This window comes from Malania oleifera, chromosome 3 (genome assembly GCF_029873635.1).
Source record: "Malania oleifera isolate guangnan ecotype guangnan chromosome 3, ASM2987363v1, whole genome shotgun sequence".
NCBI classification, from domain to species: Eukaryota; Viridiplantae; Streptophyta; class Magnoliopsida; order Santalales; family Ximeniaceae; genus Malania; species Malania oleifera.
Window position 1 is genome coordinate 117423942 of NC_080419.1, and position 72089 is coordinate 117496030.

A 72089-nucleotide genomic window follows, 5' to 3' on the forward strand; every position below is an offset into this window, starting at 1 on the left:
ATTTAATTCATCAGAAAATTCTTTTCACTTCCATTTGTTCACTTTCACATATACATAACTATATCGACAATCCCAGACTCAGAAAACATAAATTTCATGACTGACATTTTAAACCCACATAAAAACATATATACATAAATAATACATAGTCATTTTTAATTTATGAAAAACCTGATTTAATACATAAATTTTCTTCTTACCTGAATTCTCGAACTACACCGTCAGGTACTCCGAAAAAATACCTGCGGCGCTCACCCGGATTCTGAATAAAAAATTCTAGTTCCATGTAATTAATCTTGAATAAAATATTATTTTAATATTTTCTAGGCCCATAAATTCTAAATAAATAAATATACCCTTAAATATAGTCAAATTACCAAAATTTTCAAATTAATTAATCTATTTCCCAAAAATACTACCCATTTAGCCTTCCCTAGGTTCCATACACCTCAAATTAACATTTAAACTAATATTTAACACTCCCACTTAATTTTCTAAATTATGCATACAAAGCCCAAAATTACACCTGTGGCGCTCACCCGAACCCTGAATCAAAAACCCTAATTCCATTTAAATTATTCCTAAATAAAATATTATTTAAATATTTTCTAGGGTCATAATTTTCAATTTAACAGTTATACCCGTAAATTTAACTAATTTTTCAAATTTCTCAAATCCCACTCTTGCTTTAGAGTAGGGCCTAGAAAATCCTAATTGAAAAATTACCTACGTCAAAATGATGGCAATTGCTACTAGGACCACATGGTGGTGCCCGATTGTCGATTTAATAGCATATTAACTGCGAAATTGAGAAAATGGGAAAAAATTACCTTTTCCCAGGAGCAGTGCCTAAGTCGTTACCTTCCACGACTAATCTGCTCCAGTAGAAATGTTGGCAGCGGAACCAGAAATCCAACTGCACCTTCCGTTTCCCTTATCCGCTGCAAATTCGCCGGGAAATTGAGAGAGAGAGAGATGGAGACGGAGGTGGAGTGCGGCCGCAGCAGGAACTTGCAGAGGGGGGGGGGGGTGTGTACTTCTGCTTCTTCTTTCTTCTTATTCTTTCTTCTCCTTCTTGTTTCGTCTTCTTATCTTCTTTTACTTTATATATTATATATATATATATATATATATATATATATATATATATATATTCTCTTATTTCAATTAGTTTTTCTTTTTAAAACCAATATAAAAATGTTTAATTTAATAACTAATTATTTAATTTATCTTAATTTAATTTAATTTCTTTAATTTTAATTTTTTTTCCTTTTTGCCACGCCATTCCTTTTATTTATTTATTTGTTATTTTATCTATTTTTATCTTTATTATTTCAATCATTTTAATTTTTCGGGTTTTTACAGAGGCAATAGACAAAAGGGAGCGAACAGAGGTAATACGAGCAACAGGGGCAAATGTCTCCTCATAATCAATGCCATATTCTTGAGTAAAGCCCTTTGCCACTAAACGAGCTTTATGTTGTACTTTAGAACCATCGGAGTTTGTTTTCCATTTATACACCCATTTGTTCCCAACTATAGTCTTACTAAGAGGCAGGTCAACCAGGTCCCAAGTATAAGTTTTGTGAAGTGCGTCAAGTTCTTTAGACATAACTTGCTGCCAAACAAGAACAGAACAAGTTTCGTGATAACTGCGAGGCTTGTGAAGGGAGTCAAGAGTAGAAAAATAGTGATAATCACTAAGATAGGTAGGAGGTGCCCTGACCTGACTAGAACGACGAACATCCAAATCAGAGGACTCAAGTGGAGTGGAAGCGATGGCATGATCATTAGACGGGCTAGGTTCGGGAGTGGCAGATGCAGAGGGATCACTTGATGAGCTGTCATGACCTATATCAGAAGAGAAAGCGGGCGAGGGATCTATGGCAGGATCAGTGAAAATGGGAGAGTATGTGGGACAATCAGAAGAAAATGGAGAGATACTAGCGAACATTTTGTGTTCCCAAAACTGAACATGCCGAGAGACTCGAAGACGCTTGGCTATGGGGTCGTAGCACCGATATCCCTTGTGTTCAATGCCATAACCAAGAAAGCAACAGAGATGAGAGCGATGTTCAAGTTTTGTATGTTCATGAGGTGGGAGAAAAACAAAGTAAGAACAACCAAATACTTTGAGAAGAGAATAATCAGGTACCATTCCATAGAGAGCCTCATATGGAGATTTATTGGAAAGAGTAGGGGTTGGAACCCGATTAATAGTGTAAACAGCGGTAAGAGTAGCTTCACCCCAAAAGGATTTTAGGAGGGATGCAAAGAAGAGTTGAGAGCGAACAGTTTCAAGAATGTGATGATGCTTACGTTCTGCATAGCCATTCTGTTCAGAGGTGGAGGGACAGGATCGATGGGATAAGGTGCCGGCCTCTCGAAGTTCTTCAATGAAAGGGGTAGAAGTATATTCCAGGGCGTTATCGGACCGAAATACTTTAATGGTATGATCAAATTGAGTTTTAATCATCTTCTTAAAGTCATGAAAAGCATTAAGTAGCCCACTGCGATCATGCAAAATATAAATCCATGTATATCAAGAGTAATCATAGATAAAAATGACAAAGTAACGAGACCAGCCCTTAGTAAGGACAGGAGCAGGTCTCCAAATATCAGAATGAACCAAATCAAAAGGTAAAACTTTCTGTTTCCACAAAGAATTACTTTCATTAAAAGGTAAAGCTTTCTGTTTCCCAAGTTGACAAGGCATACAATCAAAATGTTCAAATTTAACATTTCCTAAGCAACCACTAGAAGCTAAATACTGAACACGAGACAACGAGGTATGACCGAGACGAGAATTCCAAACATTGGAAGACACTGCAGCAGAAAGAGACGGAGGAGAACGCGAATGAGGCAAATGCAGAGATGTGAGCTCGAAAAGGCGACCAACTTTACACCTGGTCCCAACAAGTTGGCCTGTCTTTGGATCCTGCACATCACAACCTTTGTGAGAAAAGGTTAAGATCAAACCACTTTCAACAAGTTGACCAACAGAAAGGAGATTAAGAGACAAGTTAGGCACAACATATGTGTTAGGTATTGTCGCGACGTCCCGGGTGCGCGTGTGCCCCGGGCGGCGAAATTAAAATCAATTTTAATATTTTCATGGAAAAACATGGAATGTCGGAATCGCCACTAACCTTTAGTGTGGTTAGAACACGTGATGACTACCCCGTTAGGGGTAAAATAGGTCTACATTACCAGAGTTAGGCTCGGGAGTTCGGTTACGCGAGGGGAAGGTACGAGCACCCCCTATGCGCCCGTTCTTACGAACGGTACCTAATTAATTTGAAATTATCCCTAAGTTAATCTAATAAGTCTTTAAATTACTCCTTTTTGTGAATTTATAAATACCTATGAAAAATAAATAAATAAATAAATATATACATATATTCCCTCAGAGCTTAGGGTATGTGGTGCCCAAAGGCTCATACCCCCGCAATAAAATCATAGAGACAAACACACCAAAATACTTAACAAAAATACTATGAATATTAAATACTGTAATAAAATATAAATATAGAAAATAGTAAAAAAAAAAGTATATGATAATAATAATAATAATGCTAATAAATGGTAAGGACAATAATAATAATAATAATAATAATAATAATAATAATAATAATAATAATAATAATAATAATAATAATGAATGAATGAATGAATGAATGATGAAAATAGGAGTAATACTAATAATATTAACAGTAATAATGATAAATACAATAGTGATAATAATAATAAATAATATCAATAGTAATGATAATATAATGACCATATTATAAATAGTAGTGTTACATATAATGCACATATTTTATAACACTTTCCTTAAAACAAACACACGCATGTATGAACAATTAACTAAGGAAACAAATCAAATTTAGAATTAAAATATGTAAGCTAATGAGAATGGCAAGAAAATAATTGAATTTATGGAAACAAGTTATCGCCAAAATTAATGTGTACCTATTCAATATGGCAACCAAAAATAATACACAACCATGAATTTACAATTATTCAACATAAAATGAATACAATAATAACCAAGACACCCTAAAACACACACAATAATGAATATGGCCTAAAACCCTAAATACCAATACAGTAATAATATGGACTCCCTAAAATTAGAAAGAAGAAAAATTCTGCCATAAAAGACAAATTGATATCGAATCTATATAATTTATATATAACTTAAATAAATATTGCTACAAAAAGGAAGAAAAATCCTGCAAAAGAAATAAATTGATGTGAGATATATACGTACAAAAAAAAAAAACAGGGACAGTTAAATATACCACAATCTATAATAATAATAATAATAACAACGTAATAAAATATATATATATATATATATATATATATATATATATATATATATATATATATATATGCAGATTGTGTGTGTGTGTGTAAGTGCAACAGTATGTGCAGTGTGTGTGTGTTTACTGTGTGTGTGAGTGTGTATAGGGACTTACAGCGGGGGGTACCACCGGAGAGTTGAGGCTGGGAGCGGCGACGACAGCAAGGAAAGGTGATCGGAGCTAGGCTCGGTGACGGTGAAAAGCGGCGGGGCAGAGAGCTTGTGGCGGCGATGGAGGAACGGCGACGGTTGCTGGATTCAACTAGTGTCCTTGGGAGAGATGCTCTGCTCGTGATCTGCAGGGGTTGCTGCGGTGTGCTTTGTTCTGCTGTGGAGGAGTGGCTCGGGCTCGTGTGGCTGGAGGTCTGGAGTGGTGCAGTGGTGGGTGCAGAGGGCTGGCAGTGGAGTGTTGCAGAGAGCCGTGAGGCTCTACCGGAGTTGCAGAAGGCCGCTGACTGGTTCTCGGCTGTAACAGATGGTGTCTGGCAGCAAGATGGTCGAAGAGGGAGGGTTGACTCGCCGGAGATGCTGGTCGAAGGGCTGGCTCGTGCTCGGCTGGCTGGCTCATGCTCGTCTGGCTGGAGGTCTGGAGTGGTGCAGCGGTGGCCGGAGGATGTGGAGGAGGGGCTGTGGGGTTCAAGTGAGGAGTGGCCATGAGTTGCAAACGAGGAGGCGGCAAAGGTGAGGATGGATGGCCGTGGGAGACTGGAGCGAGCCTCGGGAAGAAGAAGAAGATGAAGCAGGGTTTTTTTTTCTCTCTTTTTTGCTTGGCTCCCTTCAGCGCTGGACTGCGCTGCGCCCCTTTGAGAGAAGCAAAAGGGTCCTTTTATAAAAATTTTTAGGAACCCTAATTCTCTCTTTTCCTTTTTTGGTTTATTGTATTTTTATTATATTTTTTTCTTTTATACCTTCATGGAAATAATATATATGAGTATAATTACTAATATGGTAATAATGATATAATAATAATAATAATAATAGTAAAATAATAATTATAATAATAATACTACAAATAATAATGAATAATAATAAAAATAATCATAGCAAAGTAAAAATAATAGCAATAAAAAAAATACTAAAAGTAATAATGATAATAATAATAATAATAATAATAATAATAATAATAATAATAATAATAATAATAATAAAATAATAGTAATAATAATAAATTACTTATATCAATATAGGAAAATAGTTAATAATGATAATAATAGTAAAAATAATACTAATGATATATACGATAGTAATAGTAATAAAAATAAAAATAATATATTGGGCCCTGGGCAAAAATAGGGTATCTACAGGTATAGAAAAAGTAGGAGTAGAAACATGACCAAGATGACTAACAGACATATGCGAACCATCAGCAATATAAATTAAAGGAACAAGATTTAAAGACTGCTTATGCGTCACTAAAGAGGAATTAGAGGTCATATGATTGCAACAGACAGAGTCAATAAACCAAGGTGTGGAGGTACATGTGCAGACCGATAAGACAGTAGAAGTGCGGGATAGAATCTGGGTGATAATTGCCTCAAGGTCAGCTGCAGAAAGAGACGACAAAGGAGGTGCAGAAACTGAGGAGCTAGTGGAGACAGCAGCAACAGGCTTGGAAGAGGAAGATGCCTTAGCCTTGAGAGCATCCCTAGCATCTTTGGCCTTCTTCTTAGGACAATCGGAAATACGGTGACCGTCTTCCTTATAATAGTTGCGCTGGCCGTTGAAACGGTATGGTCTAGAAGCAACAACAGCCGCAACAGAAGTAGAGGAGCTAGTTGGAGCAGTAGGCAAGATCATATCTATAGAATGAACCTGACAAGTCTGTTGTCGTGTCTCCTCAGAAATGAGTTCTGCAGGAGCAACCTCAAGTGTAGGAAGAGGAGATCGGTGTAACAAGGAAGCTCGAGTATTCTCAAATTCATCCCGGATATGCATTATAAAGTATAGGTACTAATGATGATCCCAATATGCAGCAAAAAGCTTAATTGATTGTTCATCAGAAAAAGCAGGGTCAGCTTGAGAAAGTTGATCCCAAATGCCATTAACCTGAGCATGAAACTCGGTAATAGACTTTCCAGGTCCCTGACGCATCTGAGAAAGCCTAATTTCCAACTGAAACTCGAGAGCAGCATCACTACCGCAGTTGTATCATTTTGCCAAAAAATCCCAAGCAAGTTTGGCATTATGAAACTTAGGAAGTAGACTCTAAATAGTAGGAACTGATGCATTAATAAATCAGGAAAGGATCTTACAATGAGTACTTTCCTATTCATCAAGAGCCTCATCAAACTCTTCTGTGGATTACGTGGCAGTTTTGGTGGGTTTTAGTTTTGTTCCAGTAACAAAACACCATAATCGCCGACCAATAAAAAAAATTGACATTTGTTGAGCCCAAACATTGTAGTTGGAGCCATTTAAAACAATCTCTATGGGGCGAGCAACATCAGTTAAAGACACCATTAAAAAAAAAACGAATAAGACTGAACGATGTAGAGCAAAGAGCAATTTAATGGAATCGGAGAGACGAATCTGGGAGAGACGAGCATGCTGGGAGTCGAGTCTCAAAGATACCACGCCGAAAAATCGGTGCTTTGTCAGAGAAAGAATGCTGCCATAGAGAGCCGATTACGGGACTGAGAGGTGAGGCTACACGCTACACACAGAGCTAACTATATCCTGCACTTGGTGGTTATGTAGAAAAAAAAAAATGCAAGGACAATATTTAAAAAGTGGAAGCAATATTTAAAAAATGTAAGGACACGTTGCTCTGTTCTCGCGGGGTTGCTGCTCTATTCTTGTGGGATTGTGGTGGCTCTAGGCACCACCAGATGTTGCAGCAGCAGAACCGCTGCTGCTGCTACCGGAGAGACAAAGCCAACAAGCCAACACTGATAGACGAGAGAATCAAGAACGCTGGAGAATCAAGAACGTTGCCAGAGAATCAAGAAGAATGTCGCTAGAAAATCAAGAAGGCCACGACACTGAGACGTCTAAGAATTGAGAGTTGAAGCAGCAGAGACCACGAGACGTCGGAGAACTGAGAAGACGCCGGAGAAGGAAAGAGCTGAGGGATGGCGGCCGCAGAGACGAAGCACGAACAGATGCCGGAGAAGGAGCAACAGAGGCAAGTTGCAATCGGGTTCAGAGAGACCCAGACGGTGACGAACCTAGATGACTACGTGCATGGGAGAGTGGTGACAATAACACGCCGAGAAAAAAAATAATAAAATAATGGCAGCACTGAGAAGCCGAGGGAACACCAAGAAGTGCTGTTGCGGTTGCCAGAAACAGGTAGAAGGCGGAGGGCTGGAGCAGCGACGACGACAAAGAAAAGGAAAAATAGGTTAAAAAAAACCCTAAACTTTGATACCATGTTAAAAAGGAGAAACTCTAAATTGTATATTGTATTTCACATGCACAAGGGGTCATCCTTTTATAGCTAAAGGAGGCAAACTACAAGGCAATACAAGGGTAACTTAGTAACTTAGGAAGATATGCTAACAAATTATTTATACGATTATATATATTCATACAAAAGCCCTCACAAAATAAAACACCATATCTACGTACAAATATATACAAAGCTTCATGTTCCTACTTCCGTCAAAACCCTTGTAACCAGACTTCCAAACACAACCAACTTACCAGTTACCACTCACGTGCGTACCTTCCACATAATCTACATGCATGCATGCATGATTTTCACTGCTCTTGTCGATTCATCCATCACCCCACCTTCACCTCCACACACCTCGCCTTCTTCTTCCCCTCCGGCCGCTTCTTCTCCACCGTCACGATCAGCACCCCGTCCTGCGCCACCGCGGATATGGCGTCCGCGTTGGCGTTCTCCGGCAGCATGAACCTCCTCATGAACTTCCCCTGCCTCCTCTCCATCCGCACGTACTTCACTCCCTCCTTGTGGTCCTTCTCCTTGTCCCGCCGCCGCTCGCCCGAAACCACCAGCGCCCCGTCCTCCCCCACCTCCGCCTTGATCTCCTCCGGCTTTATCCCCGGCATGTCCACCACGTACACGTACGACTCCGGGTACTCCTTCACATCCGCCGGCGTCGCCGCCATCGCCTTCGCGTCCCGAACGTATGCTCGCGACGGCGTGTGCCTCCGCGGACTCTGATCTAGGCCGCCGCTCTCCTCCGCGATCTCGAAGTCCAGCATGTCTTGCAGGGCGAAGATGATGCCGGCGTCGAAACCCATGTTCCTGAAATCCCTCAAATCCATTTTTTTTCACTTCACAATTTTCAAGATTATGCAATAAAGAGAAGAGACGGTAAAATAAGTCGTCTGTGTTGGTTTAAATAGTAAGGGAGGTCTTGTTCTGAATAAGCGAGAAGCTGCTGGTGAGCTTCTGGTTAATGTCCGAAGCGGGTGAGTCTTCAAAAGTGACAGACCAATTAAAAAAGGTCAATTATGACGATTCAGTAGATGGTCTAGTCGTTGCTAGATGTGGATTAATCTGTTATTAGAAGGAACCGGGAGTCCGCTGTGATCGGAGCGTCACCCTGAGTACTCGGTGGTGTTTGTCTTCAGCCTTTGAAACGTGGCGGAGAAAAGCTCGACCGGCTTCCACGTAGCTGTTTTTTTGGAAGAGAGAAATTTTTTTGGCGTATTTTAAATTTTTAATATATTTATAGATTATTTCTATGTAGCAGTAAATTTTTGTGAGTCTATAAAAAAGATTATAGGCCAAATATTTAATTTCTGTTAAATCAAGATAATGAATATGTACATATTATGTGGTCATGTATTATTTTTTTTAAAAATTATCTTTCTTGAGAATATTAGTAACAGAAAAGTAAAATAATTTTACCTTTGATGAATTAATAGTAATATTACAAATTAAAAGATATTTGTTGTGACACACAACAAAACGATCTAAATGAAAAAAAAAAAAAAGCTAGTCAAATGTTTCTTTTCCATTAATTCAATCATAGTATATCCATATGAATTTAAAAATTTTCTATTAATGTTTACATAATTATTAAATGATCTAACTACAAAAAAGGTTTTTAACTTTTATAAGACGTTGCAAGCTTTCTCTTTATAATGATTAATCTCGAGCTTTGGTTATAAATTTACTTTTGACTTATTCGGATAGTGGGATTGATTTTTCCAAAAAAAGAAGTTGGCATTGTGGAGAAGGCAAAGAATTTAAAAGATTATATAGTGACTTGTTCATTATTCATATATCTATTTTCTAACTACTAAACAGGTCCTAATATATCTATAACATTAATGAATATAACATTCATTTGTCATATGTTTAGTATTTAGAAAACACACATGCACAGGTGAATGTGCATTATCTTGATTTCTATACATGGTTTCTCCCATGTATATCGATCGCGGGGCAGGCACATATCGGGTTTCATTGCTAATAATGCTCCTACTATTTCGACGTTCCCACTCGTCGACGCCAAGTGATGAGGCGATGATCGCCTGGAATCCAATTCCCCGGCGAGAGCTCAGGCTTTCGACGCAAAATCTCTTTCGCAAAATCTGAATGCCCTAGCATTGCTGCTACCTGCAAAGGAGTCTCGGGGAAACAATTGACAATGTCTATCAAATATCAGTCCATCTTCTTGAAGCAATTCCAACAAGGAACTCGCACTCCCTTCAACTGCACCTCCATAGATCCTCTGCTCCATTCTCTGCCTCCCTCCCTCCATGCTAGTCAGCTATAAAAACGTACCGTTTGTCTTGTACACTAAAAAATATTTATTGTAATTTTTTTAAAACCTTTTAAGTAAAATTTGAGAAGCAATATAAGATAAATTTTTGGTCACTTATGAATGACGTTGTTTCGTAAGCGGGGTCAATTTTATATATGTATATATATATATATATATATATATATATATATATATATATATAAATTATGAATATTTTATAATTTTTAAATAATACATTTGAAGATAATTGTATCTTATTTTATTATGTATTACATACCCTCGTATGAACTAATATACATATGCAATTTGCTCAACTCTTGTTCACTAATCATGTGTGAAACAAAACCGCAAGAGTTACAACAAATACACTATCTCAAACACTTCCTATTACATATAATTCTACATTAACTTTCTTGGATGTGGTTGAGTTCTTCCGAATGAGTGTCCTTTCGATCTTTCTTACACGAACGTCTTGTAAGAACCCGAACCGTAATATAGGGAATTAATTAATTAAGAGATGGGTAAATTGGTAATTAAGCAAGTTTCGTCGACGAAGTCTTTGTAGTTCTCGGAGACAAAGTGCAGAGTCTCGTCGACGAGGAGTGGCCGGGTCAAAGGGTTATAAATAGATATTTTCATTACTTCTCAACTAAGAAAACTCAAATTCTCTCTTTATCTCTCTAGAAACTCAACCTACTCTCTATCTCTCTAGATTTCTTTGCAGTATGTAGCGGGAATCGTAGATCCGACGTTACCACAAGGATCAGGGAAGGATTCTTAACAAGTTCTACGAATTGGATTTTCGTTTCGAGCATTCTTGGGCTTTGGCCTAAAATAGAGGTAAGACTCGGTTTTCAGTTCTGATTCGGTTGTCTTGTAGGTAACAAAGTTGTGAGCGAGTTTTGTATTGTGGGTTGTAGGTTTTGGAACTTAGTTCGTTGTTTAGGGGCCTTGGAGTTCGGGATTTGTTATTTAGGAAAAGGTAAGGGAATTCAGTTTATGTCGATTATTTTTAAAATCAGATTCGATAGAACTATGGTTCACAATCTGCGTGTGTTTTGGTTACTCATTTTGGGGAAATTTAATGGGTAAAATTGTGGGTTTTTCATGTAACAGTTTTTGGGGAAAATGGGGTAATGGGCTGCATTCCCTAGTTTTGTTGGAAAACCTTTAGTATACTGTGTTATGTATTGTGTTAGGGATGACCGTGCCTTGACTTTATTAAACTGTATACACTTGGAAAATCATGATTTATAAATTACCAAATGGGTGTGGTTTGTTTGGTTATATAGGCATGCATGGTTGTGTTTTGATGAAATGCAATAGGAACTGGGTTCCAAGTTATTCCAGGTACTGAAAGAGTGTCTGACTCTATATCTAAGGGAGTGTGTTTATCGCCTACCACGTTGGAAAGAGTGTCCGATTCTATATCCGAGGGCGTGAGCCTTACCGGCTGATCATCGAAGGGTGTGGATCCACCAGTTTGTACTTGTACGATGTCATGGGAGCCTAGGGTTTGCCATGTGCTGGGGACCCCGCGTTTCGTGGGTCAGATACTGGCTGACGCCGGATATTACAGGTCGGCTTTGGGCTGAAGGGTGTGATGACACTGGGTTACTTGATCATATGTGTGTGCGTGTATGCACTATTTTGAAACTGTTTTGTGAAAGTACTGGAAGTGCATTTTACTATGTATGTTTTGATGTCATGATAACACTCAAATGCCACACCCTAATATAACCTGTATCTGCTTCACTAAGAGGTGTCTCACCCCTACTGTACGTACATATTTTTCAAGTCCTTTGAGTAACTGGAGCTAGCTACCTGGTGTAGGAGCGTAGTGTTGGTGTACTGCGGGAAGTACCTGGATAAGTCTTAAGCTTATGCTGGGTGGTCTTTTTGGGGTTTGGACTGCCACCCGGATTTGTATTGTATTTTGTGGAGTTAGAATCCTTTGTGTATACTTTGGTATGGTACTGTACATGTATAGAAAGACTTATCTTTCGTTGTGTTTTCGTGGTATATGTGAATGTGTATAGGGTGCCGTGGAACCCCACAGAGATGAACCCTCATTCATTGTATTGCGTCATTGGTGATTTGTATGATACAGGAACAGAATTAGGTTACTTATTCACCATCGAGTCCCATTACTGGGTTCGGGGCGTGACACGTCTACTTGGTTCGATCTTTGCCTTTGATCCAGCACCTTCATGTATTTGTTATTTATACCCGTACTTAACGTGATCTGCAAAGATAGGATACAATTGGAACAATAAATAGGTTAATATCATCAAAATACATTAAATATGATTATGTAGCCACTAAAGTTAACAGGTTGTTTTGCAAACTTAAGGTAATTGAATATTTAGCCTTATCCACAAACAACTACGTGTGTGGTTTAGAAATAAAAAGTACAAAAGGATTGTATTCACTAATATCAATCAACCTCAACTGCTAGTTCATGAGGCTTCTCTCCATTCAGTTTTCTCTATTAATGAAATTATTAATAAAAAATATTAATATCTATAATATAAAATATGTTTAAAAATAATCATGTAGTATCTATAATAAAAATTAGTATCCAAATATTATTTATTTTAAATACAATAATTTTTAGCATTTCTCAGTTCAATACTTTTCATTAGTACTTATTAAGTTTAACACTTTAAAAAAAAAAAAAAATACTTATGTATAAGTAGTTCAAACAATCTCTTGAATAAATCATATATACTACGACGAGTCCAACCCAATTTCAAAATTCCGAACCCTTTTGTTTTCTCTCTCTCTCAATCATTCTAAAGTTTCACTAATTGGTTGTTTTGCAAATTTAAAGTAATTAAATAGTTAGTCTTATCCACAAATAACTACGTGTGTGGTTTAGAAATAAAAAGGACAAAGTATCAATCATCCTCAGCTGCTGCTTCTTGAAGGTTTCTCTCCATTCAGTTTTCTCCGGGAATCACATAGCAGGAGGATGGCTTCATAGGTGCAGGGTCAACTAAATACGTCGTGGGGAATAAGAAATTCAAAAGTCTAGAATCATTAATTGCAGAATAGATTTCTTCCCCTATTATCTGTCAGGGATGATGGTTGAAAATTTCTTGTTCAAATCAAAATTCAGTGGTTACATCTTAAGAAATAGTGCAACACTCCATTATATATTATGAAGTTTCATAATAATTACTCAAAAAAATTGGCTATGGTTACATCATATTTAACTATTCAAATGATTACTTTTTCGACGAAAGCATATTGATCTTTCCGAGTTTTGAAAAAAAGACATTAACCTTTATTCGTAGTTTAAAAATCTCAGAACCACTCTTCAGAATTTAGAAATTTTCACATCTCTCCAAAAGTTTGTGAAAAAGAAGAAATTATTAGGTAGAATAGATCTATCACATCATTCATAAACTAATCCAATTGAACGGTGACAATTTGTTTGTACGTACACCACATAAGCAAATTTTCTTTCTCATAAAATTCTTATCTTTTTTAATTTTTTATTTAGGAAATAAATGTATTTTTTTGCCTCAAAGAAAAAAAAAACACTGCAAATTGGACAAAAAATTGAAAATAATATGATCTTATTTATTTGAAGAAAGGGAAAAACATAAATTAGGTTACGGAAAAATAAATTTAAGTTACATAATAGAATAGATGTAAAATTGAGAATATATATTTGTTTGAAAAGAAAATATAAAGTTAATACATAAGTAGATTACAAAAGTTTTTCTTAAACTCTTTATAATGTACCTTATGATTTGTCTGATGAATTATTAGGGATGCGTCAATAAGAAGACGACAATATCATACCTCCGGTTTAGTGTTACCTAGGTGGATTCGAAGGGCTTGCCAGGATAGGAGTTCTGAAGGATTAAAATAAATAAAAAAAATATTATACTATAAATAATAACAATATATATATATATATATATATATATATATATATATATTCTAACAAGGAATTATTAGAAAAGAGATTTTTTAAATATTATATATATATATATATATCACCTTCTTTTCAAAACTATTTGGAAATATATTTATATATATTTTTATTGCTTCTATTGTAATATTATTGTGATATAACACATCTAAAAGAATTAAGAAATTAACTTTTATAATCTACTTATATTTTTGGATAACTTAATTTTTTTTTTCTTTTCGAATAACTATATATAATCTCAAGTTTAGATCTATGGTAGTAGGGAATGTAGTTTAATTTTTTTTCTTTTCTTTAAGTAAATAAGACTATAATACTTTGAACTCAAAATGTTTTTGTTTTACTTGTCAATGTAAAAATTAAACGTGTAGAAATTCAAAAAATCTATTACCAAATGTGCTAATTATATTGTGCTCATCTTTTACCCCTTCAAATGAACAAATTCATCAACCAAAGGAAGTTAAACCTACCCTTATGCATTCTATTAATTAATAAACACGATGTCCATGAATATAATAATAAAAATTTTCTTTATTTTAATATACATTTAATTTGAAGAACAAAAAGAAAAAAAGAAAAAAAGAAAAAAAACACGCAAACACACACACCCTACATTAGGGAGCATGAAACTCACCATTGAATTTGGAGTTTGGATTTAATTTTGAGGATAATTTGTTGTGCTTAGGAAAAGCTCAATACAAATTTATATTACATTTTATCTAAATATATATAAATTCAAATCTAAATTTGAAAATTCATGCTCTCTATTAAACGCATGGTTAGCATACAATTTTTATTTTTATTTTTTCCGAATACACAAATTCAAATTCAATTCCGAACTCCATACTTCCAAACACTACCTTAGTTTCTTTCAAATTAAGAACAAGATTATCAACTTTCCTTTTTAAGACTAAAAGTTCTTAATATAAATTCACTGAATAATCTATAGTCTCAAACGAGGTGTCAAGGCGTGGCATATATGTTGACATCATTTATATACTCCAAACCTGGCACTCTTCTCTCTCTCCAAATAAACCCACCGAACTTTTCAGCTAGAGTTTTCAGAAGGCGAACTGTATGCCCCAACAGAAGAAGGCCAATAACCCCACACCACACAGCAACTGCAACATCAATTATTTGAGCGGGTGCTTTCTCCTCACTTGCTGGAGCCACAACTCTTACAGAAATTGCATAAGTTTGGGCCATTGATGTAACGGCAACTGACATGATTGCTGTCAAAACCCACATAAACACCCTATGCTTGAAGGGCAACCCAGATATGAGGAGCAGGATCACACTCAGTGATGCAACAAATCCGATAGTGTTGAATGCAAAGAATTGTGGGTAATCTTTGGAATGAAATTTTGCCATTATTGATGACCCTGGTTGGTGCCCGTTTCCGTCTTGCCAAGTACCCCCAGGAGGGTTCACTCCCGCTTGAAAAGCCATTGTTGCATTGAGGGATGCAACCACCATCAGTGTTTCTCTTTTCTTTGACAACCAGCTCTCCTGATTCGCATTCTTTTCCAACTTGGGTCCTCGCACCAGATTAATGGGCCTGAATTGGGTATTTGCAGATAAGGGCAGAGTGCTCTGAACCCTTATGGTCCTGAGTTCACTTGCAGATGAGGGCATGACTGTGGTTCTTAGGCCCCCTGCGGCCTTTTGAAGAGCCTCTCCGATGTCTCTGTCTCTCACATCCCACCGATTTCGAACCAGGATGTCCAGAGCTGTAAGCCCATCTGCATTTAGAGCATTCACTTCCACCCTGGTGTTGGTAAGCAAAAATGATATGGTCTGCAAAATTTGTATGCACCATTACAGAATATAGAGCTGGACTGAGAAAAAGTTGAGCATATATATTGTCAAAGAACTGATATGATTCATCTAAAAGCTATTGATTCATGACATTGTATCAATTGGAGCCTTTTATCAAGACTATTTTTGTAATTAAAGTTAAAAAATCCTATTGCGATATACAGTATGGTAACTTCCAATGGGAATGCATTTATTAGATATAAAGCCAACACAGGCTTTGCTCATTGATTTGAAACCATAACAAGAGGTATTCACACTTTCAACATTCTAGCAAACAAAATATCCCTCATATTCATGTAACGCATAGAGTTAAAGTAGGTTGGGTAAAATAGAGAAGTGCTTCAAGTGTGCTATGTGATCGTAAAATTTCCTTAAAATTGAATGGGAAGTTTTATAAGATAATTATAAGACCAGTTATGCTATATAGATTGGAATGTTGGCCGACGAAAAAATATAATATCCAAAATGTAAAAGTTGTTGAGATGAAAATGTTTAGATGAATGAATGGCGTAACATTGAAAGATAAATTAATGAATGAACATATTCGTGGTAAGTTAAGTATAGCTCCTATAAAAGATAAGATAAGGGATGAACGACTCAGATGACATGGACACTTGCAACGTAGGTCTTATAGTGCACCTATGAGGAAGAGTGACTTAGTTACTATGGGGGGCAGTAGAAGGGGTAGGGGTAGACCTAAAATAACTAGGGAGGAGATAGAATTTAATATCCTTGAATCTATCAAAAGAAATGGTTCATGATCACATAAATTGGCGAAATATGATTCATATAACCGACCCCAATTAGTGGGACTAAGGCTTGATTTTGTTGTTGTTGTATTCATGTTGGCCCACACATGTGAGTGCATTTATTTTTTGCTTGAAAGATGCAAGTCATGGTGTAGAGACCCGAAAAATAGAAATAATAAGAAAAATAGAGAAAAGAAGGAATTTGGTATAACTAAATCATCAACGGTTTGGTGGGGCGCAGAAAACCGTCGACGGTTTTGTAATTACTGCGGCTCGGTTAAGGGTAAAACGGTGAAAAGGTTTGGTTAAAAAGCCAAACCATTAACGGTTTTGTCTGGCAGTAGCCTCTACATAAGCATCATGTAGCTCATTTTTTTTAAGAAAATAAAATCTCTCTCTCCTCTCTCCTAGGCTACAACTTTTTCTCCCTTCTCTCTTCGATTTCTCTCAGATTTCTGCCCAAATTGACTATCAGACACAACTACGGGGTCCTAGGAGCGACCCTTAACCAATTAATCGAAGCAGATTTTTGAATTAGGCATTCTAGACAACTACAACTTTTTCTCCCTTCTCTCTTCGATTTCTCTCAGATTTCTGCCCAAATTGACTATCAGACACAACTACGGGGTCCTAGGAGCGACCCTTAACCAATTAATCGAAGCAGATTTTTGAATTAGGCATTCTAGACACCACTCCAAAGCTGAGATAAGGGAGATGAATTATTAGTTGTTTTACAGTTTAACTAGTTTTGGAATGTGTGGGCCTAGGAAATGTAAATATGATTATTATTCTAGGGTAGAACTAATCAAGGCAGGGTTTGTAAATACAGGGGTTGTGCAAATGCCACGGGCGTCAGTTTAGGATACGTGCAGGCATGCTCTCAGTAAACGTGTAAGGTGAATAAGTTATGTTAGTTTTAGAAATTTTTCGAGTTAAAGTATAGTATAAGATTATGAAATATCAATATATGATTTTCTGGATATTACAGGATATGAAATTATGGGCATGGAAATTTATGATTTTTTTTTCAAATGATATGCATATTCAGGAAAATTCAGAAATTTGGGTTGCATGAAAAAAAACCTATAGATGATATATTATTTTCATACAGCAGAAAATATAATTTTCCCATACAATAGTAAAATACAATTTTCCCATACAAAATATAGTATTATGAGCTTTACTCAAATTCTGAGGCATGAGAAATACTAGTTTTAGTATAGAAATTTGATACAGAATTTTATATAGCTTTTACAGAACCATGATATTAAAGCTTTTACAAAACCCTGATATTAAAACTTTACAGAACCATGATATTACAGATACTACAGAACCATGACATTTCAGTTATTACATAATCATGGCATTGCTGTTATTACAAAATCATGGTAAAACAGTAATATATAGAAATAGTATTATACAATATCAGAACCCTAATGGACCAGAATAGAACATAGAACATGGTACCGTAACTAATACAGTATAGATAGTGCAACCACACATCTCATATAGAGTGTGGTAATGGCAGTCGATTGTGCCTCAGTGAAGAGTAGAGGAGCTCTGTGGCAGTTTGGACTAGGTTAAGCAAGCCAATCGTACTGCAGGCGAGTTATAGTTTGACTTAACTTGGTAAGCCAGTTATGGTTAAGTCTAGCCCATGGGTTGCACAACCCGATCATGTGAGATTAATTCCTGATTATAGTTATCCATCTAGGGAAATTTTCACAGTTATCTACGCTTATCCATCTAGGAAAATTTTCACAGTTATATACATATACGTAGATTTACAGAAACAAAAACTATGAATTATAGCTAGAAGTACGTTTAAATAGAAAACGTGTATTTTAAATGGTATAGGTGTGAGCTATGATACGTATTTACATTTAACTACTATCTTAGTTACAATTTAAATTAACAGTTATGTTATTTGTGTAAAACTCATCTGTCACACACTGGTGTCAACTTATTCCGTTTTACTGAGAGGTGTCTCAACCCAAGAATCTTAAATATTTTAGATAATCCAAGTAGTCAAGCGGATTGAGCTCCGAGTTAGAAGAGTTGTAGCTTCAGGATTACAGGGTATGTGTTTTTTTGGGGGGGGGGGGGACTGGGGTTATGTTTGTTTAATGCTGGGAATTTCTGATGGATTTTTGGGAAGTATGTATGTATATTTTGGAGACTCTAGCACTCTGGTATTGTATATAAAGTTTAGGTGTGTTATGTTTTCCACTGCATAGATAGAATGTGAATATGAATAGGGGCATCCTTGATACTATCAGAGATATAGAAAAAAAAAATGGTAGAAATTTTAAGTCGTTACAAGTTTGGTATAAGAGCCTAGGTTGCTAGGTTCTACAGACTCCAACAGAATACAATACCAAAGTATAGGAATGGATCTTGATGGAGGATAGGAAAAGGGATGGATGAAGTGTACAGTAGGATATTGTTATGGAGGTTAAAGTGAAATTTAGGGTTCTGTCTCGCGGCTTGGAGGCAGGAAATTTTGTAGTGATTTTTGTATTTTTCCTAGGATGACGATTTCAGGAAAGCTATGGTAAACTATTGTCGATTCTTGTTTCTGAGTAGTTAGACAAAAACTTAAATTGGGAATTGGTATGCTAGGTTGTTTGGGTGTAGGAGGATATTTTAAGGTTCTTAGTTAGATAGTCGTACTGTCATATTAAGGTATTGAAATTCTAAGAATTTTTTTTGTTCTATTTTCATGATAGACCCTGAAAATTGCAATGCTCATGCTAGAAGTGGTGATGATGCGGGGTCTTCAAGTATGGGTGGTAGCAATTCTGATATAGTCCTGCGTAGTGTTACTTAGCGAATGATGACAGAAATAGCTCAGAATTCTAAATTATAGGATTGCCAACCAGCTGATCAGAGCTATTCGATCAGATAGTTTACCCTGATGAATCCTCCAACCTTTTCAAGAAGCGCAGATCCAATTAAGGCAGAAAACTGGCTGTAGGAGATTAAGAAAATATTAACAGTATTGCATTGCACCGACGAAAATAGAGTGTTGTATGCCACTTTCAAGTTAACAGGGTAGGCAGAATGGTGGTGGTCAGCAGTGAAGCTCCTAGAGGAGTAGAGGTTACCAGTAGCACTGTCTTAGGGAAGACTTAAGAGATCTTTTACGACCGCTACTTTCTTGCCTCCATTAGAGATGCCAAGATGGAGGAATTCTTGAATTTGACTCAGGGTCAATTGATAGTGCCACAGTACACTGCAAAATTTGTGGAGTTGTCCCATTTTGCTCCCTTCATGATCCTAGATGAGTTAAGGCAAAGAGTTTTGAGAGGAGGTTGAGATATGAGGTATATGAGCAAGTGACGGTTCTGCAGATACAACATTTTTCTGAGTTAGTGGATAAAACCGATGTTGTCAAGACTAATTGACAAAGATCTAGTCAGGGTTCGAGGAGGAGGAACAGTTGGGGATAGAAACAAGAGATAGGAAGGTGGGTGTATTAGGGGACTCAAACCTACCTGATTTCTCTCAGATGTAATAGAAGGCATGCAGGGGAATGCCGTGTGAGAGAGAATGTTTGCTATCGTTGTGGGAGACCTGAACATATTGCGAGAGACTGCCGAGCGTAGCCAATTAATCCATCGGCTCCTAGACAATTTTGAGGAAACAAGCATGCACCCCGAGGAAATCAGCAGAGGAACACCGCCCCGGCACGAGTCTATGCTCTGACACCGGGAGACGTTGAGGCAGTAGGTGATGTCGTGTGAGGTATTATCCCTATTTTGTCGTATAAAGTTATTATTTTATTTGATTTAGGGACAACTCACTCTTTCATAGCCCGGGAGTTTATTAAGTTATGTGGTATAGAAACTCAATCATTAGATATTAGCTTATCAGTGACTACACCAATCAGGACCATAGTGTTAGGTAGAAAGGTACTCAAAGATTGTCCCCTCAATATTCAGGGGAGGTCTTTGTCAGCTAAATTGGTAGTTCTTGATATGCATGGTTTCGAGGTAATTCAAGGAATGGACTGGCTAGCAGCCAACTATACCAATATTGATTACCATCAGAGAGAAGTAGTATTCAGACCTTCAAGAGAGCAGGAGTACCGATTTGTGGGGACATGTGTGTGTTCCCCACCAAAAATTTTGTTAGCTATTTAGGTAAGAAGATTGCTTTTGGAGGGATGCCAACGATATCTGGCTTGTGTAAAAGAAGTGCCGGAAGGAGAATTTAGATTTGAAGATATTCTGATAGTGAAAGATTTTTTTGACGTGTTTCTAGAGAATGTGAGGTCGAGTTTTTTATGGACCTATCTTTGGGAATAGTGTTGATTTCTAAAGCGTTGTACAGAATGGCTCCAGCGGAGTTGAAAGAGTTGAAATAACAGATACAGAAACTACTGGAAAGGGGTTCATCAAGCCCAGGGTGTCACCCTGGGGAGCGCTAATATTGTTTGTGAAAAAGAAGGATAATTCGATGAGAATGTGCATCAACTACAGTGAAATCAATAAAGTGACCATTAAGAATAAATACTCGTTTCCCGCATTGATGATTTGTTTGACCAACTACAGGGGACACATACATTCTTAAAGATTGATCTATGATCTGAGTACCATCAAGTAAAGGTTAGGGTGGAGGATATTCCAAAGATAGCATTCCAGACTCAGTATGGTCATTATGAGTTCCTGGTTATGCCGTTTGGATTGACGAATGCTCCTGCCGTATTTATGGATCTGATGAATAAGGTGTTCCATCAGTACCTAGATCAGGTTGTTGTAGTATTTATTAATGACATTCTGGTATATTCAAGGAGCTCCGAGGAGCACGAGGATCATCTAAGGATAGTTCTACAGATACTGAAAGAAAGAAAGTTGTATGCAAAATTTAAGAAGTTCGAATTCTAGTTGAAGCAAGTCACTTTCCTTGGACATGTGGTATCTAGTGGTGGCATCTCTGTGGATCCAAGTAAGATTGAGGCGGTAGTGGATTGGGCATGATCGAAAAATGTGTAGAAGATTAGGAGTTTCTTAAGATTAGCAGGATACTATTGCCGGTTTGTTTGGATTCTCTAAATTGTCAGGCCCCTTTGACTAGATTGACCAAGAAGAAGGTAAGGTTTGAATGAACAGATGAATGTGAATAGAGTTTTTAGGAATTAAAGCAGTGATTCATCACTGCACCGGTTCTGACGACTCCTTCAGGAGAAGAGGGTTTTGTAATTTATAGTGATGCGTCACATAAAGGCTTTGAGTGTGTTCTAATGCAGCGAGAGAGATTTATAGCTTATGCTTCACGACAACTCAAAGAATATGAAAAGAATTACCCTACCCATGATTTGGAGTTAGTAGCAGTGGTTTATGTACTGAAGATTTGGAGGCATTATTTATATGGGGGCAGGTGTGAGATCTTCACAGACCATGAGAGCCTTAAATATTTTTTCATGCAGAAAAAGCTGAACATGTGGCAGAGAAGGTGGTTAGAGTTGATTAAAGATTATGATTGCACAATTAATTACCATCCAGGAAAAGCAAATGTGGCAGCTAATGCCTTGAGTCGGAACTTAGGGAGTACCTTAATATCAGCAGTGGTGGTGCAGCATCAGATCTAATTAGATTTGGGAAAACTTGGGGTGGAGCTTATAAAAGGTAGTCATCAGATGTTCATCGCTAATCTAGTTATACATCCCACATTATAGGAAAGAATTAAAGCTGCTCAGATGAAAGATATAGAATTAGTAAAGATTATGGATAAAGTGAAGAATGGTCGAGGAGCAGAGTTTATATCTCAGATGATGGAGCTTTGAGGTTCCATACTAGACTTTTTGTGCCTGCTGATGCTGAGATTAAAAGAATTATCCTGAAGGAAGCAGATTGATCCCTTTATACAGTGCACCCAAGAAGCAATAAATGTATAGTGATCTACATGAGTCTTTTTGGTGAAGTGATATAAAGAAAGAAATCGATGAATATGTGGAGCAGTGTTTGACATGCTAGCAAGTGAAAGCTAAGCATCAAAGACCGGAGGGAACGTTGCAGCCACTTCACATCCCCGAGTGGAAGTGAGAACACATTTCAATGGACTTTGTCATAGGATTACTGCTGACATTGCATGGATAGGAAGCCATCTGGGTAGTCGTTGCCCGATGGACGAAGACTGCCCACTTTCTTCCCATTAGAGTTAACTACTCCATGAATAGATTGACAAAGTTGTACATACAAGAGATAGTTAGACTGCATGGTGTGCCAATGTCTATTGTATCGTACCGAGACCTACAATTCACATCTCAGTTTTGAAAGAGTTTTCAAAGGGTCATGGGTTCTCAGCTGACGTTCAGCACATCATTTCATCCTCAAGCCGATGGATATAAAGAGAAGACCATATAGATACTGAAGGACATGTTGCGGGTCTGCATACTGGACTTTGGGGGTAGTTGGATCCAGTATTTACCCCTGGTTGAATTCGCTTATGACAACAGCTATCAGGCCAGTATTGGGATGGCGCCATATGAGACATTGTATGGTCGGAGGTGTTAGTCTCCACTATATTGAGCTGAAATTGGTGAAAGGCAGGTGCTGGGGCCAGAGATTGTTCAACAGGCATCAGAAAAGATCAAGCTCATTAGAGACAAGATCAGAACAGCTCAGAGTCGACATAAAAGTTACGTCAACACCCGCCAACGAGAGCTGAAGTTTGGTGTGAAAGACCATGTGTTCTTGAAAGTTGCACCAATCAAAAAAGTAATGAGATTTGGGAAAAATGGTAAGCTGAGCCCTAGGTTTATTGGACCATTTGAGATATTGGAGAGAGTGGGTCCAATTGCCAACAGGTTAGCATTATTGTTGGTGCTGTCTAGAATCCACGACGTATTCCATGTATCTATGTTAAGGAAGTATGTCACAGATCCCTCACATGTGATCAGTTATGAAGCACTAGAACTTAGAGATACTCTGTCATATAAAGAAGTGTTAGTGCAGATTTTAGATCGAAAGGAACAGGAGCTATGCACTAAAAGGATCTCACTAGTGAAAGTGCTCTGGTGCAACCACACAGTAGAGGAGGTTTCATGGGAGTTAGAGGATAAGATGCGTCAGAAATATCAATACCTGTTTAGTGGAGCCTAGAGTTGAGCTAGTAAGAGTAAATGTAAATGACAATGTATATTTATTAACTTGTACAGTGTAGGGTAGTTAGTATTTTTTATTTTAGGTTGTAAATGATTTCGAGAGAATTTTATTTTTGTAATTGATTGTAATCTCTCAGGACCCTATTGTAATCACGGTATTCCTCCGCCATAAGTGAGGGTAATTAATAAAATTACAGTAATTTTTTTTTTCCCTCAGAGATTGATACATAACATAGATAGCAAATTTTGATGACGAAATTTTTATAAGAAGTGGAGAATGTATAGAACCAGAAAATAGATGTAATAAGAAAAATAGAGAAAATAAGGAAATTGGTGTAGACCAAACCATCGACAATTTAGTGGGGGTGCAGAAAACTGTCGATGGTTTTGTAATTACTTCAGCTCGATTAAGGGTAAAACGGTGGAAAGGTTTCGTTAAAAAGTCAAATCGTCGATGGTTTCAGGAAAACCATCGACGCTTTTGTCTATCAATAGCCTATACATAAGCATCATGCAGCTTATTTGTTTAAGAAAATAAAATCTCTTTTTGTCCACTCTCCTAGGCTGCAGCTTTCTCTCCCTTCTTTTCGATTTCTCTCCGATTTCTGCCCAAATTGACGATCAGACACCACTACGGGGTCCTAGAAGGGACCCTTAGCCAATTAATCAGAGCAGATTTTCGAATTAGGCATTCTAGGCACCACTCCAAGGTTAAGGTAAGGGAGATGAATCATTAGTTGTTTTACAATTTAACTAGTTTTGGAATGTGTGGGCTTAGAAAATGTGAATATGATTATTATTCAGGGGTTGAATTGATTAAGGCAGGGTTTGTGAATACAGGGGTCGTGCGAACGCTGAGGGCGTTGGTCTAGGATACTTGCAGGCACTCTCTCAGTAAACGTTTAAAGGGAATAAGTTATGCCAGTTAGTGTTAGAAATTTTTCCGGTTAAAGTATAGTATAAAATTATGAAATATCAGTAAATGATTTTCTGGATATTACAGGATATGAAATTATAGCATGAAAATTTATGTTTTTTTTTTCTTCTAATGATATGCATATTCGAGAAAATTAAGAAATTTGGGTTGCATGAAAAACCCTATAGATGATATATTATTTTCATAAAGTAGAAAATATAATTTTCCTATACAATAATAAAATACAATTTTCCCATTCAGAATATAGTAATATAAGCATTACTCAAATTGTGTGGCATGAGAAATACTAGTTTCAGTACAGAAATTTAATACAGAATTTTATATAGCTTTTATAGAACCATGATATTAAAGCTTTTATAAAACCCTGATATTAAAACTTTTACAAAACCATGATATTACAAATATTACAGAACCATGATATTTCAGTTATTACAGAATCATGATATTGTTGTTATTACAGAATCATGGTAAAATAGTAATATATAGAAATAGTATTATACAGTATCAGAACCCTAATGGACTAGAATAGAACATAGAGCATGGTACTGTAGCTAATACAATATAGATAGTGCAACCACACATCTCATATAGAGTGTGGTAATGGCAGTCGATTGTGCCTCAATGAAGAGTAAAGGAGCTCCCTGGCAGTTCGAACCAGGTTGAGTAGGCCAATCGTACTTTAGACGAGTTATAGTTTGACTTAACCTGGTAGGCTAGTCATGGTTAAGTCTAACCCACGGGCTGCACAACTCGATCATACGGGACTAATTCATGATTACAGTTATCCATCTAAGGAAATTTTCACAGCTATATACATATACATAGATTTACAGAAACAGAAACTATAAATTATAGCAAGAAGTACATTCAAATAGAAAACGTGTATTCTAAATGGTATAGGTGTGAGCTATGATACGTATTTACATTTAACTACTATCTTAGTTATAGTTTAAATTAACAGTTATGTTATTTGTGTAAAACTCATCTGCCACACACTGGTGTTAACTTATTCCATCTTACTAAGAGGTGTCTCATCCCAAAAATCTTAAACATTTCAGATAATCCAGGTAGCCAAGCGGAGCGAGCTCCGAGATAGTAGAGTTGTAGCTTCAGGATTACAGGGTATGTGTTTTTGTTAGGGGACTAGGGTTATGTTTGTTTAATGCTGGGGATTTTTGAACGATTTTTGGGATGTATGTTTGTATATTTTGGTGACTCTAGCACTCTGGTATTGTATATAAAGTTTAGGTGTATTATGTTTTCCGCTACATAGATAGAATGTGAATATGAATAGAAGTATCCCCGGTACTCCACCTTGGGTCCAGGTTGGCTTTATTATTATTATTATTATTATTATTATTATTATTATTATTATTATTATTATTATTATTATTATTATTATTATTATTATCATGGTATTAGAGATATAGAAAAAAAAATGGTAAAAATTTCGGGTCGTTAAACGTGGAGCATGCGCAGGCTCAAGCATGCGTTTCATTTTTATTGCTGCTCCATCTCAATGCTCCTCTCTGGTATGTATTTATACATTGCTTTGTAAAATAAAGTGTAAAGTGTTTGTGAGAAAAATATATAGACTGCAGAAGAATCAAGAGAGTTGTGTGTGAGGCAGAGAGGTTTGAGCTTGAGTTGAGTTAGAGTGTATTCTCCTCCTCAATTGTATTTTTCTTATTGATCATACAGTGAGACTCCCTCTCTCTGATGGGGGTAGGCTGACTTTGGCCGAACCACGTGTTTCATTTGTATTGTTTGTGTGATTGTGTTGTGTTTGTATTGTTAGAATCATCCCCTTCCCATAATAACTGGTATTAGAGCGCGTTTGGAGAGGGTGAGGAGCGTGATTGAAAATTTGAGCTCATCATCGGGTTGGCGACTGCGAGTCGAAGCTGGGACAGCAAACCACGTCGCAAAGGCATGAACAACATCTTCACGCGCCGCCATACCAGCTCCTCGAGTTGCTTCCCCGCAAAAATCGTTTGCTGCTGATCGTGTCGGATCTCTCAGCTACGAGAGTGGTTGCCTGGTGAGGTCCTGCGAAGACCTCCATTTTTTTTTTCTTCTCTGCTCAGAGACGAAGCAAGAGTTGAGGAAGAAGACAACCGAGTCTTCCCACACTTCACATTTAACTACAAAAGGTATGGTCTTTTATTAAAAAAAAAAAAAGAAGGGCACATCACTCCTTTTTTTAAACAAAAGAAAGGAGTGGCTTGAATTTATCCTGTAATATTATATTTGCATTGGAGAAGTGAGCTAAGGAAGTGCTTGTCACATGCCACATCAGAGATCCGATTTGTCCACGTAATTCCTTTTTTTTTTGTCATCTGTGTGTGTGCGCGCGCGCGCGCGTGTTGCCTTCGTGTTCTGTACCTTCTCCCCTAACAACTGGTATCAAAGTGAGGGGGTTCGGATGCCTAGAGACTAGGGCGAGGTTATAGTATTGCAGCATTAGAGTAGTGGACACTTAGTCGCTCCCACATGTTTGGAGGAGATGATTTGTTGACCCACCCATGTGAGTGCATTTTTTTTTTCTTGGGAAGATACAACTCGTGGAGCATGCGCTACCTCAAGCATGCTTTTCGTTTTCATTGCTACTCCATCTCAATGCTCCTCTTTGGTATATATTAATACATTGCTTTGTAAAGTAAAGTGTAGAGTGTGTGTGAGAAAAATATACAGAGTGCAGAAGAATCAAGAGAGTTGTGTGTGAGGTAGAGGGGATTGAGCTTGAGTTGAGTTAGGGCGTGTTCTCCTCCCCCATTGTATTTTTCTTATTGATCATACAGTGAGACTCCCTCTCTCCTATGGATGTAGGTCGAGTTTGGCCGAACCACGTATTTCTTTTGTGTTTTTTGTGTGATCGTGTTGTGTTTGTGCTGCTAGAATCATCCCCTTCCCCTAACAATTCATACTTGGATGTATATCGAAGTCTAATGGTGCAGGCTTCTCAATGGATTAGATAATCATTAATCGTCAAGTTCTAATGGTAGTCAATGACATCTGTTTGACCTTAATTACAGATTTGGGTTTGTATGATCCATACCTCAATTTGTTTATCAGCAACAGCCAGGTGCAGGATAGTGTTTTCATTATCATCCCTAGCATTGACGAGTTCATTATCATTCAAGGCCTTTACCAAGAGCTTCAAAGCCTCGAACTCATTGTATCTCACACAAAGATGCAGCATGCTCTCACCGTGATCCACCTCAACTTTGGCTGCACTTGGTTTAGTGGCTACCAACTCTTTTAATACATCGATTCTGCCTTTCATCACTGCAAGATGAAGGGGGTTTCTCCCATATTTATCGCAAGCTAGGCACATATCGGGGTTGTTCGCTAACAATACTTCTACTATTTCGAGGTTCCCTTTCGCCGACGCCAAGTGAAGAGGCAATGATCGCCTTGAATCCAACTCCCCAGCAAGCTCAGGCTTTCGACGCAAAATCTCTTTCGCAAAATCTGCGTGCCCCAGCATTGCTGCTATGTGCAAAGGAGTCTCAGAGAAACAATTGACAATAACTCTATCAAGAATCAATCCATCTTCTTGAAGCAATTCCAACAAGGAACTCACACTCCCTTCAACTGCAGCTCCATAGAGCCTCTGCTCCATTCGCTCCATCCCTCTATGCTCTATTATGTTGTGTATATGGAAGTATTGGATGGACTGAGTCAATTAGTCTCCCTGTTTCCAATCCTTGAGGGCCAAGTATTTATTGATGATGTCTGAAATTCTGTGAATTACATACATGAGTGTGATAGGAGGTGATGATCATTGAAAGTCGCGCATGTCAAAAAATACTGTTGTGGGTTTCAGCTTAATTACATAGCTAGCCTTATCTACAGACAAGTATGTGCTTGGTTTACGAATAAAAAAGACAAGGACTGGATTCACTATTATCAATCAACCTCCACTGCTGCTTTCTGATGACTTCTCTCCATTCTGCTATCTCTCTCTCTCTCTCTCTCTGGGAAGTGGGAAATCACACGGCAGGAGCACGTTTCTCAATAGTAGGGTCAACTAAATGAGCCGTGGGGAATAAGTTCTGAAGGCTAGAACTACTAATTGGAATGGAATATATGTACATCGAATGCGGAATAGATTTCTGTTCCTATTTTTGGTCAGGGATGATGGCTGGAAAATTCTAGTTCAAATCAACACTCACTGATCACATTTTATTAAATTGTAATGCTTCCCAAGATTTATTTGTAGTTTCTCTATGCACTGATTTTTATCCTTGTATGTCTTTATATATAGTTCTTATTTTTAGATGAAGGGTATATGTCTTATCAATGCATTATAGAGAAAAAGATTACTCATAATTTGAAACATTATATCAAACACCTTAGATATGTTTGAAGCATATATTATGAAGTTTCAAAATAAATTGAATAATTACCCAAAGAAATTGGTTACTTGCTTTCACAGTTACAACATATTTAACTATAATTTTTTGGCCAAAATTTGACCTCTCTCTGAAATTTGGGTAAAATGCAATATTGACCTCCCCTTTGGTTTTAAAAATCTCAAGGACCTCTTTTGAGGTTTTTAAATTTTCAATAAACTCTCTTGAAATTTACCATAAAGACACTGACCTCTCCGTGTATTTTTCAAAAGGATTTTTTGGGGGTATAAGTATCTTGAAAATCATATGTCAGGAGGGGTTTATGGTCGTTTTGAAATCTCAGGAGAGGTCCATGAAGAGTTTGAAATTTCAAGCTAATGTATTTTTGTCAATCCTTAGGAAAGGTTAATGTCTTTTATCCTAATTTTTTTAAAAAAATATAGTTCATTTCATATCTATTTTAAATAAATACATTCTTGATATTTCTCCTTTCACAAAATGGTGTTTGGCTTACATATTTCTCTTTTTAAAAAATGAAAGTAGATACAATTATTGAGTCACCGTAAATGTGTTTGGCTCTATCTTTTTTATTATTTTAGTTTGTGTATGAAACTTGTCATGTGTTGAAGTTCCTAATACATTTGAAGGTATCATTTCTGTTTTTTTTTTTAAATTTAGTTGAAATATGATACCCCAATTAATCAACTTGCTCTTAGACTGTAATTAGATTGTTATTTAGGGGATATTTGAGAAGTTAGAATGCCGATTTTTACGTTGGATATCTCGAGTTTGCTTTCTCTCTCCAGTATTATAATGTTGAACCCAACATGATGAATCATGTGTATATTTTTAGGAAATTTACAATAAAAATTAAATTAAATAATTCTGTGACATAAGAATCCTATTTTCATGAATGGGATTCCTAAAAATGCCATATTATGGTAATATTTTCAACCTTATAAAGTTTTAACCATCTATATATAATTAGGCCCACAACAGATGCCATTGGCTTTTGGGCCCAATAATCATGACTAAAGGCCCAACAACTACCAATCATTGCAGGCCCAAAGAAGGGAGGGCCCACTGAGAGAAGAGGAGAAGGACAAAAATAATAGTTTGATTTTGATTTAAAATTAAAACTAAAAATAAAAATTGATCTTCGAAAAAAGAAAAAAAAAATAATTCCATGTTTGGAGAGACATTAAATTTAAAGTTATATTGGATTTTGATAGAGTTTAATATAAAATTGATCGAAATTTGTCCAAATCTCTTCAAATTCAAATTTAACATCCGAAATTTATGCTCCCAAAAGCAGCATAAAAATAAGTACAAAAAAAATGATCCAAAAATGAAAAACGATTCAATTTGGATTTGACAAAATTTCAAAACCTAGCACTAGTCTTTGAGTAAATATAAACAAACTCTCCAAGGTCACAGTTGAATTCTTTCTTATCGCGAGCTCCTATACGTGGTTATCAAAATTCACATCCATCTAATCATCAAGCTAGCATTCCCAAAGATTGTAAAATAGGTAAAGCTAATTACGCATAGTTACTTTGTAGAAGCTAGCTAGCTACTTAACTTAAAAATAGTCATGAATTCTTAAAAGTTGATGGTGTAACTACTCGATATCTTACTTTAATTTCATTTATATGTTGCACATGTATTGTTGTATGATAGATGGGAATGTTGACTTTGATGGCACTTGTCATATATTATATTACTGTGTTTTAAAATAACAGTGGGCGTAACATATATAGACCTTTAGACTTATCATTTTTCTCCTAATCTTTCCTATTAGAAATGCAACTTTTAATTTTAAAATAAGAATTTCAAAATGAGTGTCGATCTATTAATGGGTTGTTGAATGGTAATTAATAGGGATGATCTTGTGGGCTACGAGCCTTGCTCCTATGGAAGCTATATACATAATGTAAAAGTCAGATATTTTCGCTTCATAGGCGTCTCAAATTCTAACTTGAGACACCTTCAACGTGAATGTGTGTGCATGTATATCCCTTAGGAAGAATATTTCGAATAATTTTTTAAATTAGTCAATTTGAATTATAATATTCACTTAAGATCAGTATTGCTAATGTAATTTTACTAATTATTTTATATTTTTAATAAGGCTGAAATTGTATTTCTAGCATAGAAACATTTTTATAATTAAATATATATATATTTTATTTTTTTAAAAATTGGATGGGAGTGAAACAAATAATAATAATAATAATAATAATAATAATAATAATAATTCTAGTGAATTTTAGCTATAATATTAGTTTATTGTAGGAGAGCAAAAATTTTAAATAAAGTTTACAATATTTAAAAAATTAAATGCAATAAAATATAAAGTATGACGCTAAATGGGTGAGTTTTAAGGGTGAAACATCTTGAGTTCATAATTTTTTACTAGTCATAAAAAGGGTTGCAACAGCAAATAAAAAATATTTAAAAAATTTAAAAATATAGAGATATTTTTTCATAATTACTTAAAATAAAAAATTAAACTATCTTAATAGACCCCAAATATTTTATATATTTTTTAAAAAATAATAAAAATAAATAAAAGTCACATGAATAGGATTGCCATGTTCTCCATTTCAATGTCTAGCATATGCAAGAACTTTCCTTTCAAAAGAAGGAAGAAATTTTTGATTACTTGAATCTACCCAATGCAGCTAATTGTGTCATATCATCATGCGCAAATCTTCCAAGAAGAAGTGGAAGCCTGGTGGCCACAGCCATAAGAACAAGGGGATGGTGTCATTCATTTGTTTGTACTTTCAAAATTGTGCTCCTACATAGCACAAATTCCTACTTGTGCTCATAAATAAAACCCCAACTTAGCAAATTGTTTGAACAACAAATTAATTTGTATCATGTTCACGCATTCTATTGCAATCAAATCCATTCAAAGTATCAAAATTTTGTAAAGTAATATTCGGAAGAATCAATTTCAAATTTTAAATTAATTTTTTTGTGAATTTGGACAAAGTGACAGATCCGTAGCGTGCTGGGCATACCTCTTTTGTATGTATTTCTCGTGACTAATGTAAAATTTTGATACGAGTTTATATTTTATTTTTTCCAAATTCACAAAAATTTAAATTCAATGCTTAGAATCTAAGCTCTCAAACATAAGGTAGGTTCCCCCCCCCCCCCCCCCCGGCACCCTTCTTTTTAAGCTTAAACACCTAACATAAGGATTTAATCAAGTCTATTATGATTATATTTGAATTATGTATGTGTTAGATATTATAAATTGAAAAGGGGAAGAGTGAATTTTTGGAAGTGTGATTCCAAATAAATATAAGAAAATGTAGTTTTGTAAGCGACAATGACACATCAGGTCAGATAGACACGAATATAAAGTCTTTTGAACTGAAAAATGGCATTGCACACCGATAATATAACTTTGGACATTTGGACTAAGACATGTAAGCAGGATTCGCTCAATGACAATATCCTCATAATTAAAATACATTAGTTAAGCGTAGCCGATATGATATGCCGAGAGTAACAAATAAAAATTTCAAATGATGAACACTGCGGCAATTTTGGGAGAAATTATCTTATATGTTATAATGCCCTCTATCCATATTTGTGGGGGGTTCCAAAAAATATATGAGAAATTTAACAAAAAGGTAGAACACTTCAAGGAAAGGTATGCAACATAATCAAAGTTTATCTATGTAAGGATTCTATTTGATGTATAAATAAGCTCTCAGTTAAAAATTTTCAACCTCATTAGTTGGTACTAAATTGTGAATTTTGTAAAGATAAAATCATAACTAGTGTATCTTAAATTAGGGTCTAAAATTGAATGTTTTGTCATGTTTTTTTTACCTAAATTTAAGTTGTGGTCATGTGATATAAATTTTGAATTGGATTTAATTGTTTTGAGTTGAATATTGTTTGCTTGGGCTATTACTTTGTTATGAGGTCTATCTAAGACCTGAATTTAATTTTCATTATTAGTTCATTTGTTTAGTTTACAATTTTACAAAATGTAAAGTTTAACTCACATCTCAACACATTCAAATCATTTGGTTAGATTAGTTTTAAGTATAATTTGTGAGGTTTTTGCTTTAATTTGTGGTGACAAAGAATCAATTCATCAAAAAGTTTAAGTCAGTTGAATGAGTCTCAAAGAATGGTTTAATTATCTTTTTAACATAATCTTATATTTTGAACTCTTTTAGCATTAAAAAACATATTTTTTTTGGTAAATTCTAAATATTTGAATATGTAATTTTATAAAAAAAAATTATAATTAAAAAAACTGTTAGAACACAAATAAAATTACTCAACACATTCAAATTGCTTTGTTTTTCAAATTAAAATCAAGATCCAAAAATTAATTTGCAATTGCCCACATCCATGCTTGCTATGAAGTAGTTTGTAGTCCATTAAGGATTCTATTGTTCAAAAAAGTGTGAGGATAAAGGCCAAGAGCAAACCTATAGAAGAGCCAAGCAAGGATGGAGCCAAGAGCAAATAGTTGAGTTGTTCTTGGAACAGAAGTCCATGAAAGTGAACCTTTAACTCTTTTTGCAAGTTTGGTTCCTAGGAAATGAATGGAATTGAGGGAAATGGAATCAAAGTTATTGCTTGATTTCATCATACTATTATTTGTGGTGTGACTCTTATTCTTTGGTTTTCATAAATAAAGAAGAAAGAAAAACATGAAGGGACAACACAACAGGGGCTCGTCGACGAGTGCCCTGTGATCGTCAACGAGGAGACAGCAAGGACTCGTTGATGAGTGTGTGTGCTTATCGACGAGAAGATCTTGAGAGGCCCAAAAGTTCAGAGTTTTTGAGATATCGAGAGCAGAAAATTGGGATTGTTGATGAGTGGAATGATTCGTCGATGAGTGTTCTGCTTGTTCTCGTCGACGAATCCCCTGTTCTCGCCAACGAGAAGTTCTAGGCTGCGAGCAGTTTTTTGAATTTTGAATTTGAACGTTGGGGTGGTTGGGTAAACGAAGGGAAACCTTCGAGAGAGTGTCATATATGTCATTCTGGGCATGTATTGAGAGAGTGAGTGATCATTTGAGAAGTGTATTGTATACTTTGTGATTTTCATAGGGAAATTTGTGTGTCGTTACTTCCGTGGATGTAGGCTTTATCAAACCATATAAATCTTATGTTGGGCTTTTGTGGAGCCTAGTTGTATTTTAATTTGGATGACGACCCGACCCCTATTTAATTAGAGATTTCTATCCTAACGCTTAGTCCATGGAGTGAAGGCTTGGGCCGTGAGGCGCAACATATAAAAGGCTTGGAGCCCATTCGGAACGGAACCCTAGGCGCAACATATAAAAGGGATGCTTTCGGGTGATTAGGCGAGTGTGTGTGGTTGTATCCGCGAGAGAGCGACAGCGAGAGAATTGTATCGCCGCACTCTCTGTGCTTTCTTTCTGATAATATTGAAATCCCTGCAACTCCGTGGACGTAGGCAAAATTGCCGAACCACGTAAATATTGTCTTGTGCGTGTGATTGAATTTTTCTTTGGCGTTATTCTTTCTCTATTTGTTTCTCACAGGTTACGGGAATTTGTTCGTTTATTCTCAACAACTGGTATCAGAGCCTAGGGTTAGGTTCGAATGGGAGCAATGGCAGAGGAAGCAGGAAAGGCGTCTGGAATAGAAAAGTTTGATGGCACAGACTTTGGATTCTGGAGGATGCAGATCGAGGATTATCTCTATGGGAAGAAGTTACATCTACCGCTTCTAGGAGAAAAACCTGCTACTATGAAGGACGAGGAATGGACTCTCCTTGACAGACAGGTACTGGGAGTTATAAGATTAACTCTGTCCAGGTCTGTTGCACACAACGTCGTGAAGGAGAAAACTACAGCAGATCTGATGAAGGCACTATCTGGTATGTATGAAAAACCATCAGCAAATAACAAGGTACATCTTATGAAGAAATTATTTAATTTAAAGATGACAGAAAACGCATCTGTAGCACAACATCTGAATGAGTTCAATACTATCACAAATCAATTATCGTCAGTAGAAATTGATTTTGATGATGAGATTCGTGCACTGATCGTTTTGGCTTCGTTACCAAACAGTTGGGAGGCAATGAGGATGGCAGTAAGCAATTCTACTGGAAAGGAAAAATTGAAGTATAATGATATACGGGATTTAATTATGGCTGAGGAGATTCGCAGAAGAGATGCAGGCGAAACCTCAGGATCCGGCTTTGCCCTAAATCTTGAGACCAGAGGCAGAGGTAATGACCGAAATTCAGATCGGGGTAGATCAAAATCTAGAAACTATAATCGAAACAAAAGTAAGTCCAGATCTGGCCAAAAGGGACAATGCTGGAACTGCGGGAAAACAGATCACTTTAGGAGACAATGCAAAAGTCTTAAGAAGAAGAGTGAGGATGATTCCGCTAATGCTGTAACAGAAGAGGTACAGGATGCACTACTTCTTGCAGTAGACAGTCCACTTGATGATTAGGTTTTGGACTCAGGAGCTTCATTTCATACTACTTCACACTATGAAATCATATAGAATTATGTAGCAGGAGATTTTGGTAAGGTATATTTGGCTGATGGTACAGCCTTGGATGTTGTGGGTATGGGAAACGTTCGGATGTCACTACCAAATGGGTCTGTTTGGTTATTAGAGAAGGTACGACATATTCCTGACCTGAGAAGGAATTTGATTTCTGTCGGACAGCTTGATGATGAAGGGCATGCGATGTTTGCTGGTGGCACTTGGAAGGTTACAAAAGGAGCCAGAGTATTGGCTCGTGGAAAGAAATCTGGTACTTTATACATGACCTCAAGTCCAAGAGATACAATTGCAGTTGCTGAAGCAAATACTGATACAAGCTTATGGCACCGCAGACTTGGTCACATGAGTGAGAAGGGGATGAAGATGCTGCTGTCAAGAGGGAAACTGCCGGAATTGAAGTCTGTTGATTTTGAATTGTGTGAAAGCTGCATCTTAGGAAAGCAGAAAAGGGTGAGTTTCTTGAAAAGTGGCAGAAAACCGAAGGCTGAAAAATTGGAGTTAATGCACACAGATTTATGGGGTCCTTCTCTTGTTGCATCCCTTGGGGGTTCAAGGTACTACTTTACTTTCATTGATGACTCAACCAGAAAGGTATGAGTTTTTTTTCTGAGAAATAAATATGATGTATTTGAAACTTTTAAGAAGTGGAAGGCTATGGTTGAGACTGAGACAGGTTTGAAAGTAAAGTGTTTGAGGTCGGACAACGGAGGAGAGTACATAGATGGAGGGTTCAGAGAGTATTGTGCTGCACATGGAATCAAAATGGAAAAGACCATACCTAGGACACCACAGCAGAATGGTGTGGCTGAGTGCATGAACAAAACTCTCAACGAGCGTGCCAGGAGTATGAGGCTACATGCTGGATTACCAAAAACTTTTTGGGCTGATGCTGTCAGTACTGCAGCTTATCTGATAAACCGAGGACCTTCAGTTCCCATGGAGTTTAGACTTCTTGAAGAGGTTTGGAGCGATAAAGAGGTAAATTTTTCTTACTTAAAAGTTTTTGGTTGTGTTTCTTATGTTTATGTTGATTCTGATGCTCGTAGTAAACTTGATGCAAAGTCCAAAATCTGCTATTTCATTGGCTATGGTGATGAGAAATTTGGCTATCGGTTTTGGGATGAACAAAACAGGAAAATCATCAGAAGTAGAAATGTGATATTTAACGATCAGGTTATGTACAAGGACAGGTCAACTGTAGTGTCAGATGTCACAGCGATAGATCAGAAAAATTCTGAGTTTATTAACTTAGATGAGTTGACTGAAAATACTGTCCAGAAAAGGGGTGAAGATGATAGGGAGAATGTAGAATCACAGGAAATTCAAATTACATCTGTAGCTGCGGTCCGTAGATTTTCCAGGGCCACTAGACCTCCACAGCGTTATTCACCTGCTTTAAATTATCTTCTGCTAACTAATGGTGGTGAGCCAGAATGTTATGATGAAGCCTTGCAGGACAAGAGTTCAAGCAAGTGGGAGTTAGCCATGAAGGATGAGATGGACTTCTTGTTGGGGAATCAGACATGGGAACTAACTGAATTGCCAGTAGGGAAGAAGGCTCTGCACAACAAGTGGGTATACAGAATAAAGAACGAACATGATGGTAGCAAGCGCTACAAAGCCAGATTAGTTGTCAAAGGGTTTCAGCAAAAGGAAGGCATTGACTTTACAAAAATATTTTCTCCAGTTGTGAAGATATCAACAATTAGACTGGTACTGGGAATGGTGGCTGCAGAAAATCTACATCTTGAGCAGTTAGATGTGAAAACGGCATTCCTTCACGGTGACTTGGAGGAAGACATCTACATGATTCAGCCAGAAGGGTTCATTGTCCAGGGACAAGAGAATTTAGTCTGCAAACTGAGAAAGAGCTTGTATGGTCTAAAACAAGCTCCAAGACAGTGGTATAAGAAGTTTGATAGCTTTATGCATAAAATTGAGTTCAAGAGATGTGAAGCTGATCACTGTTGTTATGTTAAGTTCTTTGACAATTCTTATATCATTTTATTGCTATATGTAGATGATATGCTTATTGCAGGGTCTAGCATTGAGGAGATTAATAATCTGAAGAAGTAATTGTCAGAACAGTTTGCAATGAAGGATTTGGGAGCTGCAAAGCAAATCCTTGGAATAAGAATTATTAGAGACAAGGCTAATGGTACATTGAAGCTTTCACAGTCAGAGTATGTGAAGAAAATTCTCAGCAGATTCAACATGAATGAATCTAAACCAGTGAGCACACCCTTGGGTAGTCATTTAAAACTAAGCAAGGAACAGTCACCGAAGACAGAAGAAGAAAGGGACCATATGAGCAAGGTGCCCTATGCTTCAGCTATTGGCAGTTTGATGTATGCTATGGTGTGTACAAGGCCAGACATTGCACATGCAGTGGGAGTTGTGAGCAGATTCATGAGTAGGCCAGGAAAGCAGCATTGGGAGGCAGTAAAGTGGATTCTGAGATATTTGAGGGGTTCATCAGATACATGTCTTTGCTTCACTGGTGCAAGTTTGAAACTACAGGGCTATGTTGACGCTAATTTTCCTGGTGATAATGATAGTAGAAAGAGTACTACTGGATTTGTATTTACTTTGGGTGGTACAGCTATATCTTGGGCCTCTAATTTGCAAAAGATTGTTACTTTGTCTACTACAGAAGCTGAGTATGTTGCAGCAACTGAAGCTGGAAAGGAGATGATTTGGCTACATGGTTTCTTAGAAGAATTGGGTAAGAAGCAGAAGATGGGCATTCTACACAGTGACAATCAGAGTGCAATTTTTCTTGCCAAAAATTCGGCTTTTCATTCAAAGTCGAAACACATACAAACAAAATACCACTTTATCCATTACCTTATTGAAGATAAGCTAGTAATACTTGAAAAGATATGTGGATCTAAGAACCCAGTAGACATGTTGACTAAGGGTGTTACTATTAAGAAACTGAAGCTGTGTGCAGCTTCAGTTGGTCTTCTAGCTTAAGGAGAGGAGGTTGAGTTGCAAGGATGAGGGGTTGTTTTTCAGGAGGATTGCAATTGATATTGGTGATTGAACTAGTCTCCAAGTGGGAGATTTGTTGGGCTTTTGTGGAGCCTAGTTGTGTTTTAATTTGGATGACGACCCGACCCCTATTTAATTAGAGATTTCTATCCTAAGGCTTAGTCCATGGAGCGAAGGCTTGGGCCGTGAGGCGCAACATATAAAAGGGATGCTTTCGGGTGATTAGGCGAGTGTGTGTGGTTGTATCCACGAGAGAGCGACAGCGAGAGAATTGTATCGCCGCACTCTCTGTGCTTTCTTTCTGATAATATTGAAATCCCTGCAACTCCGTGGACGTAGGCAAAATTGCCGAACCACGTAAATATTGTTTTGTGTGTGTGATTGAATTTTTCTTTGGCGTTATTCTTTCTCTATTTGTTTCTCACAGGTTACGGGAATTTGTTCGTTTATTCTCAACATCTTATTATTGTTCTTGTTCTGGTTGTGTTATTTACTTGTTGTATTTATTTCGCTGTGCATCTTAATTATTTGATCCATATCACAACAAATTGGTATCAGAGCGATTGTTGTTATGGCATCAGGATCGTCTTCTACAAGATTTGACATCGTCAAATTTGATGGAACTGGAAATTTTGTTTTATGGCAGAGGAGAGTGAAGGACATTCTTATGCAACAAGGAATGACTAAGGCTCTACTTGATACTCAACTGGAAGGAATTGATGAGGCAACATGGGTAGATTTGAAAGCAAAGATCGCTTCTACAATATGCTTGTGTTTGGTCGACGAAGTACTCTATCAGGTGGAGGAGGATTTTCCAGCGGCTATATGACGAAAGTTAGAAACCCAGTACATGTCCAAATCTCTTAATAATTTTTTTTTTCTTAAGTAACGTTTGTATTGGCTTAAAATGGTTGAAGGATCAAACTTATATCAACACATTAATGTTTTTAATAAAATTATTAGTGATTTGATGAGAGTTTATGTTAAGTTTGATGAGAATGAAAAAAATTTGATGTTGTTAAACTCTTTGCCCTCAACTTATACCTATGAAAATCTTGTGACCACTCTTACGTGGGGAAAAGAAACTCTTGATCTAAAAGAGGTAACAAGTGTTTTGCTAAATTTTCATCAAAGATTGAAAATATGAGATAAAGGAGAAGGACTTGTGATAAAGAGTAATAACGAGTGAGGCAAGGGAAAATCCAAAAATGGATCAAGTCAAAAATCCTGAAATCAATCCAAGAAGAAGAAATAAATTCAGTGTTATAAATGTGGTAAAAAGGGGTATGTGAAACCGGAGTGTCCGGATTGTAAGAAGGGAAATTCTGAGAAACATGAGGGCACTTCAAAATTTGTGAATGTTGTTCAAGAAGGAGGTTCGGCATATAGTGATAGTGATGTTCTATAAGTTTTAGCTGGGTCAGATAATCTAACGGACTCTTGGATACTTGACACAGCATGTTCTTATCACAAGACTCTGAACAAGGAGTGGTTCAGCACTTATAGGTTAGTGAATTCGGGATCAGCTCTTATGGGTAATGATGCTTCTTATAAGATCATTGGCATAGGAAATGTAAAGATAAAAATGTTTGATGGTGTTGTAAGAACATTGTATAATGTAAGACATATACTAGTGTTGAGGAAGAATTTGATATCACTCGATACTTTGGATTGTAATGGTTTTAATTACAAGTCCAAAGGTGGAATTTTGATAGAATGGAAAGGTAATTTGATTGTAATGAAAGGGCAGAAATTAGATGGAAATATATACACATTGCAGGAAACTACCGTTGTAGGTGAAGCTGCAGCCATAGATGCTGAATCAGATGAGACCATCTTGTGGCATATGCGCCTTGGGCATATGGGGGACACGACATAAAAGAACTACACAAAAGAAAATTATTGAAGGGCTTGAAATCATGTTAGCTAGAATTTTTCAGGATTTGTGTTCTTGGAAAACATAACAAGGCATGGTTCAGATCAGCTATACACAAGACAAAGGGTATTCTTGATTATGTGCATTCAGATGTTTGGAGCCCGATTAGAGTTACATCAAAGGGTGGACACGTGTATTATGTGAGTTTCATTGATGGTTACTCGCAGAAGGTCTGGGTTTACTTTATGCGTCACAAATCAGATACATTTGCCAAGTTTAAAATTTGGAAGGCTGAAGTGGAAAACCTAATAGGGAGGAGAATCAAATACTTAAGGTCAGATAATGAGATTGAGTACGCTAGTTTTCTGTTTATGGAGTTTTGTGCGAAACAGAGCATTAAGAGAAACTTTACAGTTTGCCGGACACCCCAGCAAAATGGTGTGGCAAAAAAAAGGAGTCGGACTCTTTTTGAAAGGGCTCGGTGTCTCAGATTAAATGCAGGGCTACCGAAGAACTTATGAGCCAAGGCAATGAGTATGGCTTGTTTTCTGATAAACCGATCACCAAGGGCATCACTAGAGGGTAAAGTGGCAAAAGAGGTTTGGATGAAAAATGCAGTAGACTACTATGGATTGAGGGTATTTGCATGTCCAGCCTATGTTCACATATCTAGTGAGAAGAGGTCTAAGATTGACCCAAAGTCTCGTCATTGCATCTTTTTGGGATATCAAGAGGGTGTGAAGGGGTACAAGCTATGGGACCCAATGACTAATAAGGTGGTGATTAGCAGGGATGTAATCTTTGATGAAAAGGCTATGGTGAAGCGTACTCAAGAGTATGATGAATAGAAATAGGAGTCAGAAAGCTGGGGTAGTGATGAACATATTGTGCAGGTGGAGTTGGAAGCTTAGGGCAACGGAAATGATCATGGTCCTATGGTTGCAGGGAGTTCTAACTCGGGAAACCAGCAAGTCAATGATATTTCTATACGAAGATCTAGACGCACTATCAGGCCTCCACCAAGGTATGGATTTGAAGGGTTAGTATCTTATGCTTTCCTTACTAGTTGCAACAATCCAAATACTTTTCAAGAGGCAGTGCATGGCCAGAAGAAAGATAGGTGGATGGGTGTGATGATTGAGGAGATGGAATCACAACATAAGAACCAAACTTGGGATTTGGTGGAGCTTCTAAATGGGAAGAGACCGATAGGTTGCAAATGGGTATATAGGAAGAAGGAGGCAATTTCAGAAAAGGAATGAGAGAAATTCAAGGCACGATTGGTGGCAAAAGGATACTCACAAAAGAAAGGGATAAATTATGATGAGATCTTTTCTCTAGTGGTCTGACATACTTTTATCAGAATTGTGTTGGGGTTGGTAACCCATTATGATCTTCATTTGGAACAAATGGACGTGAAAACGGCGTTTCTTCACGGTGACGTGGAGGAACAAATCTACATGGTATAGTCAGAGGGATTCATTGAACTGGGAAAAGAAAATTTTGTTTGCAAGTTGAATAAATCTCTATATGGGTTGAAACAGTGTAATAACCCAGAAATTAAAATAATTAGTAAATATCATAAATGAAATGGATTAATGGATAATAAGAGAAAAAAAGAAGGATTTTAGAAGGAAAAGCAGGCCTCATCGACGAAAGTCCTGTCTTCATCGACGAGCATCCTTCTAGATATCGTCCACGAACTCCAGTTCCTCGTCGACGAGGGAAACCCGAGAGAGTACATTTAAAACTCTGAATTTCATCGATGAATGTATCTTTTCATCGACGAAGTCTCTTCAGTGGCTCATTGATGAACCCTGGGTCTCGTCAACGAAGCCCTGCCTATAAATAAAGTTTTCTTTCATTTTCCAACGAAAACTCACGAACCCTCTTCTCTCTTTCTCTCTCTAAAACGAACCTCTAGCCTTCTCTCTTCTATTTCAGGCTAGATTTGACCCAGTTTGCCGATCCTAAACCACCATGAGGTTCGTAGGATCATTCTCTGTTAGGCTGTAGGAGCTGATTGTTGGTTTGAGGGGTTTGGGAAACATCCCAAAATCAGGGTAAGTGAGTTATTTTGGGATTTTCTTAATGAATAATGTTATTTGGAGCCTAAGAAGTAGTAAATAAGTGTTTTTCTTAAGATTTGAGTTAGTTGGAATTTATTTTAATTAAAATAAGATTTTTGGATTCAGGGTTTAAGTGAACACTGTGGGTATCAGTTCGGGGATCCTACCAGTGTAGTTCGTAAGTCAGGTAAGGAGAAATTATGTATTAAATCATATTTTATGAAATTAAAGATAATGAATTATGTTACATTATATGTATGTTTTGGTGTGAATTATAAAATGCCAACCATGTATAAACTATGTTTTCTGAGCCTAGGATTGCTTATATAGATATGTATATACGAAAGTAAATGGATAAAAATGAAAAATAATTTTTGAGGAATTATGTAAGAAATAAAAAGTATCTTCAGCATATAAATGTTAAATGTGGGTTGACCTATTTTACAGGAGAATATATGAAATTTTACTGTTAAATTGTGTGGCATAAGAATTCTGTGCAAATATATGTTAAATGTATGAGATGCAGGCTAAGTAAGTAGAGTATTGAGATTAAAATATGTTATGGACTATGTTGCTTGTGTATGCTAAATGTAACCATGTAAATGTAAGATAACTGAAAGATAGCCATGTTAGCAGCTCTAGCATACTTCTGTGTAGACTAACTGATGATAGCTAAAAGGAGTTGTAGACTAACTGATGATGGCTAAAGACCAACTGTAGTACGAAGGAAAGAAAGGAAAATGCTATGAAATGACAATGAAATTACATGGTATGAAATGAAAAATGTGAATGATGAAATGTTAAAGATTACATAAAGTGAAATGTAATGAAATGTTTAAGTTATGAACATGAACAGATGCGTATGATTGAATAATGACAGAAAAAATAATGTATTATGATATTAGAAGTATCGATGTATGTAGAACATGGTATGATTGGACAAGGCGTATTCTTCGCCTGAGGGCTTGTTGAGTAAGGTGAGTGTACTAGTAACTTCAGATGTGGCTGTAGCTGCATAACGTACTAGGGTAGAGGGAACCTACTTGTATGGACGAGTAGATTTCCCTATCCTTAGGGTCTTGCTAGTAAATAATTGTTGAACTGTGTGAGTAAGAGATCAATCTAATACTCGAGGGCTTACTGAGTAAAGTGAGTGCCCTGGTATGTTTCAGCAGCGACCTTAGGGTTGCCTAAGTATTAGAACATAGGGGTGCTACTTGTATGGGCGAGTAATCAGCCCTATCCTTGGGTAATCTCGTGGGGTAAATGTTTGCTTGTGATTGATTAGGTTCAAAGAATGTTTTTAGTGTTACGTTAATGATTTTCAAATGTATTTAAAATGATATGTATATACCTCATATTAGCCACACACTGTTTTAATATGTATATTTCTTCCCTTACTGAGATGTGTCTCACCCGAATATGATTATTTCTTTTTCAGGACATCCTTGAGGTCGGGCCTAGAGAGCTCGAGGGTTTTCTAGCATTTTTGAGGACTATAAAAGAAAGGGTATATCATGATAATATTTTGGGGATGTAAATATTTTATGTTTTATGTCTTTATGTTTTAAATTTATTGAGAAAGGAATGATTGTGAAAATACCGAAATGTTTTGGGAGTTATGTAGATTTGTGAATACAAGTGATGGATGAATAATATGGATTTTAGATAGGAGTAGTAAACTCTGATATTATAGTATTATATTTATGGAGATTATGTTTATGTTTTCCGCTGCGTATATGTTGATTTATTGATTATCAGGATTTTATCAGGTATAATGCACTAGACCTGAGATTGAGGGTTTGGGGCATTACATTTTGGTATCAAAGCAATTGTTAGACCAAATAGTTAAAGGTCTTTCATTCCTACGTTTTGATGTTATCAACCCATTAGCTGCTCTCAAGGTCACTAACGTTTCTCTAAGATATGTTTCAGGTATACAAAATGGCATCTGAACCAACAAGCAATCAAAACAACTCATGTCATGACCAGAAGCACAAGTCTCTCAAAGCATTCATGAACAATACAACAAATGTACAAAAGTCATCTGAAAAATGAGTGTGTAAAATAAAAGAGATATCATCTTGTAAATATCTTGTACATAAAGTGAAACTCAATACTAAGAGCAAGAAAGGGGCATATCACACACACACAACAAAATACTAGTAAAGTCATTTTTTAAGTATATAAAGAAACCCTCAAACGGGCAAGAACCTTCTTAGAAACTTAAAAAGACAAAAATTTAAGAAGGAGGATCTCATCGACGAACACAGGGCTTCGTCGACGAGTTTAGTAAAAACTTCGTCGACGAACACAGGGTCTCGTCGACGAAAATATACCGAGGGGCATCTGAATTTAGAACCAGCAACTCGTCGACGAACACAGGGCTTCGTCTACAAAATTTCTGAAGAGATTGTCGACGAAAACAGGTCTCATCAACGAAAAGATTCTAAGAGGTACCTGAATTTAGAACTAGCAACTCGTTGACGAACACAGGGTTTTGTCGATGAACACAAGGGTTCATCGACGAACGTCGGGCAGCAGCGAACATTAAATGCTGCAAACGGCTATTTTTTAATTTTGTCTTACATTCATAAATGCCCAACGGCTCTCCAACGTTGCTCTTGCCCATTTAATGTATAAATAGAAGTAAATAGCATTTACTTCATACCTAGAGAAATTATATTGAAAGAAGAACATTCATTTGTGTTGTTATCTCTAGGGTTTACTCACAAACTCACTTCCCCTCTTCTTGCTACTCTTAGTACTGCATTCACTCTATTGACAGAAGATTTTGAGTAAGGATTTTATTGGTTTAACTACCTCAAGGGAGTATTCAAGCTTACATTTAATCTTCATCTACCTTTTTGTAAACAAAGGCTCTTTGTGAGCTGTTTTTTTGGTGTCTCTAAGTGAGCACCTTGTTGAAGCTCTTTTTGAGCTAGTGTGTATTGGCTTCTCCGCCCTAAGGAGGATTTCAGCGGATTTTGGGAATCCTTGAGTTGGTCTCAAGGTGTGGACGTAGGCGGGGTGCCGAACCACGTAAATATCAATGTGTTAAGCTTTTCTTCTCTCTTATCTTATTTATATTGTTATTGTGATTTGCTACATTTCCTTTTACACAACAATTTTATGCAGTTGCTCTTGGTAAGATTTCCATGCTTGTAGAAAGTAATCACATCACGGAAGAAAGTCTATTCACCCCCCCTCTAGACATACTACCAGGCCAACAAGTGGTATCAGAGCGCCAGTCGCTGAAATTCGGAGTAACATCCAGGCGAAAAGATCAACATGGTAGACATATTTGCCCAAGGTCAGTCCGTGGACCGCCCTCCCAAGTTTTGTGGGATTAACTACCTAGCATTGAAGGATCGAATGTCCATCTTCATCCAAGCCTATGACTACCATATGTGGAATGTCATCACTGAAGGAGACTACACCTTCAAAAACGAAGACGACAATGACATACCCATTGGGAAACTTCCTGAGGCAGATGCAAGGTTGGCACAGCTCAACTTTAAAACCAAGAATTTCCTATATAGCACCGTAAGTGATGAAGAATACAATCCGATATGTGGTTGCAACACGGCTAAGGAAATGTGGGAAAAACTTCAGGTAACATATGAAGGAACTACTCAGGTAAAAAGATCTAAAATTTATATGCTTGTAAAAGAATATGAAATGTTCAAAATGGAAGAAAGTGAAATAATCACAGCTATGTTCACACCATTCACACACATCATTGATGGACTAAAAGCTCTCGGTAGAGAGTACTCTATGGAAGATAATGTGCAGAAGGTTCTTCATTCTCTACCGACGTCTTGGCACGCAAAGTCTACAGCAATTGAAGAAGCCAAGGACCTCTCAAAGGTCACACTTGACAAACTAATTGGATCTCTCATGACCTACGAAATAAAGAAGAAAAATGCTGCTGTTGAAGTTGAAGCACCAAAGAAAGCTACCGGAATTGCTCTAAAAGCGGAAAGCAAAAAGAGATCATAGACGAAGAGGAGAATGATGATGACGACGAAGTTGCCTTACTGACCAGAAGATTCAGAAACTTTCTAATGAACAAACGAAATGGCAAACCAAAGGAGAAAGGAGAATCGAGTATCAGATGCTACAATTACAAAAAGATCGGGCACCACATGGACGATTGCCCTCTCTTCAAAAAAAAAAACAAAAACAACAATCAACAAGGAGACAAGAAGAGATTCAAAGCAATGAACGCAACTGAATGGGATGAACTAGATAGAACCTCAACCGACGAAGAAGTCGAAGAAGAAATCACTCATTTCTGCCTCATGGCGGATGAACTAAGTGAGGTAAGTTCCGATGACGAATATCTCCCTTCATATGAGGAATTAGAAGAAAACTGTAGAAAACTCTATGTTGAACTAAGAGCATCTAAAAGGAAAATCAAACTTTTAGAAGAAAACTATTCAAAATGCAAACAAAAACAGATTTGCTCGTGCGATATCTTGAAAGCTGAAAATGCATTTTCTAATCTTGAAAAAGAAGAGCTTTCTAAAGAATACTCAAAATACAAAGAGTTCTCTCAAAAGGAAATTGAAAGCTTGAAAAGTCAAGTAATTGAATTTCTTCAAGAAAACTCTTCATTGAAAAAAAAAGTGGAGGATCAAAGTAATACCATATATAAATTTACAAATGGAAAGGAAAATTTCGATAGATTACTTGGAGCCCAAAGATTTGGAATTTTCAAAGAAGGTTTAGGATACGGCCTATCATCTTCCGAGTCAATAGGATTTGCAAACCTCTATGCTAAAAGAAGCTCTGTATCAAAGAAAGGTTTTGCACCTAAACTAAATCCCTCACACACAAATAAAGTCTGTTTATATTGTGAGAAAAAGGGACATGTACGATTTACTTGCCCCTTCAGGGGAAATAGAGGAAAAAATATGAACTAGAAATGGGTGATTAAAAACACTAACCCAATAGGACCCAAGAAAATATGGGTACCAAAACAAGTTACTTGATGTTATGTGCAGGTGTGCTTAAAGAGCAACTCCAAAAAGAACAAATGATTTCTAGACAATTGATGCTCAAGACACATGACGGGAGACGCAAACAAATTCCTCTCCCCCTCATACAAAAAAGAAGGGCTAGTCACATTTGGAGATAACACTAAAGGAAGAATCATCAGTAAAGGTGAAATAGGTAATTCTTCCCTAGCTATTGAAAATGTTGCTCTAGTTGACACTCTCAAACATAATCTGCTAAGTGTTAGTCAACTTTGTGATAAAGGGTTGAATATCATTTTTCAATCCCCAAAGTGTTTAATAAATGATCTAAATGGAAATACAATTCTCATAGGAAAACGTGAGTTCAACATATATACAATTGAATTTGAAGAAATCACAAGTTATAACATTAAATGCTTAGCTGTCACAAATGAAAATTGTTGGCTATGGCATAGGAGAATAGGTCATGCAAGCATGGATCTTCTTTATAATCTTTCATCCAAGGATCTAGTAAACGGTCTACCAAAAGACAACTATGTGAAAGACAAAATATGTGATGCATGTCAATATGGAAAACAAGTTAAATCCTCCTTTAAAACTAAGAAAGTAATCTCTACATCAAGACCCCTAGAGTTAATCCATCTTGATCTATTTGGACCTAATGACATTGCTAACATTAGTGGAAAACTGTATGCATTTGTTATTGTTGATGACTTTTCTAGATTTGCATGGGTAATTTTTCTTGCTAATAAAAGTGATACATGTAATGCATTTATTCATTTTTGTGGCAAAATCCAAAAATGAGAAGGGGATGTCAATTGTTCATATTAGAAGCGGTAGAGGAAAAGAGTTTAAAAATAAAGAACTTGAAGATTTTTGCAACGAAAATGGATATTCACATAACTTCTCTGCACCAAAAACCCCACAACAAAACGGAGTAGTTGAAAGAAAAAATCGAACACTCCAAGAAATGGCCAGAACAATGCGCAATGAACATAATTTACCAAAATACTTTTGGGCAGAAGCCGTTAGCACAGCATGCTATGTTAGTAACCGAGTCACTATTAGATCCAAAATAGGAAAAACCCATATGAAATATGGAAGGGTAGAAAACCTAACATATCATATTTTAAGGTTTTTGGATGTAAGTGCTTCATACTAAACGATAGAGATCATTTAGCTAAATTTGATTCAAAGTCCGATGAAGGGATCTTCATAGGATACGCAATGAAGAGTAAAGCATACAGGGTATTCAACAAGAGGATTCAAACCGTTCAAGAGTCAACCCATGTCATTTTTTATGAAACAAATCCTTACATATCCAAAACCCCTGTTGAGATAAATGAAGAAAACCAAGTCACCACCTTTAGAATTGAAAGAGAATTAGAACAACTCAAGATAAATAATGATCAAGACACAAATCATCAAGATTCAAATGTAGATCATCTAGGATCTTCTCCTTAAGAACCTAACCAACCAGAAGAGAAAGAAGATCATGAATTACCCAAAGCATGGAAGTTTGTAAAAAATCATCCAACTGATCTCATCATAGGAAGTCCCTCTCAAGGAGTCAGCACCCAAGCTCACCTTAGAAGTGGATGTAATCATATTGCCTTTATATCTCACCTAGAACCTAAAAACTTTGAAGAAGCTGAAAATGATGTAGATTGGATAAATGCCATGCAAGAGGAATTAGATCAATTCAAAAGAAATAAAGTATGGCACTTAGTTCCTAAACCCAAAAATACCACAATAATTGGTACTAAATGGGTATTTAGGAATAAGAAAGATGAAAATGGAAACATTGTCAGAAATAAAGCTAGACTTGTAGCCCAAGGATACAACCAACAAGAGGGTATTAACTATGATGAAACTTATGCTCCTATAGCTAGACTAGAGACTATCAAAATGCTCCTTGCCTTTACTTGTTACAAAAACTTCAAATTATTTCAAATGGATGTTAAAAGCGCCTTTTTAAATGGATACATAAATGAAGAAGTTTTTGTCAAACAACCTCCTGGCTTTGAGAGCCAAAAACTTGACTCACTCGAAAAATGAGCAGCTCGGAAGCTATCCCAAGTATAGGAGTTCTGTCATGTAATATTAAGCCCAAGGGCTAGATCGTCTCCTCAGGGAATGCATTTAATCTCAGATTTTACCTTCTTCCAATCGAAACTAAAAATGCACTGAACTCGGTTCAGATTTGGGTTTTTCAAGAGTTGTTCAATTTTACTTTTGCCGAATTAGATGACACGTAATTTAAAAACCCTAAAACTAACATGTATTAAATAAAAGAAACAAGAATAGAAATCCTAATTTACTTAAAGAAACATTGGGACACGCATTAATAAAAATGGAAACCTAAAACATGGAACTAAAACATGCAAGAATGGAAACTTTAATCTACCTAAGGAAACATCGAAACACGCACTAATTAAAAATGGAAACTACAAATAAGGAATTAAAACACGCGGGAAAGGAAACTTAATCAAACACACACACACTAACAATCAAACCTTTAATACGGATCAATAATTCAAACCGAGAACTCGAACAAAAATGCAAACACATCAAAAATCTAAAATTTGAATGATACCGAAAGATAAAAATAAAAACTTTAACAAAACTGAAAAATACAAACTTTGACGAAATTGACCCTAACTAAACCGAACGATAAATAAATAAAAGAAACTAAATTAAATTCTTCAAGTCTAATGGTAACGTTAATTAGGAGAAACATAAACAAATAAAAATTAAACTTCACTAAAACAAATTAAAATTAATTAATACTCATTCAAGCAAGTTTTCAAAAAGAACTCTAATAAATAACTAAATCAAAAGAAAAGAAATATTCAATTGCAATTTTAAAAATAGAAGAAAGAAAAGAAAATAAGAGAGAGAGAGAGAGAGAGAGAGAGAGAGAGAGAGAGAGAGAGAGAGAGAGAGAGAGAGAGAGAGAGAGAGAGAGAGAGAGAAAGAAAGAGAGAAAACAGAGCAGGGCTCGGGTGGGACTCTGTTGAGAAGAGAGTTGCAGCAAGGAGCTGTGGTAGCAAGAGGTCTCGGCTGTTTGCAGGAGGAGCTGTGGCAGCAAGAGGTCTCGGCTGTTTGCAGTGCTGGAAGCTGGAGCTGGGGCTGCTGCTGCTGTGTTCTCGGGTTGGAGAAGCTGCAGGCTGTTGTGGTGGTGTGTCATGGGTTGCTGGCTGTGCAGAGGGTGAGGAGGAGGCTTGCTGTTTGCAGCAGAGAACGGCTCGGGTCCTGCTGTGCTGCTAGATGGTGTGCAGCGGGTGGTCTATGTAGGTGCTAGAAGTCTACAGCAGAGGCTCGCTGGAGGAGCTGTCTCGGCTCTCGGGTTACTGTGGAGAGTGGAGAGAATAAATTGAGAGGGATAGAGGGAGTTCGGGAGAGGGAAAGAAGGCAGGAGGCAAGGGAATAGAGAAAGAGGACAAGAGAGAAAGAGAAACTGCAATGGAAAGGAAAAAAAAACAAAACCAAAGAAGAAGAAGAGAAGAGGAGAAGAAGAAGAAGAGAAGAAGAAGAAGAAGAATTGGTGCGCAGGGCACACACAGGAAAAGAGAAGAAGAATAGATTAAATAAGGGGAGGAGGAGGACAGCCCTAATGATCCGAATTACCCAACCCGACCCGTTTGCAACGGGTTGACCCGGCAACTTAATTTTTTCATTTTTTTAATTCTCTGTTCGTTGCAAATTCTGTTCTTCTGGAGCCCATATCTCACAAAACTAAAAACATGAAAGTTGTAGATGATCCTTTCCTATTTTTCTAGAAATTTGAATCGTCTCGATCGGAGCTCGGACGGAAAAGTTATGCACAAAATACGAACAGGTGTTGGTTTTGATTCCCGGGAATTTTTCCTGCAACAAAAGATTACCACAACTTCATAAATAGTGCAATAAAGTTCAAGAATAATAATTTTGGCACTTTTTTAAAATATTGAACAAATTTGGACATTTAATTAAAAATATAAACCGTAAAGCCCGGGTTAAACGCCCAATTACGCAGTTTTGACGCGTAATCAACTCTCATCTTGATCACGTATATAAACTCTCAAAAGCTCTTTACAGACTTAAGCAAGCATCATGAGCTTGTTATGAATGCTTAAGCAAATTTCTTCTTGAAAATGGGTTCACAAGAGGAAAATTCGATACCACTCTTTTCTTAAAACATAAAGAGAATGATATGCTAGTTATACAAATCTATGTAGATGATATTATTTTCGGGGCCACAAATGAAACCTTATGTCAAGACTTTGCTCAAACTATGCAGGACACATTTGAGATGAGCATGATGGGTGAGCTAACCTTTTTCCTAGGATTACAAATCAAGCAAATGAAGCACGGAATCTTCATAAATCAGGCCAAATACGTTAGGGACATGTTAAAGAAATTTAACCTTGAAATGGGAAAATCTAAAGCAACTCCTATAAGTATCACAACTAAGCTTGACATCGATGAAAAAAGGAAAAATATTGACCAAAAACTCTACAATGGCATGATAGGTAGCTTACTATATCTCACCTAACATAATGTTCAGCGTTTGTCTTTGTGCTAGATTTCAATCTTGTCCTAAAGAATCTCATCTTCTTGCGGTTAAACGAATCTTCAGATACTTAGCAGGTACTCCTGACTTAGGACTCTTCTTTCCCAGAAATGCTCCTTTCAACCTCACATGCTACTCTGATGCTGACTACGATGGTTGTAAAACCGATAGAAAAAGCACTAGTGGAACATGTCACTTCCTTGGACACTCTTGTTTCTTGGTTTCGCAAGAAACAAACCTCTGTAGCTCTTTCCACCACCGAGGCTGAGTATATAGCAGCCAGTAGCTGCTGTGCTCAAGCATTATATATGAAACAACAACTTGAGGACTTTCGAATCTTAGTTAAAAGTACTCCAATTCATTGTGACAATACTAGTACCATCAACATTTCAAAAAATCCGTGTCTCCACTCTAGAACCAAGCACATTGAAATTAGGCACCACTTCATTCGAGACCATGTCCAAAAAGGAGACATCGAGTTGGTTTATGTTCCCACCGAAAACCAACTTGCCGACATTCTTACTAAGCCTCTCAATGAAGAAAGATTTCACAAAATTCGGCACGCCCTAGCCATGTGCACTCCTTGGACATACTATAGGGCGTATGTCTTTTCCACTCTTCCTTTCCCTACTCTTCCACTTTAATGTTTCTTTCTTTTCTCCAAGTTCTCGTCGACGAACACAGGGTCCTCGTCACCAAGAAACCCTCATAATTCGTCGACAAATACAAGGCGTTCGTCGCCCAAAAATTCGATTTTCGTCGACGAACTTAGGGTTCTCATCGACGAATTTTGTCGGGGTACTTATCTCTTCAAGTTAAAACAATAGAACCCTAACCCTCTCTCGCACCTCTCTCTCTCGACCCTGTGCTAACACTTCGCACACCTTGCGTCGTCACCTCCCACCACCTCCCTCCCCCATCTTTGCCGTTAGCTCTATCCTCCCTCGCCTATCTCTTCCCTCTTGGCCGTGCCTTTCTCCCCGTCCCTCCATGGCTCCTCGCCCCAAACGCAGGCACCTTCAAACTGAAGCCGGCAAGGGATCCTCTCGCCCTGCCTCTGGTCCCCCTACCCCTACTCCAGCAAACTCCGACCCCCGCTTCGTCTCCTCTGAAGCCGCCCACCGCTACCAAACCGACATTGTCAAGCGACATGTCGTATATGGCAAAATAGTACCCTATGAGTTTTTACGGCTTCATTTCCCTGCTCTTCTCACCAAGATTCAAGCTCTTGGATAGGATGCTCTCTTCAATCTTGACGACCTAGTGTATGAAGATCTTGTTCGCGAATTCTACGCGAATTTTGAACCTTCTTATTGCGGCATTGCCGCTTATTCTACCGTTCGGGGCACCATCATTCAACTGTTCGACGCTACATTCTTCGCGGTACTGGGTTGCAATTCTTATCCTCTTCGTGGCATCCCCAAGTCCTCCTAGCTGACCCGCTTCGACTAGTTCGACTCCCACACAGCACTCAAGCTTATTACCACTAACCCTCGTATCTCTGCACTCGCTCGCCCAAAATCTAAGGACCTCATTGTGGAATTTCGTGTCCTCCATCACATCATCACATATAACCTATGTCCCCAAACTGGTGGCCGAGATTGGGTTACCCTCGGCGACATCTTTTGCATGTATTGTCTATGGGTTGGCCGGGGTATATATCTCCCCTCCATCATCGTTCAGAACATGGAAGAAGACCTCAAGCGGCAACGTGGCTGTCTCCCATACGGTCGCCTCCTAACAACCTTCTTCGATCACTTTGACCTCATCAACGCAGGCCTTCCGTGTATTCGTCCTATGCCCGAAGATATTTACACTGAGGCGACTCTTCGTCGCTTGCACTTCGAGAAGGATGAAGCCACTAACACATGGATCAAAGCCCACAAGCAGGGCCCTATTCCTGTCGATGAGGTTAAGGCTGCCCTAGAAGCCGAAGCCGGAGAAGGCGACCATGAGGACCCCCTCTATGGTCACATACTGACACGCCTAGATGAGCTTCAGCATACTATCACTCAGTCCAAGCGTCGACATCGCCATCGGTTTGACTCTATTGAGGCATCTCTTGCTCGGCTCAATAGTGCTAACCGCACTCATTTCGACACTCTCGACGCCTCTTTTGCTGCCCTGTTTGATCGACTAGGTCACCCTTCCCAGTAGCTTGCTGTTTGGCTAACCCCCCAATTTTGATCATGGCAAAGGAGGAGAAGTGGTTTTTGATTCAGTGTTCAAATATATACGGATGTAATCAGAAAACAATTCTAGTGTAAATGCTCTTACATTTAATCACTCGTTGTAAGCACGACATATAATTAGTAATGGAACAATCATGGCATCCTTTTTACTATAAATGCTCTATCTGTGTATTTGATTGATTGATATACTGAACTGTCATGGTTTATACAGGTTTAAATGGAAAGTATCGCATTTATAAGTGACATGCTACCAAACTTTAAATAAAATACTCTTTCATAAAATGCAAACATTAAAGGGGAGGATTTTATTTAAATTGTAAACCATTCTATTTAGTAAGGCGGAGCATTTATGTGTTTAAGAGACACCAATGGATTGCCATCATCAAAAAGGGGGAGAATGTTAGACCAAATAGTTAAAGGTCTTTCATTCCTTCTATGTTTTGATGTTATCAACCCATTAGCTGCTCTCAAGGTCACTAACGTTTCTCTAAGATATGTTTCAGGTATACAAAATGGCATCCGAACCAACAAGCAGTCAAAACAACTCATGTCATGACCAGAAGCACAAGTCTCTCAAAGCATTCATGAACAATACAACAAATGTACAAAAGTCATCTGAAAAATGAGTGTGTAAAATAAAAGAGATATCATCTTGTAAATATCTTGTACATAAAATGAAACTTAATACTAAGAGCAAGAAAGGGGCATATCACACACACACAACAAAATACTAGTAAAGTCATTTTTAAGTATATAAAGAAAACCCTCAAACAGACAAGAACCTTCTTAGAAAATTAAAAAGACAAAAATTTAAGAAGGAGGATCTCATCGACGAACACAGGGCTTCGTCGACGAGTTTAGTAGAAACTTCGTCGACGAACATAGGGTCTCGTCGACGAAAATATACCGAGAGGCATCTGAATTCAGAACCAACAACTCGTCGACGAACACTGAGCTTCGTCAACGAAATCGCTAAAGAGATCGTCGACGAAGACAGGTCTCGTCGATGAAAAGATACTGAGAGGTACCTGAATTCAGAACTAGCAACTCGTCGATGAACAGAGGGCTTCGTCGACAAAATTACTGAAGAGATCGTCGACGAACACAGGGGTTCGTCGACGAACGTTGGGCAGTAGCGAACATTAAATGCTACGAACGGCTATTTTTGAATTTTTTCTTACATTCATAAATGCCCAACGGCTCTCCAGTGTTGCTCTCGCCCATTTAATGTATAAATAGAAGTAAATAGCATTTACTTCATACCTAGAGAAATTATATTGAAAGAAGAACATTCATTTGTGTTGTTATCTCTAGGGTTTCCTCACAAACTCACTTCCCCTCTTCTTGCTACTCTTAGTACTGCATTCACTCTATTAACAGAAGATCTTGAGTAAGGATTTTATTGGTTTAACTACCTCAAGGGAGTATTCAAGCTTACATTTAATCTTCATCTACCTTTTTGTAAACAAAGGCTCTTTGTGAGCTGTTTTTTTGGTGTCTCTAAGTGAGCACCTTGTTGAAGCTCTTTTTGAGCTAGTGTGTATTGGCTTCTCCGCCCTAAGGAGGATTTTAGTGGATTTTGGGAATCCTTGAGTTGGTCTCAAGGCATGGACGTAGGCAGGGTGCCGAACCACGTAAATATCAATGTGTTAAGCTTTTCTTCTCTCTTATCTTATTTATATTGTTATTGTGATTTGCTACATTTCCTTTTACACAACAATGTTATGCAGTTGCTCTTGGTAAGATTTATGTGCTTGTAGAAAGTAATCACATCACGGAAGAAAGTCTATTCACCCCCCCCCCCCCCACCTCTAGACATACTACCAGGCCAACAGCAATGATTTTGGGATTTTTAGGACTTAGGAAATGATTTATACCAAAGTATAGGAATGAGTTTGGATGAAAAAAAGGAGATGGTTAGGTTAGGTGTTGAGAAGTAGGTATGGTGTATGGAAGTATAGGATTTTTTCATATAGCTTGGAGGCAGGAATCCCTTGGCGGACTTCTGTGATTTTTTGATTAGTCGAGGGTCTCAAAAAACCATGTTAAATCCATCGACGGTGATGTTTCCTAGCCGTGAGATTGGTCCTTATATGGAGATTTTGGATTTTTATTGGATTTAATTTAATGATTATATTGTTTGAGGTTATGATATAGAATTCTTATATCTTCTCTGTCCTATTTTCAGGATGGATTCTGGAGATGAGAATGTAGAGGTTGAAGGAAGAGAGGATTCAGTGACTTCTAGTGAGGAAGAAGTAGACACCTCTAAGGTGCTATGGGGTATCTTCTATCAGGTTAAAGCAGAGATGAAGAAGGATCCAAAAGAACAGAATTGTCCACCTGCAGGACAAGGCTGCAGCATTAAAGAATTTATGAGGATGAACCCTCCAGCCTTTACAAGGGGACTTGATCCTGTGGCAGCAAAGAATTGGGTATAGGAGATAGAGGAGATTATGGTTGTACTTGACTACATGGACGAGCAGAAGGTCCGTTATGCAGCATTTAAAATGACAGGAGAGGCAAAACACTGGTGGCTTTCTGCGAAGCTGCTAGAGGATCAGAGGATTGTAAAGATAGCTCTTACCTATGAGAGATTCAAGGAACTGTTCTTTGACAGGTATTTTCCTTTATCTGTCAGAGAGGAAAAGATTGAGGAGTTCACTAATTTGACCCAGGGGGATATGACGATTGCGGAGTATGCGGCTAAATTTGTGGAACCGTAGCGTTTCGCTCCATTTATGATCCCAAATGAAGCAAGGAAGGCCAGGAAATTTGAAAAAGGCTTGAGACACAGAATCTACGAGCTAGTGGTCGGGTGTTAGGTCCAGTTTTTTTAGAACTAGTTGATAAGGCCTCGGTGTTGGAGAAAAGTATCCAAAGCAGCACTGAGTCTTCAAAGCATAAGAAGAGACCTGCACCATCTAGTTTTCAATCTGAGGCCAGTCAGGGGTCAGTGAAGAAAGGGAAAGAAACAATGGGCCCTATATGTAACGACCCGAACAGTAATGGTATTTAACAATAAAGAGAGAGGGAAATGGAAACAGAAACAGCAGGAGGCAGCAGACTTCGTCGATGACATTACACTTTGAACATAATAACCCGAAAATTTTTTACATAGAGTCTCGTCGACGAACACAGGGAGTTTGTTGACGAGCGCATAAGTAAGCCTCGCCGACGAGCAAATACCAAAAGAGGTTTTTGGGGCAGTCCGAAATTCATCAACGAGGGAGGAAGTTCATCGACGAAATTCCTTAAAAATTCGTCGACGAGATTATGTGTGTCGTCGACGAATTTGAGGCTATAAATTGCCAAAACTCGGATTTTTCGGCAGAATTTTGGCACAAAGACTCTTTCTCTCTCTAAAAATGCCTCTCCCTCCTTCTCTTTTCGATCCTATCCCTATTTCTCGTCAGATTGAAGATCTGAAGCCACCACGATGCTCCTAACGAAGTTCTTTGCAAGTCTGCCGGAGCTGATCATGGGAGAAATTGGTTTGAAATTCATCCCAAAACCAAGGTAAGGTATTTTATTCAGATTATGCCTTCCTCGTAGTTATAAGAAATGTTGTCGGTAAGGAAATACTGATATTTTGTTCTGGGGGATGTTGTTTTTAGGATGTTGAGTGGAGAACCCTACGAGTATAGGGCTAGAGTTCAGTGAAGGGCTTTTCAGATTTAAGGTAAGGGAATATGCTATGCTAGGAATTTTTATAATGTTTTTAGAGATTTTAGACATATGTATATACCAGCTTATTACCCAATTTTACAAAATATGAGTTTTAAATGCTTGTGTGGCCTGAGTAGATATTTATGTGATGAAGAACTTATATAGTTTTTATAGTATATCATAATATACAGAATACACAGATATAAACAGTATATCACAGATATTTATCTAGAACAATATATTACAGTTTTACTCAGAACAGTAAGTTATAGTTTTATACAGATCAATATATCACAGATATTTATCCAGAATAGTATATTACAGTTTTACTTAGATCAATATATTACAGCTTTATTTAGAACAGTATATAAAATATTTACAGTATGTCATGTTTCCTATTATCATAACATTCTGAGTATACAGACAGAGTATATAGACAGAGTATACAGATAGATATACAGAGATAGCATCAAGATGCTACAAATACAAAATACAGAGATTACAATATTTACAGTACAAAAATATAGCATTATGGTAATTTTGGAAACATGATGAAAACAGTAAAAGAGTATATATGTATATATATATATAGTATCAGATCCTTGAGAAAAGATTACAGACAGATACAGTATAGATACAGAATACAGAACACGGTACCGTTGGTAATACAGATAGAGTGCAACCACATATCTCAGATAGTGTGTGGGTACCGTCAACCGTGCTCAGAGAGTATGCAACTCCCCAGTTTGCTGGGTTGAGGGGGTCAGTTTGACGAGGTAGCAGCCAGTCCCTAGTCTAGGAGTGGATGCAGTTTGGTTGGGCTGAGGTAGTGTAGAGTATAGTGACTTATCTGAAGGGCCGACCAGGTTAAGTGTAACACCCCGAACCCTTAAACTCAAGTTTGGCATTTTATACCTAATAAAATCCCTAATAATCCATAATCAACATATACACAACGAAAAACATAATTATAATCTTCCAACTAATATAATACCAAAGTTTACTAATTCTAACTATAATCCATACAAATTAAATTTCTTGCCACACAATTTTTTTTCACATTTTAACATATCCATATAAACAAACAAGCTTTCCACCGTTCATTTTATTCAAAAACATACCATATATCCTAGGTTTGTAAAATCTATTTTGAACGGTTGGTTTCCAAAATAGCCTTTAAATTTCCAAATAAAATAAATAAATAAATTTATATAAACATAACAATTTAATTGATTCAAATTTCATAAAATTACTAATTTAACTTAATCCCCTTACCTGGTTTCTTGAACTACGCCAACAGGGATCCTGAAAAATACTTGCGGCGCTCACCTAGACCATGAATCAAAAATCTCAATTTCATTAAATTAACCCTAAATAAAATATTATTTTAATACTTCCTAAGCCCTTAAATACCAACTAAATAATTATACCCTTAAATATAGTCAAATTACCAAATTTTCCAAATCTTACTCTCGCTTTGGAGTAGGGTCTAGAAAACCCCAATTGAAAAATTACCTACGCCAAAATGACAACGACGACGACTAGGACCCTGTGGTGGTACTTGATTGTCGATTTAATGGCAGATTTAACGAGAAATGGATAAATTAGGAAAAAACTGCCTTACCCCAGGAATGGTGCCTACTGCCTTACCCCAGGAATGGTGCCTACGCCACTCCCACGACAAATTCGCTTTAGTAGAAATGTCGGTGGCGTAGTTAGGAATACAACGGCACCTTCCATTTCCCGTTCGGTCAAATATCCGTCGAGAAATGAGGGAGAGGGAGAGAAGACGAAGAGGCGAGACGGCGGCACGCAAAGGCTGAGAGAGAACTAAGTCCAGAAAGATCAGATTTTAAATTTTGAAATCTGATCTTCAGATTGCAATGCAATCTTACATATCCACTTATTATTATATTAATATTATATATAATACTTTTACTTATAACCTTTATATATATATATATATATATATATATATATATATGTACATATATAATTTAATATACATATCTTTATTTTAATTTTTTTTCCACACTATTCATTTTATTTGTTTATTTAATTAATTAGTTCAATAATAATTAATTAATAATTAGTCTTAATTTTTTTTTCATTATTTTTTTTCATACTATTTCTTTTTACTTGCTTAATTAATACATTAATTTAATAATGTTTAACTAGTTAATTGATTAATAATTTTAATTTATTAATTTTTTTTTTGGATTATTACATTAAGTCCCGCACAACCTTGTCATGAGGGGTCAAATCATGACATACAGAGTTTTAGGAATAAAGCATAGTTATGTATATGTATACAGTTTTACAGTTTTTGTTGTATATAATATGATAGTAGCAGTATGAATGATAGAAAGTTCAGATGATACATATATTTTAAGTTACTGTGCATGTGATATATGAGTTTTACAGATTTACCAGATCATGCAGTTTTACATACAATTATTATAGTTTTAAGACTCAGTCGCCACACACTAGTAATAGCATATTTTCACTTATTGAGTGTCATTTCATCCCATTATTTTATCATTTTTTAGATGAGCCAGCTAGGCGAGCAGATCGGGCTCGTGGATAGGGAGTTTGTTTGATTACCCTGCTTGTAGTGTGAGTTTTGACAGAGTTTTGTATTTTTGGGGTAGAGGATACTGGAAGGAATTATTTTGTATGACTATGGTCTGTATGTACTAGATTCTGGTATTGTATAGTATATATGGTTATATGATTTATGTTTCCGCAACGTAGGTATGGATATATAGATATTTAAAAAAATAATAATAATAAAATGGAGAAATTTTGAGGTCGTAACACTGTATGCCCGAAATGTAATAAGAGGCATAGGGGCGAATGCTGGTTCGACACTCTGAATTGCTACAAATGCGGCAAGTCAAGTCATATCAAGAAGGATTGTCGAGAACCATTGCCTATGGTATCTGTTCAAAATCAGGATAGAGGAAAGCAGCAGGTACCACTTGGAAGAGGTGGTCCACCCCGGCTGTACACACTCCGAGTTGAGGAAGATGCCATCAGCAAAGTAGGTATGAGATGATTTAATTTAATGGAGAATGATTGCATGATTTATATGATAATATGTATGTTATGTTCTTATGATGATAGTTAGAAAATGAATTCAAGTACAGTAAAAGCATGGTTAGTTAGTAAAATTTAGAGGATGAAAATTCTTAAGGAGGGGAGAATGTAATAACCCAAAAATTAAAATAATTAGTAAGTATCATAAATAAAACGGATTAATGGATAATAAGAGAAAAAGGAAGGATTTTAGAAGGAAAACCAGGCCTCGTCAACGAAAGCCCTGTCTTCATCAGTGAGTGTCCTTCTAGATATTGTCGACGAACTCCAGTTCCTCGTCGACGAGGGAAACTCGAGAGAGTATATTTGAAACTCTGAATTTCGTCGACGAATGTATCTTCTCATTGACGAAGTCTCTTCAGTGGCTCGTCGACAAACCCACGTGTCTCGTCGATGAAACCCTGCCTATAAATAGAGTTTTCATTCATTTTCCAGCGAAAACTCGTGGACCCACTTCTCTCTCTCTCTCTCTCTCTCTCTCTCTAAAATGAACCTCCAGCCTTCTTTCTTTGATTTTAGGCTAGATTTGACCCGGTTTGACGAGTCGGAACCACCACGAGGTTCGTAGGATCATTCTCTGCAAGGCTATAGGAGCTGATCGTTGGTTTGAGGGGTTTACGAAACATCCCAAAATCAGGGTAAGTGAGTTATTTTGGAATTTTCTTAATGAATAATGTTATTTGGAGCCTAAGAAGTAGTAAATAAGTATTTTTCTTAAGATTTGAGTTATTTGGAATTTATTTTAATTAAACTAAGATTTTTGGGTTCAGGCTCCAAGTGAACACTGTGGGTATCAGTTCGGGGATCCTACCAGCGTAGTTCGGAAGTCAGGTAAGGGGAAATTATATATTAAATCAAATTTTATGAAATTAAAGGGAATGAATTATGTTACATTATATGTATGTTTTGGTTTGAATTATAAAATGCCAACCATGTATAAACTATGTTTTCTGAGCCTAAGATTGCTTATATAGCTATGTATATGTGAAAGTAAATGGTTTAAAGTGAAAAGTAATTTCTGAGGAATTATGTAAGAAATGAAATGTATTTTCAGCATATAAATGTTAAATGTGGGTTAGCCTATTTTAGAGGAATATATATGAAATTTTACTATTAAAATGTGTGGCATGGGAATTGTGTGCAAATATATATTAAATGTATGAGATGCAGGCTAAGTAAGTAAAGTATTGAGATTAAAATATGTTATGGACTATGTTGCTTGTGTATGCTAAATGCAACCATGTAAATGTAAGATAGCTAAAAGACAGCCATGTTAGCAGCTCTAGCATACTTCTATGTAGACTAACTAATGACAGCTAAAAGGAGTTGTAGACTAACTGATGATGGCTAAAGACCAAATGTAGTATGAAGGAAGGAAAGGAAAATGTTATGAAATGACATCATATGAAATGACAAATGTGAATGATGAAATGTTGAAGATTACGTAAAGTGAAATGTAATGAAATGTTTAAGTTATGAACATGAACAGATGCGTATGATTGAATAATGACAGAAAGAATAATGTATTATGATATTAGAAGTATCTATATATGTAGAATATGGTATGATTGGGCGGGGTGTATTCTTCGCCTGAGGGATTGCTGAGTAAGGCGAGTGCACTAGTAACTTCAGATGTGGTAGTAGTTGCATAACTTACTAGGGCAGAGGGAACCTACTTGTATAGGCGGGTAGATTTCCCTATCCTTAGGGCCTTACTAGTAAACCATTGTTGAACTGTATGAGTATGAGATCAATCTAATACTTGAGGGCTTACTGAGTAAGATGAGTGCCCTGGTATGCTGAAGCAGCAACCCTAGGGTTGCCTAAGTATTAGAGCATAGGGGTGCTACTTGTATGGGTGGGTAATCACCCCTATCCTTGGGTAATCTCGTGGGGTAAATGTTTGCTTGTGATTGATTAGGTTCAGAGAATGTTTTCAGTGTTACGTTAATGATTTGCAAATGTATTTAAAATGATATGTATATACCTCATGTTAGCCACACGCTGTTTTAATATGTATATTTCTTCCCTTACTGATATGTGTCTCTCGTGAATATGATTATTTCTTTTTCTGGACATCCTCGAGGTCGGGCCTAGAGAGCTCAAGAGTTTTTTAGCATTTTTTAAGGACTATAAAAAAAAAGGGCATATCATAATAATATTTTGGGGATGTAAATATATTATGTTTTATGTCTTTATGTTTTAAGCCTGTTAAGAAAGGAATGATTTGAAAATACTTGGGAGTTATGTAGATTTGTGAATACAGGTGATGGATGAATAATATGGATTTTAAATAGGAGTAGTAAACTTTGGTATTATAGTATTATATTTATGGAGATTATGTTTATGTTTTCCGCTGCGTATATGTTGACTTATGGATTATCAAGATTTTATCAGGTATAACGCATCGGACCCGGGATTAAGGGTTCGGGGCGTTACATTTTGGTATTAGAGCAATGATTTTTGGATTTTGAGAACTTAGAAAATGATTTATACCAGAGTATAGGTGTAACATCCTCAAAATCTCAATATAAAATGTGACATAATAAATAGAAAAGTCAACTCGAACCTGTGGGTAATGGGGACACCTGTCAATCACAGCGGAAACTTAAGCAACAGTAAGTATAAAATCTCAAACATCCAACCATAAAACGTAATACTAGAGTCTACTTACACAAAGATAACATATATATATATATATATATATATATATATATATATATATTTACAATCTCCCATAACATTCCAAATACAACTAGGATCTCACAACAAAATAATCCTGATCCTAGTATAAAATCTTACCCTCTTAGTAGGGTAACTTTACAAACTCAACGGCGGCCACGACCCGCTGGTCTCTCAAGGTCTCCTAAAAAATTAATTAACTTCGGGAATGAGACACATCTCAATAAGGGAAAATAAACTAAACGCAGTTGTATGGCAACATGAATATATAATGAGATTATACATATACAATACATTTCATATATCTGAAAACATTCGTTATAACATACTGTATCATCATACACTTTCATATTTTTCTAGTAACTCATATCATTCATAAATCATCTGTTATATATGATAATACTGAAAACATACCCAGGATAAATAGCTAGCTGATGTCATGTATTATCTCCCATGACGGGTTGTGCAGCCCGAAGGCGGGACCCGACAATGGCTAGCCGACCACTGCCGAGTCAAAAATGTCTGCAAGTACGATGGGCTTGCCACACCCTGGTCCAGACTTCCAGGTGGACGTCTACAACTCTACACTGAAAGTCACATCGACTATCCATCTCCCACCCCCTCATGGGGTGGTTAGCACAAGTCTGAACATAGATATCTGATCTATATAGCTACGATACCGAGCTCCTGAACTGAACTAAACTAACATCCAGGTTCTGATAACATATAATACATGATATTATAGCATTTTTCATAATTTCATAAATACGGCCTCGCGCCGAATATTTCATAAATACAGCCTCGTGCCGAACATTTCATAATTACGGTCTCGTGCCAAACATTTCATAAATACAGCCTCGTGCTGAGCATTTCATAAATACGGTCTCGTGCCGAACATTTCATAATTATGGCCTCGTGCCGAACATTTCATAAATATCATTCTAAAAATAAATCAATTATCATGTATTTCAAAATCATCATATATTGCATTATCACGTAATTCCTGAAAACATGCTTATCCGTAAAATTGCCATAACATACTACATTTCATGAAAAATAATACTCATGCCACATAAGGCTGAATTAAATCATACGTTCCATCTAAAATCATAATTCCTGTATACAACAGTATTTTCCCAACTATACATTTACTTAATAATATTCAAATATAATACATGTTTTTCTAGAAAATCAATTTGCTGAGAAATAATGGTAATTTGCGTGGAAAAATAACTGCTTTGGTTTATTCCCTTACCTGGCTACTTAGAAAACCCCCAAAATATCCTGGTCTAACACCCGTAGGATTTCTTGACCAATACCCTGAAAATGAAAACTCTCAGTACTAAACTTCAGTATTTTTCACGTGTATATCATTTCATATAACTACCGTAAGACCAAATTTGACTTAAAAGGTCTTACCTCAACTCAGGAACGAATTTCAACTCGGCTTTACTGACGATCCGCTCCGGCAGATATGGAGAGAACTTTTCCCGAAGCGTCGTAGTGACTTCAGATCGTTGAACCAGTGTAAACCCGGCCCGAAATCGAAGAGAGAGAGCCGAAGAGAGGAGAAAGAGGATGAGATTTTTGTGAATTTTGACGTTTAAATCCAGGTTTTTGATATTTATAGGACTGGATTCGTCGACGAGCCACGTCATCTCGTTGACGAGTCCTTTAATAATTTCTTCGACGAAACCCACTCCTCGTCGACGAAATTCAGACTGCTCAAAACCTCTCTCGGTATTTCCTCGTCGACGAATCTTGCCTTTGTCGACGAGGTCCTCTTATACCCTCGTCGATGAATCCCTTGTGTTCATCGATGGGGCCCTGATAACTTCTGTTACTATCTCCATTTTCCACCCTCTTAATCATTATTTAAATACTATTATTCTTCGGGTCATCACATTCTCCCCTCCTTATAAAATTTCGTCATCAAAATTTACTATTCACGTAATTTATCATCCCTTAGTAGGCAAAATGGTCTACTTATTTTATTACTTACGCTCACTTATGGCAAAGGAATACCGTGGTTACATTTCAAGTCATGGGAGATTACATATACTAAAAGAAAATTCCCCCAAAACTAAAATACCACTTACTAATTAAAGAATTACATGTACCTGTAAAAGAAATATTACATATTTACTCACATTTTCTAATTACATTTAAACTTCTTAGAATAGTTGCGTATATTTCTGTCTAATCTGCTCCTCGAGCTCCCAAGAAGCCTCTTCTACTGCATGATTTCTCCATAGAACCTTTACCAGAGGAATCTTCTTATTACGTAGTTCCTATTCCTTTCGCTCCAGAATCTACACTGTTACCTCCTGATAGACTAGCAAATCACTAAAATCTGACTCACCATAGCTGATAATATGAGAAGAATCTGGGACGTATTTCCTCAACATAGATACGTGGAATACGTTGTGTATCGTGGATAGTGTAGGTGGCAAAGCTAGCCTGTAGGCCACCGGCCCCACTTTCTCTAAAATCTCAAACAGAACAATAAACCTAGGGCTAAGTTTACCCTTCTTTTCGAATCTCATAACTCCTTTCAATGGAGCTATCTTCAGAAACACATGATCACCAGGGTCGAATTCCAAATTCCTGCGGCGATTGTCGGCATAACTCTTCTGTTAACTCTGAGCTGCACTGATTCTCTCCCTGATAAGATGAACTTTATCATACGCCTTCTGTACCAACTTTGGCCCCACAACTCGCCGCTCACCCATCTCATCCCAATACAAAGGAGATCGACATCTCCTACCGTACAATGCCTCAAACGGTGCCATGTCAATATTGAACTGGTAACTGTTATTATATGCGAACTCTATCAGCGGCATGAACTGAGTCCAACTACCCCCAAAATCTAAAACACATGCTCGGAGCATATCTTCTAATATCTGTATCGTCCTCTTAGTCTGCCCATTCGAATGAGGATGGAATGTCATGCTAAACGATAGCTGAGACATTGAAGCTTCTTGCAAGATTCTCCAGAATCGTGACGTGAATCGTGGGTCTCTATCTGACACAATAGATATAGGAACCCCATGAGAACGAACTATCTCCTGAATGTAAATATCCACTAAACAGCTGAGGGAATAGCTGATCTTAATAGGGAGAAAATGGGCATACTTAGTCAACCGGTCTACTATTACCCAAATCGCATTCTGGCCATGGGATGTCGACGGCAGCCTTGAGAAAAAATCCATAGATATATGATCCCACTTCCACTCTGAGATAAATAGTGGTTGCAATTGACCCGCTAGTCTCTGGTGCTCATCTTTTACCTATTGGCACGTCAAGCATTGGGCTACATACTCGGCAATCTCCCTCTTCATACCACTCCACCAGTAAAATTCTCGCAGATCCCTGTACATTTTCGTACTACCGGGATGAACCGTATACAAGGATTTGTGAGCCTCTTCTAAAATAGTCCTCTTAATGTCAGCATCAACAGGAACACATAATCTAGAATGGAACTGCAATGCTCCATCATCTGCAATATTGAATTCCTCCCCCTAACCACTCTGCACTCTGTCCATTACCTCTACTAACTCTGGGTCTTCTTTCTGAGCAGTTTTAATTCTTTCCTATAGAGTAGGTTGTACCACTAGGCTAGAGATACATACTGAAGTATTACTCTCCATCAATTCAATGCCGAGTCTCTCTAGATCCATCATGATTGGGTGCTAGATCTCCATAACTGCCAACGCTAATTCCCTAGACTTCCTTCTCAGTGCATTAGCTACCACGTTTGCTTTCCCTGGGTGGTAACTGATAGCACAATCAAAATCTTTAATTAACTCTAACCACCTTCTCTGTCTCATATTTAATTCCTTCTGGATGAAGAAATACTTTAAGCTCTTGTGGTCGGAGAAAATCTCGCACTGCTCACCGTATAGGTAATGCCTCCAAATTTTCAATCTGTGTACCACTGCAGCCAATTCAAGATCATGGGTAGGGTAGTTCTCCTTGTATTCTTTCAACTGTCTGGATGCATATGCCACCACCCTATCATGTTGCATCAGTACACAGCCAAGTCCTTCAAGGACGCATCACTGTAGATAGTATAACCCTCACCCCAAGATGAGATGACCAATACTGCTGTGACTAGCCTCTGCTTCAATTCCTGAAAATTTTGCTCACAGCTATCATCCCATTCAAATCTGGCATTCTTTCTAGTCAGTCGTGTCAGAGGCCCTGATAAAGCTAAGAATCCCTTAACGAAACGAAGGTAATAACCAGCTAACCCCAAGAAACTCCTGATTTCCTAGATGTTCCTTGATCTAGCCCAATTCACTACCGCCTCAATTTTACTAGGATCTACAGAAATTCCATCTCCTGAGATAATATGCCCTAAAAACACAACTTTTTTTAGCCAGAAGTCGCATTTTCTGAACTTGGCATAAAGCTTCTTTTCCCTGAGTATCTGCAAAACTTGCCTTAAATGTATCTCGTGCTCCTTATAGCTCCTCGAATAGACCAGTACATCATCAATAAAAACAACCACAAACTGATCTAAATATGGATGAAAAATCCTATTCATCAGATCCATAAATATCACAGGAGCATTCGTTAGACCAAATGGCATAAGAAGAAACTCATAATGCCCATATCTAGTCCTGAAGGTCATCTTCGATACATCTTCTGCCCTCACCTTTACCTGATGATAACCTCATCTAAGGTCGATCTTGGAATATACCTTTGTACCCTGGAGCTGATCGAATAAATCATTGATACGGGGTAGAGGATATTTGTTCTTGATATTTACTTTATTAATCTCTCTGTAATCTGTACACATCCTCATAGACTCATCCTTCTTTTTCACAAACAGCGCTAGAGCTTCCCCCGAAGATACACTAGGTCGTATGAAGCCCTTATCAAGCAAATCCTGCAACTGATCTTTCAGTTCTACCAACTCTACTGGCGCCATTCGGTACAGTGCTTTAGAGATCGGTGCTGTACTTGGAAGCAGATCAATAGGGAAATCTACTTCACGATCAAGTGGTAGACCTGGTAATTCATCTAGGGACACATCTGTAAATTCTTTTATTACAGGCGTATTGATAAGTTTCAATTCATTTTCTAACATTTCCTTCACAAAAGGCACGAATCCTAGATAGCCATTCTGGAGCAGTCTCCTTGCCTGAACAACTGAGACCATTTGAGGTAAGGATTGCACTCGTGACCCTGTAAATCTGAATTCTGGTTTCCCTGGAGGTCTGAATATCACTTCCCTTGCACGACAGTCTATAATAGTATAATTAACTTCTAGCCAATCCATGCCGAAGATGATGACAAACCCATGCATATCCAACACCACCAGCTCAGCAAATAAAATTCTCCCCTAAACATCAATTGAACAACCACGAAGTACCCTACTACATCTCACCGCTGACCCGGTCGGTGTAGCCACTAACAGTTCAACATCTAATGATTCCGTTTCAACTCCACACAATTTAACACACCCCAAGGACACAAACGAGTGTGTGGCACTCAAAAAGTGCAATAACTTTAAATGAAAACATATTAATCGTACCTGTCACCACATCGCCGGCCGCTTCAGCATCACTTGGCATTAAAGCAAAAACCCTAGTTGGGGCCATATTCCTCTGCTGGCCTCCACATGGCGCCTAGTATCCTCCTCGAGCAGGTCTAGGAGCAGGAGCAATACCAATATGATCCTGGCAATCCCTCATCACTTGCCCTGGCTCCCCACATCGATAGCAAACACCTCGCCCGGTACAACACTCCCCTAGGTGCCTCTTCCCACAAATCAAGCAAACTGGAGGTGGCTGTACATCTTGAAAATCATGATTCCCGATCTCCTGCCTCCGATCTCTATAGTAGCCACCTCTCTTCCATGAACCACGTCCAATCCCCTACAGGGAACCAGAAGGTATGAATCTTTTCTTCTGTCTTTGCTCCTCGCCCTCCAACCGATCACCAATTTCTGCTATAGTGGCTCGGTCAACCAACTCGGCGAAGTCTTGCAACTTCAGTATCGATACTTGCTTATATATTTCCCTCCTCATACCTCTTTCAAACTATCATACCTTCTTCACCTCATCTGGAATGATGTACGGGGCGAAGCGAGATAGCTTGATGAACCTCGCCGTGTATTGCTGCACTGACAGGTATCCCTGCTTCAGATTCAGGAACTCCTCAATCTTAGCCTCCCTGGATGAGGCTGGAAAATACCTGTCGAAGAATATTTCTTTAAATCGCTCCCACGTCATCTCCACGGTATAGTCCTCTACTGCTCTAATAATTTTACCACCGACCACCATCTCTCGGCCTCTCCAGTCAGTCTGTAGGTAGCAAACAGCACCCTCTGCTCCTTAGAATACTGCAGCACTGCAAATATTTTCTCGATCTCCTACATTCAGTTTTCAGCGACTGTAGGGTTTTTCCCTCCTGAGAAAACCGGAGGACTCATCTTAATAAACTTCTCAATCGAGCTACTGTGGCCTGTAGACGGACCACCCTGTTCCTTCAAACTCCTGGCACTTTCTGTCATAACCTGCTATGCCACGCTGCGTAAGACGACATTTGAATCACTACCCACAGTGCCTGAGGGTCCAGCACCCTCACTCCCACTAGCCTGGGCACTATTGCCACCAGGGTTCATCTTAAAAAATGTTGGCCTTACAAGGCTTAAAACCTTGTTACCTTGTTTTGATGCTAACAAACAAGTGAAATTTAATGTATTTGTGTGAGTAATGATGTTTCAGGGCTTATATATGAGAAAGCAAAGGTCAAAGTGCTCAAGAGGATCAAATGAAGCTTAAAACAGTCCAAGCATAGATTTAAAGATGATATATTAAACCTTGAAGAATATGAAGCCATGAATGAGTTGTTGAAAGCCAAGGAATATTAAAAGATCCAAAAAAAGGCAAAGTGATAAAGCTCAAAGAATATGAAAGCTTGAAGAAAATATGGAAGCTTGAAGAAGCAAAACATGAAGACTTGAGAATGAGAAAAGTTTTAGAAGTTTTCATGTAAGTACTTTTAATGTTTAAAATATCGTTTGAAATATTTTGAAACTCTTAGGTTAACTTAGACCTAGATACTTTACCTAGATACTTTTTAAAATACCTGGAAAATATTTTTAAGGCTAAAAATTATTTTAAAAGGGTTAGAATCATTTTTGGAATAAAAAGCACCAAAAAGGGTTTTTCTATTTGCTGTCAATTTTTATATAGTCACATTAAGGTGCATTTTTCACTATCAAAACCTCATTATTTTGAAAAGTGGTCAACATGAAAGAGTTAGGATTTTCTCTTAGCTTTCATTTTGCACCAAGAAAACCTAAATTGGAGTTATACTGAAAAAGTTATATCTAAAACATTGAAGCGGGGTCACTACTGACAGAAGAACAAGACAGAATAGGCAGAGAGTTACAACAGCAAGTTCAGACGACTAAACTTGCGACTTCAGTCGACTGAAACTACGACATCAGATGACTGAACCCTAATTTCAGTCAACTGACCCTGTATCCAGTTCTATTTTTTAAGGGGTTAAGAAACTTCAGTCGACTGACCTTGACACTTCAGATGATTGAAAACTGTTCAACGGGCAAAAATTTTAAAACTCTTGTTTTTAAAATATAGGCGTTTGAGCTCAAAACTTTCTAAAATTTTGGGAAACTCTCAAATGAAACTTTTGCAACATGGAAACAAGTTTGAAAGCCTATAAATACATGTTTTTGCAAATCAAAATACATCCAAGAATTGAAAAATCTACTTGTGAAGCTGAAAGTACTCTTATTCTTCCTAAGTTCTCTTGTTCACTCATTGAAAAATTATTTTCCTGAGAATTCTGAAGTTCTGATCCTTCTTTCTCTGAGTTCCTACTTCTAATCCTCCTCTAAGAAGGATATTGGTGAATTCTACACTTGAGCTGCATTGTATTTCATATTGATATTTTACATTCAAAGTATATAGTGCTGAAATTGTACTAACTTGCTCTTTGAGAGAGTATACTTGTATGCAAATCTTATCTTGTATTTATTATAGTTCTTTGGTGTTCCAAGGGTCGTTTCGATCGTTGGCTAAGTAAGGGTACATTGCTTAGAGAGGCGGACTCTAGCCTATGTAAGGAGTGACCAAACGAGGGAATATCGTTTGGAGAAGCCGGGCTCTAGCCTTAACCAAGGAGTGTTGTAATCGGCGTTGTTCCACCCATCAACGGAATTGAACTAGTGAATCCTTTGGTGGTTTGCCAAAGGCGAGGACGTAGGTTGGGTATAAGCCGAACCTCGTAAAAATCTCCGTCTCATTCTCTCTTTCCCTTACTCTTTATTTTCAACATATTTAAATTGCATGGATGGTTTAAAATTTGGGAATCATATAAACTACATATATTTGGAAAATCAAACAAACTTAAGGTTTAATTTTGATTTGGGTTGCGGAAACCGAAAGGGAGCACGTTGGTTACACCATATCTTACGGAAAC

General features: G+C 37.3%; 2 protein-coding genes across 2 annotated transcripts; both read right to left on the reverse strand.

Moving 5' to 3' along the window:
• Positions 1-7757: 7757 nt before the first annotated feature.
• On the reverse strand, positions 7758-8647 carry LOC131151727 (18.8 kDa class II heat shock protein-like). The gene has a single exon (XM_058103119.1). It carries the CDS (start codon positions 8603-8605, stop codon positions 8096-8098), a length of 510 nt encoding a protein of 169 aa, XP_057959102.1. The 5' UTR covers positions 8606-8647; the 3' UTR covers positions 7758-8095.
• A 6094-nt stretch (positions 8648-14741) lies between these two features.
• Positions 14742-28310, reverse strand: LOC131151150 (ankyrin repeat-containing protein BDA1-like). Its single transcript, XM_058102399.1, has 2 exons — positions 27670-28310; positions 14742-15796 (listed from the first exon to the last, which is right to left on the reverse strand). The coding sequence occupies exons 1-2, from the start codon at positions 28243-28245 to the stop codon at positions 14963-14965; spliced, it is 1410 nt and encodes a 469-aa protein (XP_057958382.1). The 5' UTR covers positions 28246-28310; the 3' UTR covers positions 14742-14962.
• Positions 28311-72089: the final 43779 nt, after the last annotated feature.

Excerpts from the sequence above, each read along its gene's own strand:
- LOC131151150 (XM_058102399.1), bottom strand. The coding sequence starts at position 28,245 with ATGGAGCGAATGGAGCAGAGGCTCTATGGAGCTGCAGTTGAAGGGAGT. Across the intron at positions 15,797-27,669 it reads TTGCTGATAAACAAATTGAG|ACCATATCATTTTTGCTTAC; the intron begins GTATGGATCATA and ends CAAATTTTGCAG.
- LOC131151727 (XM_058103119.1), bottom strand. The coding sequence starts at position 8,605 with ATGGATTTGAGGGATTTCAGGAACATGGGTTTCGACGCCGGCATCATC.